Here is a 72089-nt window from a genome sequence, read left to right as displayed (position 1 = left end):
TTTTTCTTATAAAGTTGTATTTATTAATGCTAGGGCTGTTTAAAGAAATGTTATGAATAATGTTGCATTATAAGAACCCCGGACATATGTATTTTTCATATGTGACCCTTTTTAAAACTGCAATATGGTCACCCTAATGAATGCGCGTGCATTAACGCGTGGCGCGGCTGCGTGCATTAACGCGTTTTTATATTGTTGATGTTATCAAACATTGTATGTCTACAACAGTTTTATTATACATTTATTTATCCAATACTTTCCTGGAGGAGGGATGTGTCATGGATACCAATAGTGAGGCTGGATCTACATCAAGTGACTGAAATGTGGGATACATAACTGATTTGAACCAATTTTGATTTAATTCTCACCTTTAAAAAAAAAAAAAAAGGACATAAAACCCAATATTGTTCTCTCATGATACAGATCGAGCATGCAATTTAAAAAAAAAAACCCACAAAAACAAACAAATTTGTATTATCAAATTGTCTGTTTTCTTGCTATCCTTTGTTGAAAAGTAGGACAGTTCAGGAGTGTGCACGTGTCTGTTGCAAAACTGCTGCCATATACTACAGCAATGTTATGCATTAGCAATTACACTAGATGGCAGCACTATTTCCTGTCAGTGCTCAATATATATGCACGCTACCTTTTTAGATATTTCTTCAACAAAGAACAAGAGAACAAAGCTAATTTGCTAAAAGTAAATTGGAAATGTTTAAAAATTGTATTCTCTATCTGCCCACACATTTAAGTAACTCACATAACCAAATAGTGCATGTGGGCTGGATTAACAGTTTAGTAAAGAGCACACACAAAAAAAATGATATTGGTGGCCCTACTGAAGTAGACAAGGCCTGACAGGTTTACTTAAGTAAAAAACACGCGCACACCACACTCATGGATTTGCAGCACCTTATCTGAACTCCTGCACTGAGAAAAACCAATTAGGGACATAGATATAGCAGGGTTTGGATCATGAAGCCTGCTGTGTGAACTTGCAATTTTCTGAACTGAAAAACAATTTTCACTTACTGGAAATGTGGGCAAATTAAATAATAAAACATTTTATATTCTGTATTATAAGCAGATCTTTTGTAATGAAGTGTTTAATTTGTAAAAACGTGAATAAAAAAAAAAAATGCTGTCTCAGCAATACAATGTCAATTTTGTCATCAATTACTCCCAACAGGGAAGATTTGAAGTAGTCTCTGCTTGGGCTGTTCAGTAACAGACTCAACAACTTACCTATGCTCAGGTAGTGAAATCCTTCAAATCTGCCCAGTCAGGGACACTGTTGCTGATAAACAGGTCTATTTAAACAACACAAAACAGATTTCAAGGCCTGGTCCTCTGGATGTGGCTGCAATATTAACTTAAATATAGCTGGAAAAATTCCAATAATGTCTTAAAGGGATATAAAGCCCAAAAGCTTTCCTACATGATTCAGACAGAGCATACAATTTCAAACAACTGTACAATTTATTCCTATTATCAAATTTGATTCATTCTCTTGGTATCCTTACATTAATGCTCTACAGGGAGCTATTTAAACACATCAGGTGAGCCAATAGCAAAAGACTTCTCTGTGCAGTCACCAATCAGCAGCTAGTTCCCAGTAGTACATTGCTACTCCTGGGCCTACCTGAGTATACATTTCAACAAAGAAGACCAAGAAAACAAAAAAAACTGTTAATAGAAAGAAATTGTAAAGTTGTTTAAAATTAAATAAAATGTTTGGGTTATGTCCCTTAAAGTATTCAGATGAGAAACATACTCAATGCTTCCTTGACAGCATCGCAAAAAGCAAAATGGAATCATTGCTACCAATGCATCTCTTGTTCGCATTCCCAAAGAACAGTGTTTTTTCCATGAAGGGCAGTTACTATTAACTAATCATTTACAAGTTATGACTTCAACACGAATAATTACAAAATCTGGCACAAATGCGCATAAGCAATTACCTAATGAGAAGCGTGTTTGTTTTTTTTGGGGGAGGGTATATATAAAACAAATTACCAGTGTCCTTTTTAAGTTTAGTGGTAATAAATGAGTAGGTAGAGTATATATTTATTAATTAAATATATTAGAGAGAAAAAAAAAACTCAGAAATTAATTGTAAGTAGCACAAAAGAGAAAGAGGAGAAAGAGAAGGAGGGGAAGGGAACAGAAAACTAAGATAAAATTGGGCAAGTAGTATCAAGGTAATTGAAACAAAAGGTAATAGCTGAAGTGTGTTACCCTAAGGGTACAGCTCCATACTAGTCATTCTTCCAGCACCACCACCTGTCCTGCTTGTTAATATCTGGGCTTTTTTTCTTTTCTTTTTTTTTTTTAAAAACACTATTTCCCCATGTTAACAAAACTATATAAGTTGATGCCAGTAGAAGGACAAAACACGATTTCTATCAAATTTAAAGATTACAAAAGATTACTATAATTTGCTTTAAAAATATATAAAGCAGATTTACAATGGTTAATTGCTGCTCCAGTTTCAAAAAACTGCATTTTTGTAAGAAAAACACTGGGGAGGAAAAGCAGGGTGTGTATCTTAATTCAAAAACTCACCAAAGTATTAACAGTGTATTAATCCATATCTATGTATCAAACGAGGGACCAAAATGAAACCCAAGAAACAGTTACTTGCCTTTGTAGCTCTGCAAACAATGGCGGAGAAGGAAATTGCTGCCCCCTATCAATCTAGTAGTATTTGACTCTTCTGGAGGAAGAGGGGTTAATTAGAATCAGGTGAGTCCATACACGCCTGTTAAAATTCTAATACCATGCAATGGTTTGATTTTTGTTTCATTCTGTGATTTAGCAACAGAGTTGATTCACAAAGAAATAATCAGTTTCTGATTACACAACCATGCGTTAAAGGTAAAATCTTAGTTTAGCATTCTCAATTATTTTCTCAGCCATATATCATTATTTTCAGATGAGGGCTACAAACAATGCTGCAGTGTTTGTGTCTCCAGGAACAAAAAGGGGAGCCATATTTTGGGGTGTAAAGTCCCTGTTTTCCCCATAGACTTTCCACAGCCAGCCAGCTCTGCTCACTTACATGGATACATTGTATCAAACCCTCAGCCTACAGGTTTTTATACATTTGTAACTGTTAACTGTACACAGACACTTAAAGCAACCCTCTTGGTAACAACTGTACAAACTGCTGAGGAAATAATGTTCACACAGCCTTAAAGGGCAGGATAGCACCTGGTCACACAGTCTTAAAGACAGATAAAAAACCACACAGCCTTGAAAGGGTCAACTAGCACCACACGCACACAGTCTTGAAGGGACAGATTGCAGTAATGTTCATGCAGCGCAACCTTAAAGGGCAGCTTCACACCTGCGCACAGAGCCTTAAAGGGACAGATCACCATAATGTATACGCAGAACAACCTTAAAGGGCAGCCCGACACCTGTGCAACCTTAAAGGGACAGATCAACGTAATGTGCACACAGTGCAACCTTAAAGAGCAGCTCGACACCTGCGCACAGAGCCTTAAAGGGACAGATCACCGTAATGTGCACGCAGCGCAACCTTAAAGGGCAGCTCGACACCTGCACCCAGAGCCTTAAAGGGACAGATCATCGTAATGTTCAAGCAGCGCAACCATAACAGGCAGCTCGGCACCTGCGCACACAGTCTTTAAGGGACAGGCACACACAACCTTTAGTGGAAAGGGAGTGATAGTATGCATCCACACGCAAAGCACACCGCCTTAAAGGGACAATCTGTCTTAAAGGGACATCTGTCTTAAAGGGACAGGGGCACGTGCACACAAACCGCACTCACAGCCTTTAAAAGAACAACTTGCACTATGCACACAGCGTTAAAGGAACAGCTCACACCATGCAAAGTCTTTATGGGACAGGCACACCTAGCACAACCTTAAAGGGCAGCTCGGGACCTGCTCACAGTCTTAAAGAGGCAGGCACACACAAGCTTTTAGTGAGTTTACACGCACAGTTTTAAAGGGAGCGATATTTTGCATCCCCATGTGATGCACGCAGCCTTAAAGGGACGCTCTCTCTTAACGGGACAGTGGCACGTGCACGCACACAAACACACAGAGCACTCTCAGCCTTTAAAAGGACAACTTTCACCACACGCATACAGCCTAAAGGAGACAGATTACCGTAATGTTCACGCAGCGCAACCTTAAAGGGCAGCTTGGCACCTGCGTACACAGTCTTTAAGGTACAGGCACACACAACCTTTTGTGGTTAAACGCACACAGTTTTAAAGGGATGCTCTGTCTTAAAGGGGCAGGGGCACATGCACAGCCTTTAAAAGTACAACTTGCACCATAACCACACAGTGTTAAAGGAACAGCTCACACCATGCACACCTAGCGCAGCCTTAAAGGGCAGCTCACCGCCTGCTCACACAGTCTTAAAGGGGCAGGCACACACAACCTTTAGTGGGTAAAGTCACACCACATGCACACAGTCTTAAAGGGAGCGATAACAGTATACATCTGCACGCAATGCAGACTGCCTTAAAGGAACATCTCACACCATGCACAGTCTTTAAGGGGCAGGCACACAGGCTTTTAAGCACACCCAAATGCACAGAGCCTTAAAGGGGCACCCAGTATTAAAGTGACAGACACAAACACAGACTTTAAAGGGGGAGCTCACACCAAACACACACAGTTTTAATGACACAGGTGCACAAACACAACACACACAGCCTTAACAGCACAGATCACATTACGCTTGCACAGTCTTAAAGGCACACCCCCATGTAGTCTTACAGGAACAGATCACATCATGCACAAACACATACTTGACACTTAGCACACACAGCCGTGATGTTAAGGGACATCTCACACTATACTGCACACTGTCTTAATGGTACTTTTCAAGTTGGTGGCCAGAGGGCAGGGTATTTGAATTTCAGCGCTACCTTAAAAAGTAAGTTATAAACTCCTTCTAAAATATCTATAACATTCCAGATTTGTTTAGACAAAGGGAAAAGGTGTGGGGGTGTCCGTGCCTTTAAGACTGTACAAGCGTAATGTGATCTGTGCTGTTAAGGCTGTGTGTGCTATGTTTTTGCACCTGTACCATTAAAACTGTGTCTGTGTGGTGTGAGCTCCCCCTTTAAAGTCTGCTTTTGTGTCTGTCACTTTAATACTGGGTGCCCCTTTAAGGCTGTGTGCATTTAGGTGTGCTTAAAAGCCTATGTGCCCTTAAAGACTGTGCATGGTGTGAGATGTTCCTTTAAGGCTGTGTGCATTGTGTGTGGATGTATGCTGTTATCGCTCCCTTTAAAACTGTGTGCGTGTGACTTTACTCACTATAAAGGTTGTGTGTGCCTTCCCCTTTAAGACTGTGTGAGCAGGCGGTAAGCTGCCCTTTAAGGCTGCGCTAGGTGTGCATGGTGTGAGTTCTGCCGTTAACACTGTGTGGTTATGGTGCAAGTTGTCCTTTAAAAGGCTGTGCACATGCCCCTGTCCCTTTAAGATAGAGTGTCCCTTTAAGGTGCTGTGCTTTGCATGTGGATGCATATTATCGCTCTCTTTAAAACTGTGCCTGTACCTTAAAGACTGTGTGCGCAGGTGCAGAGCTGCCCTTTAAGGTTGCGCTGTGTGAACATTACGGTGATCGGTCCCTTTTAGGCTGTATGCGTGTGGTGCAAGTTGTCCTTTTAAAGGCTGAGAGTGCTCTGTGTGCTTGTGTGTGTGCAAGTGCCACTGTCCCGTTAAGACAGAGAGTCCCTTTAAGGATGCGTACATCACATGGGGATGCATACTATCGCTCCCTTTAAAACTGTGCGTGTAAACTCACAAAAAGGTTGTGTGTGTCTGCCCCTTTAAGACTGTGAGCAGGTGCTGAGCTGCCCTTTAAGGTTGCGCTGTGTGCACATTATGGTGATCTGTCCCTTTAAGGCTCTATGCACAGATGTCGAGCTGCTCTTTAAGGTTGCACTGTGTGCATATTTGTGATCTGTCCCTTTAAGGCTCTGTGCGCAGGTGTCGAGCTGCCCTTTAAGGTTGCGCTGCATCCACATTACGGTGATCTGTCCCTTTAAGGTTCTGTGCGCAGGTGTTGAGCTGCCCTTTAAGGTTGCGCTGCGTGCACCTTATGGTGATCTGTCCCTGTAAGGCTCTGTGCGCAGGTGTCGAGCTGCCCTTTAAGGTTGCACTGTGTTCACATTACGTTGATCTGTCCCTTTAAGGTTGCCCAGGTGTCGAGCTGCCCTTTAAGGTTGCGCTGCATGAACATTACTGCAATCTGTCCCTTTAAGACTGTGTGCGTGTGGTGCTAGTTGACCCTTTCAAGGCTGTGTGATTTTTTGTCTGTCCCTTTAAGACTGTGTGACCAGGTGCTATTCTACCTTTTAAGGCTGTGTGAACATTATTTCCTCAGCAGTTTGTACAGTTGTTACAGAGAGGGTTGCTTTAAGTGTCTGTGTACAGTAAACAGTGATCTGTCCCTTTAAGGCTCTGTGCACAGGTGTTGAGCTGCCCTTTAAGGTTGCGCTGCGTGCACATTATGGTGATCTATCCCTTTAAGGCTCTGTGAACATTATTTCCTCAGCAGTTTGTACAGTTGTTACCAAGAGGGCTGCTTTAAGTGTCTGTGTACAGTCAACAGTGATCTGTCCCTTTAAGGCTCTGTGCACAGGTGTTGAGCTGCCCTTTAAGGTTGCGCTGCGTGCACATTATGGTGATCTATCCCTTTAAGGCTGTGTGAACATTATTTCCTCAGCAGTTTGTACAGTTGTTACTGAGAGGGTTGCTTTAAGTGTCTGTGTACAGTTAACAGTTACAAATGTATAAAAACCTGTAGGCTGAGGGTTTGATACAATGTATCCATGTAGGTGAGCAGAGCTGGCTGGCTGTGGAAAGTCTATGGGGAAAACAGGGACTTTATACCCCAAAATATGGCTCCCCTTTTTGTTCCTGGAGACACAAACACTGCAGCATTGTTTGTAGCCCTCATCTGAACCCCCACGCCAATGTTTGTAGGAAAATAATGAGATATGGCTGAGAAAATAATTTAGAACACTAAACTAAGATTTTAGCATGAAATATATAATTTCTTGATAACTATTTGACCATTTGTTCCTTTGACAGGTGTGGCGATTACTATGTGTTTGTATCTGAATGAAGGGGGATTATGTTGTTTATGAACAACCTACAACGTGTGCAATTCGTTACAGAACCAAATTCAATACGTCATAATCATATATATACACTAGATGGCGCTATATACGAACATATTTGCTGTATTTTTTCATAAACCCAACTAAATCCAACTATGCTGTATTTGTTCAGTATCCTGAAAATTCTTATATTTTTTTGGAATGTATTCACTAATTTGTGAAAAGATCAAACAAACGTCAACAATTACACTTATGACTCTCAAGAATATGCAATTATCTATATGGATTAAAGACGGTACCTAATTTTATAAGGAGTTTTAGACCTTGATGATCAATGTAAAAAGACTTCAATACAAATAATACTCTTAAAAGACTATTCCCCAGTTAGCGTTGATTTCATGCAGTTATTGTTTTACTGAGAATAAGTAGAAATCACAGAGACTTTATAGAATGACAAAACTTTCAAGACATACATTTGGTATGACACACTATTTGGAGTTTATGCTATATATCATATGACTAACCATTTTCACATTTTGAAAAGGAGGTCAGATATCACAATGTGTATGTTTATGTCTGTATAATCATCAGGACTGGATTATCACAGAGACAAATACTTTTTTGCCTTAGGTGGAACATTGTTGGTTATAGATTAGCAAATGTGTATTTTTTTTTTCAAGCTTCTGGGAAAGGAAGACAGGGAGCCCTTTTGCTGTGTTAACCTTTTTTAGTGTTTTTTTTTGGGGGGGGGGGCACCTAACTTTGGGACTTGGCTGCCCTCCCTCTCCTACCGATCAATACTACCCTCCTAATACACACGGTTCAGTGACATCTTATGAATGGACAAATCAGTTTCCTCCAGTGCTCATGCACTTGAAACTATGTTAGTATTTATAGCAAGTGCTAAAAACCAACACTCCGCAAAAGGATGAACCATCACAGACACTGCATACACCACCCAGATACAGGAACCTCAGTGGGTAAACACTTCTCACTATCTAGCCCTTTCGTGTCAGGGCTAAAGTGCCTACATCGGAACAACTGTTCCGATGTAGACAAATGGAAACTATTTCCATTTGTCGCGAGATTTCAATTATTGGATCGTGTATGGGGGGCGTTCCTACAACCCTAGGAACACCCTCCAGACTGCGATCAAATCCTGAAAGCACAGAAGGCTTCAGGACAGCCGTTAGCTATGACATTCTATTCCGTCATAACGGCTTTAAAGCCCAGTGTAATTATGACGGAATAGAACGGCATAACGGCTTTAAAGCCCAGTGTAATTATGACCGAATAGAATGGCATAACGGCTTTAAAGCCCAGTGTAATTATGACGGAATAGAATGGCATAACGGCTTTAAAGCCCAGTGTAATTATGACGGAATAGAATGGCATAACGGCTTTAAAGCCCAGTGTAATTATGACGGAATAGAATGGCATAACGGCTTTAAAGCCCAGTGTAATTATGACGGAATAGAATGGCATAACGGCTTTAAAGCCCAGTGTAATTATGACGGAATAGAACGGCATAACGGCTTTAAAAGGTTAGACACTCTGTAAAGGATTTAAAAGTATTGCATTTTAAAAAAAATACCTTGACCAAAACACAAGGAATTAATTTATATCAAACTCCAGACTTTCTGTCTTGAATAAAGACTCTCGCTTTACATCACACTATGAGGAGGTGTGAAACTATAAAATATCCTGCCGTCCAGTCTGCGGTTTTCACACTTTCATTTCTGCCCACTACACTAGAAGGTAACATTCTTGGGAAACTATTGATAAGGTTTGATTTTGTGCTAATCCAAATACCTGGAAACTGCCTTTTAATTTATGTACAAGATGTATAAGCCTCTCCTTTTCAGACAGCTATTGTCTACATCTGAAGAAGAGACATGGGAGGTCTTGAAAGCTTATGGGATAAACAAAACTTGCTTTAAAATGTATCACAATCTACTAAAGGAACATTCTCTGTGGGACCAATATGGCAACAACACCCTTTTTCTAGCAAGTGCTGAGTAATATACACACTAGAAATGCATAGGATACTGTAAGGGGCAAATAGATGTGCCATCATGCTTTGGTAGTTCCATTAAAGGGATATGAACAGAACATTTTATTGCATGATTCTGATAGATTTTCCAATTTACTTTTATTATCCAATTTGCTTTGATTTTTTTGTATCCTTTGTTGAAAAGCATACCTAGGTAGGCTCAGGAGAAGCAATGTACTCCTGGGAGCTAGATGCTGATTGGTCACTGCACACATATTAGCTCACAAGAGTTTTTTGCTTGCACCCAGTAGTGCATTGCTACTCCTTCATCAAAGTAAATTGGAAAGTTGTTTAAAATGGCATGATCTATCTGAATCATGAAACAACGATTTTAAATTTTATGACCCTTTAAAGGCACATGAATGTCATGATATAGTGGACCAATTTAAAATAAAACTACTTATACTGTCAAATATACGTAAAGTGATGGTAGCCTTTCCACTTTGCGTACCCAGATCCGGAAGTGATATTGTAAATGAAGTTTAATTAATTAGTTGTAATTAAGATGCGCTATAACTTACTTTTTAAAGTAGCGCTGAAATTCAAATAATCCGTGTTCTGGCAGCCTACTTTAAAAGTAATTTTTTTGTGAGCTAACGGTATGAACTGTTCCCCAGTCGGCGCTCTAATTATACGGCACTCACAAAAATGTATTTTATTTTTATTTCTTAGTAGCTAGAGCGGCAATTGGAGAACAGTTCATACCGTTAGCTCACAAAAACTGATTTTGTAGTGGGAGGCGCTACCTTAAAAAGTAAGTTTAAGAGAATTTTCATTACAACTAATGAATTAAACTGCATCTAAAATATCAGTAACATTCCAGATCTGTTTATACAAAGGGGAAAGTTTACCTTTACTTCATCTCTCTTAGTTAGGGTTGCCACCTCAGCCATGTTTTCCTGGACAATTATGAGTTACACATTCTGCAGGGTGTGCAGGGAGGATCATGTATTGTATTTCTGGACAGCACTATTTATATTCCTCCCTCCAGCATGTGTAACTCATAAGTTTTCTGTATTTTAAGGGACAGGTGGCAACCCTACTCTTAGTATGCTTTTATGACAGCATACTGAAGTAGGCTCAGGAACATACACAAGTCTTGGGCAATATATATTAACTCAGTATCATTGTAATAAGTTAATTTTCATCAAAGAATACCACCAGAGAGCTAAGCAAATCTGATGATAGAAGAAAATTGGAAAGTATTTTTTTTTAATTATACAAACTACGCATCTACTACATCTGTAGATAAGGCTGTGAATAATCAAGTTGAGCAGTGCCTGTGTCTTTGCGTGAGATAAAGCGATGACACCAGTCACTGAGGGGAGGCAAAAAAGCTGCACAGTTAATCCCTGGAAGGTCGGGCTGTAGATCCTAAAGTCACAGTGACGGATAAAATATAAAGAATGTATTTGGTAATGAATAGAGTTAGTCTAGGTTACTTGCTCGTCTGACAATATACTTGTTCTGGTGCATAAAAAGATGTTGCTATTTGTTATTCCCTCACTATCAAATCAGGCCAATCACACTGAGAACATTCTTATTTGCATCAGTGTATTGAGATCTGATGAAATTATTACAGTTCCAGTCATTTAACCACATAGGGAGGGCATATCACAGCCACTGGTAATGTTGTAACCCCTTCCTGGTTGCTAAAACCTTGTAATTTATTAACGTTACACTATTATTTCAATCTCTCAGGAGGTCACTTACTCATTTTTCTTATATAGGATACCAGAAAATGTTCATTGAGTAAAACAAGCAACAGCAATGCACGTGTGTCTTCGGAGAGAGGAAGAATCTTACTAGGAAATACACAGCTAGATTACAAGTTTTGCGTTATGACTTAAATATTAACGTTATGGGCCATAACGCTTCATTTTCCCTAACGCTGCTATTACAAGTTTCCGTAGCGCCACAAATATCACCATCTACGCTCAAATACATAACGCTCACACAGACCCAGTAGTTAATGATATACCAATAACAAAAACATCCACGACTCACTCCAAAAACATTACACAAAGTACACTTACACTCATACAAACACTCTATAATATTTATTTTTTAAATTAAAATTTTTCATGTCAAAATGTAACGGGTCAAAGTTACGAGATCTCTGAAAAAAATGCACACAAACCCATTTTACATTCACTTACATAGACATACAGGAACATACACTCATCTAGCTACATCTAAGTACAAATATTATCACATACATACAGAATTAGATACATAGAAACAATATACAGCACATTACGTACACAGTTTTTTTTATTATGAAATTAACACGATTTAGCTACTTTTTCACAGAAGAACATGACGTCACTCACTTTACGCTCAACACAAGTGTTGGGTTTTATTTCTCTTGAAATTTCTCTCCTCCATTGACTTCTATGGGGTATATGTGCTAGTGCACGTGACCAGCAGATTTACCTAACGCACGCAAAATGCGTAGACTTTAAAACTCGCAATACCAGCGTTAGAATTGTGGCGTTAATTCATTCATTCTTGCGCTAGTCCCGCTATGACAAATAGATCAAGAAATTACTATTTCCCTATGGAGTTATGGCTTTTACTTGTGTGAACATCAATACAACATCAAATTCTTTTATGAAATTACAATACATCAGCTAGAAATCACCATCAATTCGATCATCACCAATACGAAATCGGTTTCCAAAATTAAATCATATTTAAACGGACAGAAAATTATTTTTTAACATTTCATTATTCACAAACAGTAGCCAATTGTAAACACCTCTCATTTACGTTTATTATAGCATTTCATTTATTCAACTCATATGCTTGGATGAACAGCATATCTACATAGGCTCACCTATTGATGATTGATGGATGCACATACATGCCTTTTGGCATGGACTCATACATGTGCATTGATATTCTGGCAAAAAACAGATATAAACAATGAACACATTTACATCATACAACTACATTGGAAGGTTGGTTAACATTGGATTTTCTCTCGGAATCACAAGACAGAAATTATGGCTTTAGTGTCCCTTTAACATCACAATTCACTCATAATATACCATTAGGAATTACGTACAATAAGAACAGATCATTAGAAAATATTAGAGTTGTCGCTTTTTTGGTAGGAACAGCAATGTTATACTGCTTTATATAAGTCAGCATATGTGGGAGAGAATCACCATACATACATAGATGTACATAACACACATCACACAACAACAAAGCACACATTTATCTTTTTAATCAGCACACAATAAAATACATCAACAGAACACATCAACAGAACTAAGATTTACAAACTAGACAGGCATGTAGCTATTAGCTAATATGATGACATCATTCTAAGCTTCAACCATACAGATTACAGCATTAGAACTGTACCGCCCCTTTCAGCAGTTTCTCACTCAATACTACAATATTACATATACATAGACGGGAGGTTGGAAGATCTTCATTATTATTGCGATATCAATGGGACACGGAAAATATTGACATCTCGACAATTACTTATATATAGAATATTACAGATGTCAGCAGGAAGATCTTCATTATTATTGCGATATCAATGGGACACGTAAAATATTGACATCTTGCCAATCACTTATATATAGAATATTACAGATGTCAGCTGGCAGATCTTCATTATTATTGCGATTTCAATGGGACACGTAAAATATTGACATCTCCCCAATCACTTATATTTATAATATTATAGATGTCACCCGTACTTTATCGTTTGGAAACAATATTGCAGCAACATTGATCGATCAGATTCTATGCCATGTCTATGCACATATTATATACAAGTATGCACTTCCATTCATGTTAGCATGGATGTCTGCTTTTTACTATAAGATCGCGTTTACTAAGTATTTGTTACGCATATGAACAAACATCACGAAGGTGCAATGTATATGTTATATTTTACACTTTCACATTATGATTCATTGGGGGGAAATAAATTTCATCAAACACAAGAAAATTTGCCCACTTTCACCGAGATTACGAGTTTTACGGTAACAGGGGTGCGTTGCTAACAAGCCTTTTTTTTAACGCTCCCTTAAGACAACGCTGGTTTTTTTAAATCTGGCGTTAGCCGCAAAAAGGTGAGCGTAGAGCAAAATTTAGCTCCACATCTCACCTCAATACCAGCATTGCTTACGGTAGCGGTAAGCTGGCTAAACGTGCTCGTGCATGATTTCCCCATAGGAAGCAATGGGGCAGATTCAGCTGAAAAAAAACTAACACCTGCAAAAAAGCAGCGTTCAGCTTCTAACGCAGCCCCATTGATTCCTAGGATGAAATACTTTTTATGTTTACACCTAGCACCCTAACATGAACCCCGAGTCTAAACACCCCTGATCTTACACTTATTAACCCCTAATCTGCCGTCCCCGACATCGCCGCCACCTGCATTATATTATTAACCCCTAATCTGCCGCTCCGGACACCGCCGCCACCTACATTATCCCTATGAACCCCTAATCTGCTGCCCCCAACATCGTCGCCACCTACATTATATTTATTAACCCCTAATCTGCCCCCCCATGTCGCTGCAACCTAACCACACTTATTAACCCCTAATCTGCCACCCCCAACGTCGCCGCTACTATATTAAATTTATTTAAATATAAATTAAATAAATCTAAATAAAATAACTAAAATTAAATAAATTATTCCTATTTAAAACTAAATACTTACCTATAAAATAAACCCTAAGCTAGCTACAATATAACTAATAGTTACATTGTAGCTAGCTTAGGGTTTATATTTATTTTACAGGCAACTTTGTATTTATTTTAACTAGGTATAATAGTTATTAAATAGTTATTAACTATTTAATAACTTCCTAGTTAAAATAAATACAAATGTACCTGTAAAATCAATCCTAACCTAAGTTACAATTACACCTAACACTACACTATCATTAAATTAATTACCTAAACTACCTACAATTAATTACAATTAAATTAAATAAACTAAAGTACAAAAAACAACAAACACTAAATTACAGAAAATAAAAAAATAATTACATTTTTTTTAAGCTAATTACACCTTCTCTAATCCCCCTAATAAAATAAAAAAGCCCCCCAAAATAATAAAAATCCCAACCCTATACTAAATTACAAATAGCCCTTAAAAGAGCCTTTTGCTGGGCATTGCCCCAAAGTAATCAACTCTTTTACCTGTAATAAAAAATACAATACCCTCTGTCTTTATTTTAACTAGGAAGTTATTAAATAGTTAATAACTATTTAATAACTATTGTACCTAGTTAAAATAAATACAAAGTTGCCTGTAAAATAAATATAAGCCCTAAGCTAGCTACAATGTAACTATTAGTTATATTGTAGCTATCTTATGGTTTATTTTATAGGTAAGTATTTAGTTTTAAATAGGATTAATTTATTTAATTGTAGTAATTTTATTTTGTTTTATTTAAATTATATTTAAGTTAGGGGGTGTTAGGGTTAGGGTTAATCTTAGGTTTAGGGGTTAATAAATTTAATATAGTAGCGGTGACGTTGGGGGCGGTAGATTAGGGGTTAATAAATGTAGGTAGGTGACGGCGATGTTAGGGGCGGCAGATTAGGGGTTAATAAAATTAACTAGTGTTTGCAAGGCGGGAGTGCGGCGGTTTAGGGGTTAATATATTTATTACAGTGGCGTTGATTTCCGGTCGGCAGATTAGGGGTTAAAAACTTTATTTAAGTGTTTGCGATGTGGGGGGGGGCTCGGTTTAGGGGTTAATAGGTAGTTTATGGGTGTTAGTGTACTTTGTAGCACTTTAGTTAAGAGTTTTATGTTATGGCGTTAGCCCATAAAACTCTTAACTACTTTTAAATGCGGTAGGAGTCTTGACAGGAGAGGGTGTACCACTCACTTTTTCCAAGACTTGTAATACCGGCGTTAGGGAAATCCCATTAAAAAGATAGGATACACAATTTACGTAAGGGGATTTGCGGTAAGCTCGAGTCGCGGAAGAAAAGTGACCGGTAGACCCTCTCCTGCCAGACTCGTAATACCAGCGGGCATTAAAAAGCAGCGTTGGGACCTCTCAACGCTGCTTTTTAAGGATAACGCAAGACTCATAATCTAGCCGTTTGAAAGCATTCGCGCCACTCAGATACAATCAAGTGTATACAATCATCAATCATTACGAACACGCTACCATTGGACATATTGCACTATAAATCCCCCAAACAACATGGCCAAAGCATCCCTTGTGATCGACATTGTATCAAATCGCTTTTGTGTTTTTGCATACCTTGTTACTCCTTGTGTGTTTGCTCTGCTGTTTGGCTTTGTGCTGTTTGGCTTGTCAAATATGGATGATCCGCAGTTAGTTGGTGCTAGTGCTGTTGCATGAATTGTGTACAACAGAATCAGGTGTGCTCAGCATCTCCAAGACAGACGTAGGGCTTGTCTGATTAGAGGTCCTCCTGTTCACAGGGTGAGGCCCACCTTGGATAACATGAGCAAATTTTAGGTTTATGACAAGTATAGGCTCAATCGCAAGCAGCTCATTAGCCTTTACAAAGTACTTCAACCTCATTTGGAGCCATGTAAACGTATGCAGACTGCAATCCCTGGCATGACCAAGATGCTAAGTTGCATACACATCCTGGCCTCCGGAAGTTTTCATTCCGGATAGGGGTACATGCATGGGCTATCTCAGGGTATCTTCTCTGTGGTTTTTGACAACTTTCTGGACGCCATGGTACGAGTTTGTAGGCTTTACATAAGATTCCCTCAAAATGATGGCAATTGGATTAGCCTGAAGAGGGAATTCTATGCAATAGCTCGAATGCCCAAAGTCTTGGGAGCAATAGATTGCACCCACATTGCGCTGTGTGCTTCAGCAAATGACCAGCCCTTCCGAAATCGCAAACACTTTCATAGTGTCAACGTGCAGTTCGTTTGTGACTCAGGGATGCAGATTATGAATGTGTGTGCCAATTTTGGCAGGGCTTTTCATGATCCCCGTATCCTCAGGCAGCCGTCACTGTGACGGCAGTTTGAGGGCAGACAGTTTCCCCATGGGTGGCTCGTTGGTGAGTACTTGTGCATAGCACGGTTTAGAATTTAGACAATTGCCACTGTAATGTTCAAAAACAGTTGTGTTTGTGTAATGTGCAAAATGTGCAGCTATAGGATGTGCTTTAACCATTTAATTGTCTTTCAGCAAATGTTTATTTTTAGCTCCCAAAAGGATATGTAGCATGTCCTAGCTTAAATGTGCAGATATAGGATGCAATTTTAACCATTTATTTCTCTTTTAGCAAATGTCTAGTTTATGCAAAAAAACGCATATGCAGCATGTCCTACCTTAAATGTGCAGATATAGGATGCGATTTAACCATTTAGTTGTCTTTCTGCAAATGTCTATTTTTAGCTCCAAACAGATATGTAGCATGTCCTAGCTTAAATGTGCAGCTATAGGATGTCATTTTAACCATTTATTTCTCTTTTAGCAAATGTCTAGTTTATGCGAAAAATGCATATGTAGAATGTCCTACCTTAAATGTGCAGATATAGGATGAGATTTAACCATTTAGTTGTCTTTCTGCAAATGTCTATTTTTAGCTCCAAACAGATATGTAGCATGTCCTAGCTTAAATGTGCAGCTATAGGATGCAATTTAACCATTTATTTCTCTTTTAGCAAATGTCTAGTTTATTCTTTTTTTGTGTACACAAATGCATTGTATCTTATTGAAATGTATTTTAATATTATATTTTTTACAATATTTTTAATATTTGACATTTTGATATGCTCATTATTTATAGGTGATTCGGGTTACATGAGCCGTCCTTGGCTTATTACGCTGTTGCATAACCCCACAGATGAGGCCCAGGAGCGCTACAATCGGGTGCAAAAGTGAACTAGGGCTGTAGTGGAGAGGATGTTTGGGCTCCTCAAAATGCGCTTAAGATGCAAATATTGTTATAGCCTGCAGCGTCCTGCATAACATAGCTCAGCGGGCTGGGAAGCTGCAGGCCGTCCAGGTGCCCCGAGACCTCCTCCAAGATGAGGAGGATGACCCAGTTCTAGAGGGGCCATTCCGGGACAAGGGGCTCAATGTCAGAGACAACATCATCAACCGCAACTTCAGACGGTAAATACTAGAAGTTGTATAGGAGCATTGCGAATATGTGTGAATTTTATGGAAATGAGAAGTAGAGAATTGTGCAAACATGTTAGGATTGTTCAACAAATGATTATATCCAAATCTAATTTTATATTTTTCTTTTCATAGGTAATTTATACATCAGATGGTTTTTGCATTGGCTCCTGTAATGACTTCGCCACCTGATTTTCAAAGACAACATCAGATGGTAAGTTTACACAATGTATGGACTGGGGGGGGGGGGGGATTTAGCACAATGATCCATCATATGGCATACAATTTTAAATGTAGTATTTAGTCTACACATTGCTAGATTTTTAGATAGTCAGAAAGGGATAATCTAGCAATACTATGTGCTTCAAAGTCATACATCAGAGTTTAGGTCTGCACAATGTATGACTCAGCTTCACACTTGATTGATAGAACATAACACAAAATATTCTACATATGCTTAGTAAGCTATTGATCTAAATAGTTTCAGAAATGGTAAGGGGGGAATGCAGAACCAAGTCACACATTTTTATTAATGATTTTATTTACAAATATTTTTTTCCATTAGGGAGATGACTTCATCTACAGGCTGAAAGTGAAGAATCCCAGACTGAAAGTGAAGAATCCCAGACTGAAAGTGAAGAATCCCAATGTGATCATGTCTGTGGCATTGTCTTTCAACTGTGCTGACTTTGAAAAGCATACAAAGATATGTTCACATGGTAAGTGGCCACAATTCTCTGGAACAAGACTGGGGATGCAGGATGCATCCTATGGGAGACACTTATGGTTCATAATGTTATTTTTTAATTTTCACAATCCTTTATTTTGAAAATGATGAGTAGGACACCTAATGAAGATAAACTGATATTTTGAATAGAATTGCATTTCAAAGATCATACATCCAGGTTAGTTTGCACAATGCATGCTATTTACAAATCATAATAGGAATAATGTTCAAAGAATTCAGAATATATACATGTCCTATTTTAGAATATGTTTATTTTATATACATTACCCCTACTTTTTTGCTAGAGAGGACTCTGGTGATTCTGACCAATCAGACAGATAAAGGGATACATTTAATAGTGGACATTTAGGTATATTATTTGAAGGGACATGAACTATTACATTCAATTATGTCACTCATACAATAGAATAATATTTTTTTCTTCAAAATTTGATATTATGCATTATTTTGTCTAATTTTAAATGCTAATATGTGTAATTCAAATATTGATTAGACAATTTAATGTGATTAATTTCAAATTATGGATAGATATAGATCTCCAGTCTGAACCTGTTTTTAATATCAAGACAAACAATACATGTTAGAGCATAGACAGAAGATGAATTTACAATTATTAGATTTAATGAATATTTTTAGTCATGTGTTCATTAAATAACCTAATTGACTAATGTTTTTAATATTTCTTTTCTTTCTTTTTCAGATTTTCATTTTTGATGAATTCCCAAACTAATTATTTTTATTTTTTTAAATACATTTTATTTACATACTAGATTTTCCATTTTATTTATTGAAATACATATTTGATACATATCTCTATCCCAGTAAGATAAGAAGAAATACATCCATCTAATATTCTGACATGTAAACTATATATTAGTACCATGACTGTTAAAGTATCTATTTTACAAACACATGCCTGATATCAAATATACTAATTTTTATTAATTTATTGCATTAAAAAATATAAGCACAGCTTAAGCAGATAATGTTAAAGTCAAGTATCTTACAAAATTTAAGGTGGAGTTAGATATATTTTTGATTGTGTGATTTATAGATGTCAAAATCATAAAATGTTTATGACGAGGATATGCAGTATAAATTATACATAACAACTTTGCTCATTTCACTTTTAAGAAATTAAAGTGTTTAACTTGTTACATTAAAGTGACAGTGTAGTTTAATGTTAGATTTACATTCTAATCTCTATAATCTTTCTTGGTATCCAAAAACCTTCTTAAACTAAATATAGGTTATTATGCTTTAATTATTTGCAAGGTAATATAGTTAAAATTATCTTTAAATAAAAAGTTAATTTCACATTTATACCAAGCTAGTTATTGTTTGCCATATTGATGACTTTTCACTCTAGTGGAGTCATTTCAAGGGTCAGTCAACTATAGATATATTAAAATATATTCTCTCACAATTGTACTCTTTACCTGTTGGAGTGTATCACATTTCTATAGGTATTTCTGTTACCCTTTATTTTAATTTAGTTTACTTCTCCAATGTTAACTCCACCTATTCCTAATGGTTTTGTCCTTAAAGGGACATTAAACCCAAAATTTTATTTCATAATTCAGATGGAGAATACAATTTTAAACAACATTCAAAGTTACTTCAATTATCTAATTGTCTTCATTCTTTAGATATCCTTTGTTAAAGAAATAGCAATGCACATGGGTTAGCCAGTTACACAAGGCATCTATGTGCAACCACAATTCAGCAGCACCTGAGCTTATCTAGATATGCTTTTCAGGAAAGAATATCAAGAGATAAAAGCAAATAAGATAATAGAAGTAAATTAGAAAGTTGTTTAACATTGTATTATCCATCTAAATCTGGAAAGAAAATATTCTTGTTTAATGTCCCTTTAAGGCAAAGCTGTATAAATACAGCCATTGTAAGATATTTCACTCACAGTGGGGCATACAATACATAAGGTAATACAAATTATAAATGTTTTATGTTGATTGTTTGGCAGATATAAGAAGTATGTATATGTCTACAAATGGGATTAAGTTAGTAGATCAGACTATCTATCCAAGCTAATACACATATTTATGGTTTTCCGCTTCACAATAATAATTCATAGACCAACATGAACCATTTAATTTCATGCATTATATACTCTGCTGATAATAAAATAATAAGGATTTGTAAACACATTAATTTCTCAAAATATTATACTTTACTGTCCCTTTAAGAGTCTGCACTGAATCATTTAAAAGCTCCATAGGTCAAACTTATATTCATATAACGGGATCGAATAGCCAATAGAATTGACCTCGCATTCTATTGGCTGATCTAATTGGTTGATCTAAATCAACCAATCAGATTTTTCCTACCTTAATTCCGATTGGCTGATAGAATCCTATCAGCCAATTGGAATTCAAGGGACGCCATCTTGGATGACATCATTTAAAGGAACCGTCATTTGTCGAGTAGTCGTCGTGCTGGAAGGATGCTCCGCGTTGGATGTCTTCAAGATGGAGCCGCTCCTCGTTGGATGGAAGAAGATAAAAGATGCCGCTTGGATGAAGCCTTCTTCCGGTCCAGATGTCCTTCTGCCCCATCGGATGAAGACTTCTGCCCGGATCAGATGAACACTTGTGCCCGGCTGGGTGAAGACGGCTCAAGGTAGGGTGATCTTCAAGGTGGTAGTGTTAGGTTTTTTAAGGGGGGATTGGGTGGGTTTTAGAGTAGGGGGTGTGTGGGTGGTGAGTTGTAAAGTTGGGGGGTATTGTAATTTTTTTTAAAAGGTAAAAGAGCTGATTACTTTGGGGCAATGCCCCATGAAAGGCCCTTTTAAGGGCTATTTGTAATTTAGTATAGAGTAGGACATTTTATTATTTTGGGGGGATTTTTTATTTTATTAGGGGGCTTAGATTAGGTGTAATTAGTTTAAACTTCTTGTAAAAAAAAAATCTGTAATTTAGTGGGGGGGGGGGGGGTTCCGTAATTTAGTTTATTGAATTTAATTGTAATTAATTGTAGGTAGTTTAGGTAATTAGTTTAATGATAGTGTAGTGTTAGGTGTAATTGTAACTTAGGTTAGGATTTATTTTACAGGTAATTTTGTACTTATTTTAGCTAGGTAGTTATTAAATAGTTAATAACTATTTAATAACTATTGTACCTTGTTAAAATAAATACAAAGTTGCCTGTAAAATAGATATAAACCCTAAGATAGATACAAATATAACTATTAGTTATATTGTAGCTAGTTTAGGGTTTATTTTATCTGTAAGTATTTAGTTTTAAATAGGATTAATTTATTTAATTATGTTAAATTTATTTAGTTTAATTTATATTATATTTAAGTTAGGGGGGTTAGAGTTCGGTTTAGACTTAGGTTTAGGGGTTAATACCTTTAATATAGTAGCAGCGACGTTGGGGGTGGCAGATTAGGGGTAAATAAATGTAAGTAGGTGTCGGCGATGTTAGGGCAAGCAGATTAGGGGTTAATAAAATTTAACTAGTGTTTGCGAGGCGGGAGTGCGGCGGTTTAGGGGTTAATACATTTAATAAAGTGGCGACGAGGTCCGGTCAGCAGATTAGGGGTTAAATAATTTTATTATAGTGTTTGCGATGTGTGGGGGGCCTCGGTTTAGGGGTTAATAGGTAGTTTATGGGTGTTAGTGTACTTTTTAGCACTTTAGTTAAGAGTTTTTATGTTAGCCCATAAAACTCTTAACTACTAACTTTTAAATGCGGTAGAAGTCTTGCCAGGAGAGGGTCTACCGCTAACTACTTCCAAGACACGTAATACCAGCGTTAGGCAAATCCCATTAAAAAGATAGGATATGCAATTGACGTAAGGGGATTTGCGGTAGCCTTGAGTCGCGGAAGAAAAGTGAGCGGTAGACCCTTTCCTGCCTGACTCGTAATACCAGCGGGTGTTAAAAAGCAGCGTTGGGACCTCTCAACACTGCTTTTTAAGGCTAACGCTGAACTCGTAATCTAGGCGAATATCTTTTGAGTTTACTGTCCCTTTTATATGTATATAAAATCATATATTTAAATATATTTTTAGGATTCACACATGACTGCATGTTTTTAAAAAAGAACATAGTTTTATTTTAGAGCTTGTGATGGATATTTCATTTTTATTGAAAGGGAAATAACAAAATAATCTAATCGTCCATGATTCAGAAAGAGCAGATTTGAATCTAAAATAAAAAATGGACTTTAATAATCACATATGGTTTATTCTTATGTTATCCTAAGTTTGCACAAACGAGATGCATAGGCTTATGATCAGCAAAGCATTACTGGGAAATATCTACTTTTTTGTGGGTGGCCAACAATGCATATTTACAATGGTTAGACAGATGTCTTTAGATACATTTAAATATTGCATATCAGCTCATTAAAGGGCCATTAATCAAAAAACATTTCTTTCCTGATTCATATAGAAAATATAATTTTAAACATTTAAATGTACTTCTATTATCTAATTGCTTTCAATCTTTTGATATACTTTCCTTTTAAACCATATCTAGATATGCTCAGTAGCTGAAGTTTGGTGGCTGCACAGAGATGCCTTGTGTGATTGGCTCAACCATGTGCATTGCTATTTCTTCTGTAAAGGATATCTAAAGAATAAGCTAAATAGATAGAGTTAATGTTTAAAACTGTATTCTCTATCTGGATCATGAAAGAAAATATTTGGGTGTAATGTCCCTTTAAAAATAAAGATGCCGTTGCCAAAAAAAATATATGTGAGCAGTTCAGACCAATACAAGCTCAATTTTTATTTACTAATAATGAACAAACGTTGATTTTAAAATTTAAAAACATTTGGATCAAAATTACGTCCATTATAAATACAAATTACGCATTTCAGAAATATAGCATGTTAAACGTATCTTGCAACACGAGATTCACATCTTTAAAAATTTGATTCTAATGTCATGCATTCGCACACAATCGATGTGCATTGTTGGGATTGTAAATACATTTAATAGAGCAATGTCAATACTTTACAATGAGTCACAATATTTCTTTAATAAACAATGAATACATACAATGTTTACTTTTTTGAATAAAATATATTTATATTAAATAACCTGATCAATATTAAACATCGAAATGTGTAAAACATTTACTAATGTGACTGGATTATATTTGCTATCATGAGTAAAAATCAAATCGAGATCAAATGTAAACTTAATATAATAATATTTAACGGATCACGTATATTAAATCTGAGTCACACATATACGCATAACAGTCCCATAAATTACAAATAAGTCTACATGCCAAATTTAGTAACAGCACCCCCTGGAGGTATGTGTATGGAAGTTACAAAGATATGAATCCATGAAACATTAAGGATCTGCCAATCAGAGTTCATCACACAAACATAACTTGAGTCAGTATGGCCTCACAAACATGATAACAAAATTTCAATATTTTATCCAATCAGATGTAGAGATACCATGTTTAATGGTGCATATCATGTTTACTTCAGCATATAAAAGTCCATTACACATTGCCATTTTTGTCAGTTTTCTAATGCCTGCTGGTGTACTTATTATATAAATATTATATATTAAAATCGATCTCGGCAGGCATGATGTCTCCCAGGTTCACACGGGCAGAAAGTGCTGCATTGGTCAACGCGATCGAGGAGTTTTATCCGCAGCTATTTGGGAACAAGAAGAAGTCGACAAATCTGAAAATTAGGAGGGCCCTCTGGTTGTCTAACACCTAAGATGTTAATGCGGTGTGTGACATCCAGATGACCCTGGATCAAATCATGCAGAGTTTCGGGGATATGAAGTTGCGTCTTCACAATAAAGCCTGCCTCATGAAGGAGTGGGTAAAAGCACGTCGGAGGGATGGAAAGCAGGATCCACCCCCACGGAAACTATACCTGCAAACTTATATGGAGACTTTATGCAACCTCCTCAATCTCCGTTTCCCCATCAGATTTGCATCCGCACGCTCGACTTCTTCTCAATCCCCAGTTGCTGGCTCTGACACACATTTAGATACATGAAATAGGAATGATGTTTCTTGCGCTCTCCAGAATATGTGTCACAGAGCTAAAATGAAATTGCACATCCGTGAAATCACTACCATCAGTCATTTTATTCATTGAATATTGAATCATACAAAAGTTAGAAAGATTAATTGGTATCATTCAATCTTTACAAATATCCAATTGGAATATTGTAATACACCCAATTGGAAAGATATTTGAAGTCTTTAGAAATTATACTCATCACATTACTATATCCAAATCAATTCTGAATCATGGATGTGCAATTACGCTTTGAATAATTGCGCAATGATCACAAAAGATATAATTGCGCTGAGACATGAACATGTGTTTGCTGTAACAGTGTCATTACTTAAGACATGATGGTCAAATGTATACGTTAATTAGTATATATATGAAGAATACAGTATCCTTATTTACAATCTTCTACATTAGAAAAGCTATACTAGCAAGATTAAAATAAAAATTGAACAATGTCTAACAATTGATGACAATGCAAGAAGACAAAAAATGACTTAAAGCAACAGTCAACAACATAAAATATTGTAAATAAGAATACATGATCTCTTTATTTATAAATTAATTTGTAAAACAATGAACTCACGTGAAGACAAATATAATTTTACTTTGTCAATTATAAAAACAATATCTGATTGTTTGTGTCCATAGCCTCATTTGTATTAATGATATCCAATTCTGATTGAATCTTATACAGATATGGATGTTGGTGCTGGAAACTCGAGCCCGTGTTCGTCAGAGTGTAGTATGTCTCATTCTACTTTACCTTTTCCTTACAAACATGGACATAACATTACCTAATCCATTCACATTGATCTATATTAATATGGATACTCTAATTAAATTTTCTTGTTATTTTAAGATAAGAATCACAAATCAGAGTTGGGATTCCATTGTAATACAAATCTCAATTTATGAGTATTTGAAGATATTCCTTCTATTTTTGATATGTTCATTTTAATGTAATCTTAGGGTCATGGCCATTTTTATTCTGCCCCTGGGTAGTTCTTGATACTTTTTGGCTACATTTAGACAACACTAACACATCTTTACATATGTGCAGATTATATAAATATACATATGCTTTAATATTTTCTTCTTATCATTAAAGGGACATGAAACACAACATTTTTTCTGTTATGATTTAGACACAACATGTGATTTTAAACAACTTTCCAATTTGCTTCTATTATCTAAATTTCTTCAGTCTATTGGTATCCTTATTTAAAAAGCATATCTAGGTAGGCTCAGGAGCAGCAATGCATTACTGGGACTAACCTGCTTATTGGTTGATGCACAAAATTGCCTATTTTCATTGTTTCAACAAATGTCTTCAGATAACTCCCAGTAGTGCATAGTTGCTCCTTTAAAAAAAGATTCTAAGACAATGGGGCCCATTTATCAAGCTCCGAACGGAGCTTGTAGGCCCCTGTTTCTGGCGAGTCTTCAGACTCGCCAGAAACAGCAGTTATGAAGCAGCGGTCTAAATACTGCTGCTCCATAATCCTGTCCGCCTGTTCTGAGCAGGCCGACAGGAATCGCCGGAAATCAACCCGATTGAGTACGATCGGGTTGATTGACACCCCCCTCTTGTGAGCTGCTGGTGCAATGTTAAATGCGGAGAGCGTATTGCTCTCCGCATTTAGCAAGGTGTTGTGGACCTGATCCGCACTGTCGGATCAGGTCTGCAACACCTTTGATAAATAGGGGCCATAGAAGCAAATTAGATAAAATAAGTATATTTGAAAGCTGTTTAAAATAACATGCTGGATTTGAATCATGAAAATTAATACAATTACACATTTGTAGTTTCATGTCCCTTTAAGAGAGAAGGATAATTAAAGATTCTTGATGATAGCATGAAATTCTATATTTGATTGTAATTGCATGCTCTATCCCATTCATTACATCAACATATGGACTAGACAATTCATTAACAGTGACATTGTCAAATAAAGATATTTTTTTTTAATATAAATACAAAATATCTTAATTAATCCTTACACTGTTTTGATGAAACAATATTGATATATAAATCACATCTTTCACTCTTAGACTACCTTTATATATATAAAAACAGAATTTATGCTTACCTGATAAATTACTTTCTCCAACGGTGTGTCCGGTCCACGGCGTCATCCTTACTTGTGGGATATTCTCTTCCCCAACAGGAAATGGCAAAGAGTCCCAGCAAAGCTGGTCACATGATCCCTCCTAGGCTCCGCCCACCCCAGTCATTCGACCGACGGACAGGAGGAAATATATATAGGAGAAACCATATGATACCGTGGTGACTGTAGTTAGAGAAAATAATTCATCAGACCTGATTAAAAAACCAGGACGGGCCGTGGACCGGACACACCGTTGGAGAAAGTAATTTATCAGGTAAGCATAAATTCTGTTTTCTCCAACATTGGTGTGTCCGGTCCACGGCGTCATCCTTACTTGTGGGAACCAATACCAAAGCTTTAGGACACGGATGAAGGGAGGGAGCAAATCAGGTTACCTAAATGGAAGGCACCACGGCTTGCAAAACCTTTCTCCCAAAAATAGCCTCAGAAGAAGCAAAAGTATCAAATTTGTAAAATTTGGCAAAAGTGTGCAGTGAAGACCAAGTCGCTGTCTTACATATCTGGTCAACAGAAGCCTCGTTCTTGAAGGCCCATGTGGAAGCCACAGCCCTAGTGGAGTGAGCTGTGATTCTTTCAGGAGGCTACCGTCCGGCAGTCTCATAAGCCAATCGGATAATGCTTTTAAGCCAAAAGGAAAGAGAGGTAGAAGTCGCTTTTTGACCTCTCCTTTTACCAGAATAAACAACAAACAAGGAAGATGTTTGTCTGAAATCTTTAGTAGCCTCTAAATAGAATTTTAGAGCATGGACTACGTCCAAATTGTGTAACAAACGTTCCTTCTTTGAAACTGGATTCGGACACAAAGAAGGTACAACTATCTCCTGGTTAATATTTTTGTTGGAAACAACTTTCGGAAGAAAACCAGGCTTAGTACGCAAAACCACCTTATCTGCATGGAACACCAGATAGGGCAGAGAACACTGCAGAGCAGATAACTCTGAAACTCTTCTAGCAGAAGAAATTGCAACCAAAAACAAAACTTTCCAAGATAATAACTTAATATCTACGGAATGTAAGGGTTCAAACGGAACCCCTTGAAGAACTGAAAGAACTAGATTTAGACTCCAGGGAGGAGTCAAAGGTCTGTAAACAGGCTTGATCCTAACCAGAGCCTGAACAAATGCTTGAACATCTGGCACAGCTGCCAGTCTTTTGTGAAGTAAAACAGATAAAGCAGAGATCTGTCCCTTCAGAGAACTTGCAGATAATCCTTTCTCCAAACCTTCTTGAAGAAAGGATAGAATCTTAGGAATTTTTATCTTGTTCCATGGGAATCCTTTAGATTCACACCAACAGATATATTTTTTCCATATTTTATGGTAAATTTTTCTAGTTACAGGCTTACTAGCCTGAATAAGAGTATCTATAACAGAATCTGAAAACCCACGCTTTGATAAAATCAAGCGTTCAATCTCCAAGCCATCAGTTGGAGGGAAACCAGATTCGGCTGTTCGAATGGACCCTGAACAAGAAGGTCCTGTCTCAAAGGTAGCTTCCATGGTGGAGCCGATGACATATTCACCAGGTCTGCATACCAAGTCCTGCGTGGCCACGCAGGAGCTATCAAGATCACCGAGGCCCTCTCCTGATTGATCCTGGCTACCAGCCTGGGGATGAGAGGAAACGGTGGGAATACATAAGCTAGGTTGAAGGTCCAAGGTGCTACTAGTGCATCTACTAGGGTCGCCTTGGGATCCCTGGATCTGGACCCGTAGCAAGGAACCTTGAAGTTCTGACGAGACGCCATCAGATCCATGTCTGGAATGCCCCATAATTGAGTTATTTGGGCAAAGATTTCCGGATGGAGTTCCCACTCCCCCGGATGGAATGTCTGACGACTCAGAAAATCCGCTTCCCAATTTTCCACTCCTGGGATGTGGATCGCAGACAAGTGGCAGGAGTGATCCTCCGCCCATTGAATTATCTTGGTCACTTCTTTCATCGCCAGGGAAGTCCTTGTTCCCCCCTGATGATTGATATATGCAACGGTCGTCATGTTTTCTGACTGAAACCTTATGAATTTGGCCTTTGCTAGTTGAGGCCAAGCTCTGAGAGCATTGAATATCGCTCTCAGTTCCAGAATGTTTATCGGGAGAAGAGACTCTTCCCGAGACCATAGACCCTGAGCTTTCAGGGATTCCCAGACCGCGCCCCAGCCCACTAGGCTGGCGTCGGTCGAGACAATGACCCACTCTGGTCTGCGGAAGCTCATTCCCTGTGACAGATTGTGCAGGGTCAGCCACCAACGGAGTGAATCTCTGGTCTTTTGATCTACTTGAATCGTCAGAGACAAGTCTGTATAATCCCCATTCCACTGTCTGAGCATGCACAGTTGTAATGGTCTTAGATGAATTCGTGCAAAAGGAACTATGTCCATTGTTGCAACCATCAATCCTATTACTTCCATGCACTGCGCTATGGAAGGACGAGGAACAGAATGAAGTACTTGACAAGAGCTTAGAAGTTTTGATTTTCTGACCTCTGTCAGAAAAATCCTCATTTCTAAGGAATCTATTATTGTTCCCAAGAAGGGAACTCTTGTTGACGGGGACAGAGAACTTTTTTCTTTGTTCACCTTCCATCCGTGAGATCTGAGAAAGGTTAGGACGATGTCCGTATGAGCCTTTGCTTTTGACAGGGACGACGCTTGAATCAGGATGTCGTCCAAGTAAGGTACTACTGCAATGCCCCTTGGTCTTAGAACCGCTAGAAGGGACCCTAGTACCTTTGTGAAAATCCTTGGAGCAGTGGCTAATCCAAATGGAAGTGCCACAAACTGGTAATGCTTGTCCAGAAAAGCAAACCTTAGGAACTGATGATGTTCCTTGTGGATAGGAATATGTAGGTACGCATCCTTTAAATCCACGGTAGTCATAAATTGATTTTCCTGGATAGTAGGTAGGATCATTCGAATAGTTTCCATTTTGAACGATGGTACCCTGAGAAATTTGTTTAGGATCTTTAGATCCAAAATTGGTCTGAATGTTCCCTCTTTTTTGGGAACTATGAACAGATTGGAATAAAATCCCATTCCTTGTTCTCTTATTGGAACTGGATGTATCACTCCCATCTTTAACAGGTCTTCTACACAATGTAAGAATGCCTGTCTCTTTATTTGGTTTGAAGATAATTGAGACCTGTGGAACCTTCCCCTTGGGGGTAGTTCCTTGAATTCCAGGAGATAACCTTGAGAAACTATTTCTAGCGCCCAAGGATCCTGAACATCTCTTGCCCAAGCCTGAGCAAAGAGAGAAAGTCTGCCCCCCACTAGATCCGGTCCCGGATCGGGGGCTATCCCTTCATGCTGTTTTGGTAGCAGTGGTAGGCTTCTTGGCCTGCTTACCCTTGTTCCAGCCTTGCATTGGTTTCCAGGCTGGTTTGGGTTGTGAAGTATTACCCTCTTGCTTAGAGGATACAGAATTAGAGACTGGTCCGTTTCTGCGAAAGGGACGAAAATTAGGCTTATTATTAGCCTTAAAAGACCTATCCTGTGGGAGGGCATGGCCCTTTCCCCCAGTGATGTCTGAAATAATCTCTTTCAAATCAGGTCCAAATAATGTTTTACCTTTGAAAGGAATGTTAAGCAATTTTGTCTTGGAAGACACATCCGCTGACCAAGACTTTAGCCAAAGCACTCTGCGCGCCACGACAGCAAACCCTGAATTTTTCGCCGCTAATCTAGCTAATTGCAAAGCGGCATCTAAAACAAAAGAGTTAGCCAATTTAAGTGCTTGAACTCTGTCCATAACCTCCTCATACGAAGATTCTTTACTGAGCGATTTTTCTAGTTCCTCGAACCAGAAACACGCTGCCGTAGTGACAGGAACAATGCATGAAATTGGTTGTAGAAGGTAACCTTGCTGTACAAAAATCTTTTTAAGCAAACCCTCTAATTTCTTATCCATAGGATCTTTGAAAGCACAACTATCTTCGATAGGAATAGTAGTGCGTTTGTTTAGAGTAGAAACCGCCTCCTCGACCTTGGGGACTGTCTGCCATAAGTCCTTTCTGGGGTCGACTATAGGAAATAATTTCTTAAATATAGGGGGGGGGGACAAAAGGTATGCCGGGCCTTTCCCACTCTTTATTTACTATGTCCGCCACCCGCTTGGGTATAGGAAAAGCGTCGGGGGGCACCGGAACCTCTAGGAACTTGTCCATCTTACATAATTTCTCTGGAATGACCAAATTGTCACAATCATCCAGAGTAGATAACACCTCCTTAAGCAGTGCGCGGAGATGTTCTAATTTAAATTTAAATGTCACAACATCAGGTTCAGCTTGATGAGAAATTTTTCCTGAATCTGAAATTTCTCCATCAGACAAAACCTCCCTCATGGCCCCTTGAGATTGGTGTGAGGGTATGTCAGAACAGTTATCATCAGCGTCCTCTTGCTCTTCAGTGTTTAAAACAGAGCAATCGCGCTTTCTCTGATAAGTAGGCATTTTGGATAAAAGATTTTCTATGGAGTTATCCATTACAGCCGTTAATTGTTGCATGGTAATAAGTATTGGCGCACTAGATGTACTAGGGGCCTCCTGTGTGGGCATAACTGGTGTAGACACAGTAGGGGATGATGTAGTATCATGTTTACTCCCCTCATTTGAGGAATCATCTTGGGCAATATCATTATCTGTTGCATTACTGTCCTTACTTTGTTTGGACACTATGGCACAATTATCACATAAATTTAAATGGGGAGACACATTGGCTTTCATACATATAGAACATAGCTTATCTGATGGTACAGACATGTTAAACAGGCTTAAACTTGTCAACAAAGCACAAAAAACGTTTTAAAATAAAACCGTTACTGTCACTTTAAATTTCAAACTGAAAACACTTTATTACTGAATATGTGAAAAAGTATGAAGGAATTGTTCAAAATTCACCAAAATTTCACCACAGTGTCTTAAAGCATTAAAAGTATTGCACACCAAATTTCAGAGCTTTAACCCTTAAATTAACGGAACCTGAGCCGTTTTTACATTTAACCCCTATACAGTCCCAGAATGAGGCTCTGTCTATAACTAGAAAGGCCCCCATCTGAAAAAGGTGTCCAACACAGTGCCTGCCGTTTTTCTAAACGTTCCCCAAGATTATAATACCAATAATTAGTTAGAATCTGCATAATATGCCTAGTAAAGCAATTGTTTTAGCCCAGAAAAATGTCTACCAGTTTTTAAGCCCTTTTTGAAGCCCTTTATTCTTTTATGTTTAACTAAGAAAATGGCTTACCGGTCCCCATGAGGGGAAATGACAGCCTTCCAGCATTACATGGTCTTGTTAGAAATATGGCTAGTCATACCTTAAGCAGAAAAGACTGCTAACTGTTTCCCCCAACTGAAGTTACTTCATCTCAACAGTCCTGTGTGGAAACAGCAATCGATTTTAGTTACTGTCTGCTAAAATCATCTTCCTCTTACAAACAGAAATCTTCATCCTTTTCTGTTTCAGAGTAAATAGTACATACCAGCACTATTTTAAAATAACAAACACTTGATAGAAGAATAAAACTACATTTAAACACTAAAAAACTCTTAACCATCTCCGTGGAGATGTTGCCTGTGCAACGGCAAAGAGAATGACTGGGGTAGGCGGAGCCTAGGAGGGATCATGTGACCAGCTTTGCTGGGACTCTTTGCCATTTCCTGTTGGGGAAGAGACTATCCCACAAGTAAGGATGACGCCGTGGACCGGACACACCAATGTTGGAGAAAAAATATTATAACAGCACCATGGTGACATAGTTTTAAAAATATCTTATGTCTTCCATTGTGATCAATATGTGTTGTGTCCTAAAACAGATTACTGTACATTGCACAAATGGATCTATGTGCCACATGGATTAGGTTCTAGTTGTCACCAGTTGTTATTCAAAGTGTTGTGTGTGTGTCTGTATTTTTTTAAAAACAGGGATCAATGCCAGTGATTCATATGATAAGTATTGGCTGTCTAATATAGTAAGAAATCCAACATATGTGAAAGACATCATTTTCTTTACAATCACCTTGATGAACTCATAAATGTATTGTTCATATTAGTGCTCTAGTCTTCACATTTCTAAGTATATTATTTAGAATATTTTATCCTAATGTGATTTAGTGATGTCCAAACTGTGTTCACTAATATATTTTAATATCATTAATAGAACTAGTTATTTTGACAAGCACAGAGGGATCCAGCACTGATGGTGACCTGCCTTTGCAGGCTTCTGGTAAGTCCATTGACTCATTCATATGTCATTGAAGGTGTATTTTTCATAAATATTCTGATAATGATTCTGATGAAGCATTCCATTTGAATAAAACATATAATGTACTCCTCTGATGATATATATATATATATATATATATATTTATTTATTTTTACATTAGTTTAAGATTAAGATCTCAAAACTTCTTAGTCTACACCTTTGTACTTCTGAACATGGCAAGCACATGTTTATATTTCTTATAAATTTAGACAACAATCATCAAGTGATACACACATGAGAACTCTTAAATGTTTCATGTACTGAGATTTTGTGAATATTTTCAAAATACAGACACTAAAATGTAATTATTACTCATCGATAATTACAAATATTATTTCATTTGCATGCTCCATTAAAATGATGTAATTGCTAACTTTGGTTCAGTATCTCTTTAATGCAACATTGATGTGTGTCCTTGAGCACCAGTAACACAGTAAAATATTTGGTTTTAACATGTACACAACATATTATGTTTTACTTAGATTGATGTAACATTTGCGATGAGGAGTAAGTGGCTCCCTTGGAGTCTGATGGTATGTAAAATATTTATAACATGTATATAATGTAGGTTGACTATATTTCCTCTTTAAAAAGGGACACATATGAAAATTACATAGCTCAAGGCTGTTTTCAAGACTGTTTCAAGAAATGTTTTGTATATGAACCCTGACCTATGTATTTTTCATATATGTCCAATTTTAAAGTGGTATTATGGTCACCCTAATATAACGTGTATTGTTTATAAATCATACTATTGATGAAAAACAAAGTCTACAGCTTTGTACCTTTCAAATATATTATTCAATTATTTGCAAATACACTACTGCCCCACTTTCCATATCATGCAGCATGAACATATTTTAAAAAAAATCATAAATTTATGTATGATTTTTCATTAATGACATCATGCTGTCACATGCATATTCCATGCAAAACCCCAATAATCTTCTTCTGATTGTACAGACAGTCATTGATATTCATCTGAGTGCCTAGATGCAGACCATATCATTATGTCATCATTGTTTAGAACTTCTAAACCACTTCTAAGTATACATAAAACAGAATCTTGTTGAAATTCCTTGATTTAATTTCATGATGTATGATATGTAAATGGTTTTAAAAAGATTTATGTGTAGACTGTCCATTTCAATCAAACAAACATTTATATTCATCAAAAATAAAGCATGCCTTTTGGAATGTGTCTATTAATATTGGGATGGCATACATTTAATCCTAATGTAAAAGAGAGATTCACAAAAAATACTCAGAAAATGTAATATCAGATAGATAAAATTATATATATATATATTTTTTTTTTAATTAAATTTATTGAAATAAGCAAAGATTAAAAAAATATATAAAACATGCACATGTCTATATAGCAATTCTATATAACAATTCATAGAAGGTATCAGTTGAACATCTATATAAGTAAATACATCTAAGTACCAGGGAATTCTTCCAATTTTCTAGATTATATAGTTGTATACAAAATAAGGAGAGAGACAATGAGAGAGAGAAAAAATTATAAAAAATAAGCAGATAACAACGACATCCTCACCCTTTCCCACTTTAACATCTGTTAAAATATTTAAATCATAACTTTATTATCTTTACTGTTGGTATGATCTCTATATTAAACCTTTATATACCACGTTTTGAGTTTCCTCGTTCAATGTCTTTATATATTGTTCCCATTTATTCATAAAACCGAGTTTTCTCCCTCTAATGTCACCTAATGTATCATATTTCTCTATTATTAATTGTTGCCATATTGCTTTCTTAAGTATTGTAATAGATGGATACTTTCTTTCAATCCACAATTTTGTAATTGTTTTTCTTGCCAAAACTATGGTTATGCAAAACTGGGGAATGGGTAATAAAGGGATTATCTATCTTTTAAAACAATAACAATTCTATGGTAGACTGTCCCTTTAATTCCATAATTTCCCCAATTACAAAATGGGTAATTATTACCCATTTCAAATTTAGGGTTGCCTGTAATAGGAATATATCATGAATACTTGTAATTTATCCCTAAGAATCTATTTATAAGTTTCCATATTGCCAGAGTATCTCGGAATACTATATGGTTTTTAATATTTTTAGGAATTTTGGTGACCTCAGCCTGGGGTAAATTTGCTATTGATATAGATTTAATCAATTCTTTCTCTAATTTCATATTGACATATTTCTCTTTTCCTGTTATCCATTCCATATTGTATCTTGCTAATGCTGCCCAATTTTAATATTTTATGATTGGCAGACTCCATCCTAATTTCTTTGCGGGCATTTGTAATTTAGAGGCACTAATTCTTGATTTATTTCCATTCCATAAAAACTCCCTTATTGCAGTATTGAGTAATTTAAGATCTTTAGTGGGGATTCTTAGTTGAAGCATGTGCATAGGGTATAATAACCTAGGTAAGATAGGCATTTTAATTACATGAACTCTACCCTTCAGATTTAGATTTAAGTTCTGCCATGTTTTAAGATCTTTAAGAATATTTTTAATTAAAGGTGGGAAATTAAGATTGTAGTTTCTATTAGGATTGCTAGATATTTTTATTCCCAAATACGTTATGGTCTCTACTACTTGCTCAAAAGCATATTTTTTTCCTTCATTTTTTTATATAGCCATAATATCTGGGATTTCTTCATGTTTATCTTATATCCTGAATTATATCCAAATAGAGAAATACTTTCTATAATCTGCTCTATACATGTTTCTGGATCTGATACAAAAAGTAACAAATCATCTGCAAATAAGGCCATCTGTATGTATGTTTTCTCAATCAAGATACCTGGGGAGTTTTTTTTTAGGAGATGTATGAGTGGCTCCAGAGCTAAATTAAATAAAAGCAGAGAGAGGGGGCAACCCTGATGAGTGCCTCTATATAATTGAATAGGTGTAGATGTAGATCCATTTATACATATATATGCATCTGTTGGCGTATATATTGTTTTAATAAACTCAAGAAATTTACCCTTTATATTTCCCTTCTCCATAGTATAAAATAAATTACTCCATTCAATTCTGTCGAAGGCCTTCTCAGCATCAAGTGATAGTAAGAAGGCCTCCGGTATACCAATTTGTTCATCTCTCCGCCAGTATTTCTGGATGGTATGCAGAATATTTCTTATATGTTTTACAGATGTTCTCCCTGTCATAAAGCCAACCTGTTCCTCCGATATAATAAAGGGTAAAATTGTATTTAATCTATTTGCTAAGATTTTCATTAGAATTTTATAATCAACATTTGTTAATGATATTGGTCTATATGATTGGGGTTCTAACAGGTTTTTCCCGGGTTTTGGGATAACTACCATATTAACTATTTTAAAGGTGGATGATAATCCCTCTTTCCCCTCATATATTTCTTGAAAAAGCTGATGCAATGGGTCTATAACTTTTGATATAAACACCTTATAGTATTCTGCCGGTAGTCCATCTGGACCAGATGCTTTAGCTAGAGATAATTTTTGTATAACATTCTGTATTTCTTTTTTTTTCTATTGTTTTATTGAGTATCCTATTTTGGTCCTCAGGGATTTGTGGTAAACTAATCTGATTCCATAGTTCTTGTTTAGAATTATTATTTCCTTCTGATTTATATAAACTTTGATAATATTTCTTGAAACATTCAATATTTTTTGGTATATATAATCCAAATCTTTTATTGCATATATATAGTTTTGGGATTTTGACTCTTTAAATATATATTTGCAAGTGACTTGTCTGATATATTGCCCCATCTATAGTATCTTGCTGATCTCTTTTTTAATTCTTCCTGTGTTTTCTTAAGACAATTTATGTCTCTTTCTTTTTTAGCATTGAAATATATATTTCTATTATGAGTTGTTGAATTTAGTATATTTTGTATGTATGAATTTTCTACCTGATTATTAATCCTTACCTCTTTCTTCTGGTTTTTCCTTTAAATACATTTTAAGTGTGAAATAATTTCTGCTTTCATGGCTGCTTTTGATGTTTCCCAGAATAGTTGCGCTTTTGTGATATGTTGTTTATTATTTAACTCAAAGTCATTCCATTTTTCCTCTAAGAATTTTATCCAGTTCTCTGATTTGTACAAATATTTAGGATATATAAAATTATTAACATTGCCATAATGTTTTCGGCAGTGGTGTCACTAGGGGGTGAGGGCCGCACCCGGGTGACACCCTCCAGGTTATTTTATTTTATTGAAAGTCAAAGAAATACAATGTAGAGATGCATATATTTTTTATTAGAGGGGGCAGCATTTGTGAACATTAGTGGGACTGGGGAAGTTTAGATACTTCATTTTTTTTGCCCCTTGAGCCAGCGCTGCAGTTTCCACAAATAGTTTTCCCGGCTGCTTTTGCTTGTTTGTACTTTGCTCCTCCCCTGCCCAATTTCACTATGAATGTTGTGGGCGTTCCGTGGGGCTTGCGAAGTTGCGCTGGTAGCCTAAACCTGCCTGCCTATCTGTGCTCACTGCTCAGTGACGTGTGGAGGAGTGGAGTCACTCACTGCTGTGCTGTCTCTCTAAACGGAATTGGGAAATCATGAGGGGGATGCCTTGCACCTGACCGCATGACTGTCTGACACTGTCTCTAACACACTGAAGAGGTAGGAGGGGAGGGTGGGGTCTGGTGGTGGGCAGAGAGCAGAGGTGCTTGGCCATAAGAAGCTGTAGGCACGCTGCCCGGGGCTGTGCACTGACAGACTTGGAACAGAGTCAGAGAGCAGAATTTTCAGAGTTTGCGTGCCTAAACCTTTTCTTTAGTGATTTATTTTTAGAGTGCTCTGTTTATCTTTCATTTGATGCTCTGCTAAGCGAGGGAGCAGCTCTAGGCATGAGCTTTATAATTAATGCAGTGCAGTTTACATATTTTGTATGTGTGTGTCTGAGTGTTTTTATGTGTGTATCTGAGTGTTTGTGTGTGTGTGTGTCTGAGTGCTTTTGTGTGTGTGTCTGAGTGTTTATGTGTGTGTGCCTGAGTGTTTTTGTGTCTTTGTGTGTGTCTTTCTAAGTGTTTGTGTGTGTGCCTGAGTATTTTTGTGTGTGTGTGTGTGTGTCAGAGTGTTTTTGTGTGTGTGTCTGAGTGTGTTTCTCAGTGTTTGTGTGTGCATCTGAGTGTGTTTTTGAGTGTGTCTGAGTGTTTGTATGTGTGTGTGCCTGTGTTTTTGTGTTTGTGTGTGTCTGCTTTCTGGGGAGAGGGGGGGTGACACCATAACTTACCGCACCGGGTGACACCAACCCTAGTGACGCCACTGGTTTTCGGTCTTTTAAGGAAATCAACACTGGAGTATGGTCTGAAACATTAAACTGTAATATTTTAGTTTCTTCTATGTAGATGTTTAACTTAAGGGAAATAAGGCAGTAATCAATTCTTGACATTGCGCTCCTGGAGCGTGATACATGGGTATAATCAGAAGAATCAGGATTTTTTATGCCATATATCGTCTATCCCTAGATTTTCACATAGTGTTTGTATTGTCTTTATTTCGTAATTATATATGGATTTATCTTTTCTAATTGTTTTCGCTGCTCTTCTGTCAATTACTGGATTAGGGGTCACATTAAAGTCACCCATCATTATAATCTCATATCTGCCTTTATTCTGTAGAATTTTCTGTAGTTTAGTCCAGAATTTATTTTCTTGCTGGTTTGGTCCATATATATTACATAGTGTATATTTTTGTTCATTAATTGTTATATTTACAACTATAAATCTACCCAGTTTGTCTCTATATGTGTTCTCTATTTCATATTGTAACCTTTTATGAAATAGTATAGTTACACCACGCGATGAACTGTTATATGATGAATATATAATTTCCTGCAACCAATCAGTTTTTAATTTCATATGTTCTTTATCTGTTAAATGGGTTTCTTGTATGTACACAATGTCAATATTTAGTTTTCTTAGATGGTTCAATATAGCTTTTCGTTTTATAGGGGAATTAATTCCCCCTACATTCCAAGTGATAATTTTTACCATCTAGTCACTAACTGGGAAAAAAAAAAAATTAATGTAAGAACTTACCTGATAAATTCATTTCTTTCATGTAATTGGCAAGAGTCCATGAGCTAGTGACGTATGGGATATAAAATCCTACCAGGAGGGGCAAAGTTTCCCAAACCTCAAAATGCCTATAAATATACCCCTCACCACACCCACAATTCAGTTTAATGAATAGCCAAGTAGTGGGGTGATAAAGAAAGGAGTAAAAAGCATCGACAAAGGAATTAGGAAATAATTGTGCTTTATACAAAAAAATCATAACCACCATAAAAAGGGTGGGCCTCATGGACTCTTGCCAATATGAAAGAAATGAATTTATCAGGTAAGTTCTTACATAAATTATGTTTTCTTTCATGTAATTGGCAAGAGTCCATGAGCTAGTGACGTATGGGATATCAATACCCAAGATGTGAAACTCCACGCAAGAGTCACTAGAGAGAGTGGGATAAAAATAAACAACAGCCAAATGCTGAAAAAATAATCCACAACCCAAAATATAAGTTATTCTCATGAAGAAAAGAAAAACTTAAAACATCAGCAGAAGAATCAAACTGAAACAGCTGCCTGAAGAACTTTTCTACCAAAAACTGCTTCAGAAGAAGCAAATACATCAAAACGGTAGAATTTATTAAATGTATGCAAAGAGGACCAAGTTGCTGCTTTGCAAATCTGATCAACTGAAGCTTCATTCTTAAAATCCCATGAAGTGGAGACTGATCTAGTAGAATGAGCTGTAATTCTCTGAGGCGGGGCTTGACCCGACTCCAAATAAGCTTGATGAATCAAAAGCTTTAACCAAGAGGCCAAAGAAATAGCAGAGGACTTCTGACATTTCCTAGGACCAGAAAAGATAACAAATAGACTAGAAGTCTTCCTGAAATCTTTAGTAGCTTCAACATAATATTTCAGAGCTCTCACCACATCCAAAGAATGTAAAGATCTCTCCAAAGAATTCTTAGGATTAGGACACAAAGAAGGGACAACAATTTCTCTATTAATGTTGTTAGAATTCACAACCTTAGGTAAAAATTCAAATGAAGTCCGCAAAACCGTCTTATCCTGATGAAAAATCAGAAAAGGAGATTCACAAGAAAGAGCAGATAGCTCAGAAACTCTTCTAGTGGAAGAGATAGCCAAAAGGAACAACACTTTCAAAGAAAGTAGTTTTAAATTCAAAGAATGCATAGGCTCAAAAGGAGGAGCCTGTAATGCCTTCAAAACCAAATTAAGACTCCAAGGAGGAGAAATTGATTTAATGACAGGCTTAATACGAACTAAAGCCTGTACAAAACAGTGAATATCAGGAAGATTAGCAATGTGAAATAAAACAGAAAGAGCAGAGATTTGTCCCTTCAAAGAACAGACAAACCTCTATCCAAACCATCCTGGAGAAACTGTAAAATTCTAGGAATTCTAAAAGAATGCCAAGAGAATTTATGAGAAGAGCACCATGAAATGTAAGTCTTCCAGACTTGATAATAAATCTTCCTAGAGACAGATTTACGAGATTGTAACATAGTATTAATTACTGAGTCAGAGAAACCTCTATGACCTAGTACTAAGTGTTCAATTTCCATACCTTCAAATTTAATTATTTGAGATCCTGATGGAAAAACAGACCTTGAGACAGTACGTCCGGCCTTAACGGATGTGGCCAAGGTTGGCAATTGGACATCCGAACAAGATCCGCATACCAAAACCTGTGGGGCCATGCTGGAACCACAAGCAACACAAATGATTGTTCCATGATGATCTTGGAGATCACTCTTGGAAGAAGAACTAGAGGTGGGAAGATATAAGCAGGTTGATAACGCCAAGGAAGTGTAAGTGCATCTACTGCTTCCGCCTGAGAATCCTTGGACCTAGACAGGTATCTGGGAAGTTTCTTGTTTAGATGGGAAGCCATCAGATCTATTTCTGGAAGACCCCACATCTGATCAAACTAAGAAAATACATCCGGATGCAGAGACCACTCCCCTGGATGTAAATTCTGATGGCTGAGATAATCCGCCTCCCAATTGTCTACACCTGGGATATGAACCGCAGAAATTAGACAGGAGCTGGATTCCGCCCAAACAAGTATCCAAGATACTTCTTTCATAGCTTGGGGACTGTGAGTCCCACCCTGATGATTGACATATGCCACTGTTGTGATATTGTCTGTCTGAAAACAAATAAATGGTTCTCTCTTCAACAGAGGCCAAAACTGAAGAGCTCTGAGAATTGCACGGAGTTCTAAAATATTGATTGGTAATCTCGCCTCTTGAGATTTCCACACCCCTTGTGCTGTTAGAGATCCCCAGACAGCTCCCCAACCTGAAAGACTCGCATCAGTTGTGATCACAGTCCAGGTCGGCTGAACAAAAGAGGCCCCTTGATCTAAACACTGGTGATTTAACCACCACGTCAGAGAGTGTCGAACATTGGGATTTAAGGATATTAATTGTGATATCTTTTTATAATCCCAGCACCATTGATTCAGCATGCAAAGCTGGAGAGGTCTCATGTGAAAACGAGCAAAAGGAATCGCGCCCGATGCTGCAGTCATGAGGCCTAAAACTTCCACTGAAGGGAATGACTGAGACTGAAGGTGCCGACATGCTGCAACCAATTTCAAATGTCTCTTGTCTGTTAGAGAAAGAGTCATGGACAATGAATCTATCTGGAAACCTAAAAAGGTGACCCTTGTCTAAAGAATTAAAAAACTTTTTGGTAAATTGATCCTCCAACCATGTTTTCAAAGAAACAACATTAGTTGATTTGTGTGAGATTCTGCAGAACGTAAAGACTGAGCTAGTACCAAGATATCGTCCAAATAAGGAAACACCGCAATACCCTGATCTCTGATTACAGAGAGTAGGGCACCTAGAACCTTTGAAAAGATTCTTGGAGCTGTTGCTAGGCCAAACGGAAGAGCAACAAATTGGTAATGCTTGTCTAGAAAAGAGAATCTCAGGAACTGATAGTGATAATGTTCTGGATGAATCGGAATATGAAGGTATGCATCCTGCAAGTCTATTGTAAACTTATAATGTCCTTGCTGAACAAAAGGCAGAATAGTCCTTATAGTCACTATCTTGAAAGTTGGTACTCTTACATAACGATTCAAAAATTTCAGATCCAGAACTGGTCTGAATGAATTTTCTTTCTTTGGGACAATGAATAGATTTGAATAAAACCCCAGACCTTGTTCCTGAAAAGGAACCGGCATGATTACCCCTGAAACCTACAGGTCTGAAACTTCAGGAAAGCCTGGGATTCACTGGGATGCATGAGAGAAAAAATCTTCTCACAGGAGGTCTTACTCTGAATCCTATTCAGTACCCCTGAGAGACAATGCTCTGAATCCATTGATTTTGGACAGAATTTGCCCAAACATCCTTGAAAAACCTTAATCTGCCCCCTACCAGCTGAGCTGGAATGAGGGCCGCACCTTCATGCGGACTTAGGGGCTGACTTTGGTTTCTTAAAAGGCTTGGATTTATTCCAATTTGAGGAAGGTGTCAGGGTGCCAGGAATCAGACTGAGACGAGAAGTGCAAAAATAATCACACCTTTATTAATAGAAAAAAATAATAAAAAGTCCACAAGTCCAATAACAAGCCAGGAGTCAAAACCAGAGCTGGTAGTCAGACGAGCCAAGTCAGGAGCCAAAGCGAATAGTAAGACGAGCCAGAACCAGGAACAAGGAAAACAGCAGTGTCAGGAACAAGCCAGGGATCAGGAACCAGGAAGGACGTCAGGCAGCCAGGTAATACACAGGAACTCTCACAAACAGGTCTGAGACAATGCAAAGCCAAAGCATACTGAACAGAGGCCCTTTAAATAATAAGTGATGATATCACAATTCTGAGACTGCATCCTATCTCACATGGATGATGCACACCAGTCTGGCCATAAAAGGAAGTGCAGGAAATGAGCAGCATCCCACACAATGCACCATAGTCAGGAAGAGATGTGAGTAAAATGGCTGCCAGCAGCACATGGCAAACACAACAGGGAAAAAACCCTGACAGTACCCTCCCCTCAACGACCCCTCCCCCGCGGGAGGACAAAAGGCTTATTGGGGAAACGGCATGGAAGGCACGGAGGAGGCCGGTGTAGGGTAATTTTGTTTGTTTCTTAGCTCTGGCTGATAAGGGTGCAGCATATGCTCTCTTCAGGGCCCTGGGAAATTAGCAAGAATGACACAGGCACAAAGTCTCTCTCACTAATTTTGTTTATTCACAAATTGAACAAAGAATATATAGTAAATGATACGTCATGCAAGAGGTCACAGGAAATATATAAAAAACGTAGTTAGCTTCACATCTGCATAAGGGGCCCACAGGAAATAAGGTATAGGAACAGAATATGCCCATATAAGCATTTGTAGAGAGGATCTTATATTAGAACCATATGTTACAACTTATACTGAAAGAAACTTGTGGAATGCTGCTATAGAATACTGTATGCTGCATTATAAACATTTGATACAAGATTTAAGGTTACCCTCAATATGCTTAATATGTGAGATTCAAATTACCCATATAACATAATATATAATATATATACCCATCATTCCCCTCTTTGATCACATCGTGATCACATAACCTGTAATGTTCCTACAACATAAACTATCTGGGTCTATGTCAGGATTCCACTCCAGGATTTCTCTCTCACCTAAACATACCTGCTCAGCTACACCACTCCCCTATTTAAGGCTTCTGTGCACCTTAAACAGGTGCTTAGTTATTGTTGTTTCAAGCTAGATACTATGCCTAAGGCCTGTGATTTACATATCCCAGGACCAAATAACCTATACCTCTGGTATAAATTTGAAGACTAATCTAATCCTGCTTTAAATTCTGATACCTCAAGAGTTTCTGTGTGACAAGCTATTGCTGCTTTGAGCAAAACTGCAAGCTGCTGTTTCTAGTTCACCATAGAACCGCTGCAAGGTATAACAACTTTCCCTCAATTTTCTGAGTGCACTTCTCTCTGCAACAGTTTGTAATCATCGCTCTGGATCAATAACACCTCTCTTGAGAAGCAGACCCCTGACTTTCAACTAAAGAAAACGTTCCGGTTGTGCACGGAACATAGCCACACCTACAACTTGAGGATACACCCAGAGCTCTGAGGTAAATTACTATAATCAACATCTACAAATAAAGCTGCTAGTTCCTCATTACTGTTTACTACTTACTCTGAGCGGCTCCGGTAACGGACATTGACCATGCCCCTTCTGGGTTGGTCTAGAGTGAGACAGGGTGTCACTCACAACACACAGACCAAGGAGACAGGCTTGTAAGCTGCAGCATATGAACTCTCTGCTACTAACTTGTACACACTTTGCCTGAACACTTGATGCATAACACATCATTGACTGTATTGCTATCATTCACACAGTGAACTTGCTATTGCTATTAACCTGTATATTCTTGAAAAGTCAGAACTTTACTTTTACGTTTGCTCATTACCCTTTTTGACATTATAAGTTACAGTAACTTCTGGGATAAGAACTGGACATTAACACCTTATACTCTAAATGAGTTTTTAAGTCTCAGTTTATAAACTGCAACAATTACTCCCAGACACTCAACTTATTGCAACTATTAAATTGAAAACAAATCAAACTCACTACAGTCATTCTGGGCATATTCTCTATATTAGCACAGAGACTCAAGTGAAACAATCCATCATTTAAGTCACCTTGATCTACAGTTGCGATCCCCTTCATACTAAGTGTCATACTTCTGACATATCTCACAGTCTACCTCTAATTAAATTTTGCAGTTGAACTTTTTCTGCATCTTGTATCATACCTGATATTTTCTTTCGTAAAGTACAGGACATGTAACAGTTAAACAATGTTAATAATAGTAAACAAATAGGTGTAAAGTGTTCAGCATCTTCAGGCGAGTAATAACATGCCGTTATTAATACTATTGGGATATAAACAAAGATCAATATCCCCATTAGGAAAAGGAAGATCTTGCAGGAATGTCTTGGATCCATGATTGAGATCGTCATCCTGGTCTTTGTGAGGAGTGATTGATACCTTATCACCAACTTCTCCTTTGTGACGGGTGACCGATAGCTTGTCACCCACTTCTCCTCTCTTTGGACAGAGTTTCACTCGTGAAGTGTGTATCCAGATGTCCTTGTCGTCAGTCAGTACGGCAGTCCTGGTTACAGCGATCACAGTGACTGGCTTGCTGAACGGGAAACCTCCTTTCTTTGCTTTATTCAGCTGGCGGATGCAGACAAGATCTCCAGGCTTGAAAGGATGGGTTGGTTCCTGTGAGGGAAGAGGTAAACGGGAAGACACGTCACCATAGATGCCATTCAATTTATCAATCAATTGTTTTACATATTGTTCCTTATCTAAATCACCCATGTAAAGTGAGTTCGGGAATGGTCTACCCATTAGTAGGACCTCAAATGGAGACAAACTGGTTGTCCGATTTGGGGTTATTCTGATTTCTGCTAAAATTGTAGGTAAATAGTTTTGCCATTTAACCCATGTACCTGCTGTTGCCTTTAAAAGTTTTTCCTTGATATTGCGATTCATTCTTTCTACAATCCCTGAGCTTTGAGGATGGTAGGGAATGTGAAAGTTCCAATTAATCTGTAACCATTCTACTAACTCATGTGTGATTTTACTAATGAATGCTGGACCGTTATCAGAATTAATCTGAAGCGGACAACCAAATCTGGGAATTTTTTCAGTGGCTAAAATTTTAGCGTGTATCCAGATGTTGTTGTCGTCAGTCAGTACGGCAGTTTTGGTTACAACGATCACAGTGACTGGCTTGCTGAACGGGAAACCTCCTTTCTTTGCTTTATTCAGCTGGCGGATGCAGACAAGATCTCCAGGCTTGAAAGGATGGGTTGGTTCTTGTGAGGGAAGAGGTAAACGGGAAGACACATCACCATAGATGCCATTCAATTTATCAATCAATTGTTTTACATATTGTTCCTTAATACAATCTAAATCACCATTTTTAATGATAAGCGGGCCTTTTACCCATGGAGTCGGGAATGGTCTACCCATTAGGACCTCAAATGGAGACAACCTGGTTGTCCGATTTGGGGTCATTCTGATTTCTGCTAAAATCGCAGGTAAGTAGTTTTGCCATTTAACCCATGTACCTGCTGTTGCCTTTAAAAGTTTTTCCTTGATATTGCGATTCATTCTTTCTACAATCCCTGAGCTTTGAGGATAGTAGGGAATGTGAAAGTTCCAATTAATCTGTAACCATTCTACTAACTCATGTGTGATTTTACTAATGAATGCTGGACCGTTATCAGAATTAATCTGAAGCGGACAACCAAATCTGGGAATTATTTCAGTGGCTAAAATTTTAGCGACTGTTTTCGCATCTTCCCTCTGGGTAACAAAGGCTTCTGGCCACTTAGAAAATTGGTCAACTATTACAAGCAGATATAATTGTTTAGTGCCAGTTTTTGGAATATGTGTAAAATCAATTTGTAGATGTGTGAATGGGGCTGTAGGTGGGGGTAAGTGGTCATGCTGGGCTTTATTGGGGATGGTTGCATTGGTCTGTAAGCAATATACACATCTATTAATATATGCCTTGCAATGATCACCTATACCTCTAATGTAGAAAGATTGCTTCAACAAGTTAGTTGTTGGTTTTATACCTAAGTGTCCAACACCATGGGCTTGTGCTATAAAGAGTGGTGCACTGCTTACCGGTATGCCCACCTTCCCCTCTTTAGAAAACAAACCATTCTCATCTAAAGTTAACCCATTAGTAGTCCAGAAAGATATGTCACTAGGAGTGGCATGTCCCTGGAGTTCAAGAAGCATATGGTCTGTAGGACATGAAGGTGGGGCTAAAACAGCATACATACGGATGGTGGATCCGGGTGTATGAGAAACATAAGCAGCCTCTTTAGCAATTTTATCTGCAAGCGCATTACCCAAAGAAATAGGGTCAGACTTGTGTGTATGTGCACGGCAATGTATGATCGCTATGTCCTTTGGGAGTTGTATGGCCTCTGAAAGGTCATTAATCAGGTCTGTATGAGAGATGGTCTTGCCATCTGCTGAAACAAAACCATGTTGTTTCCATATCATACCAAAATCGTGCACAACCCCAAAAGCATAGCGAGAGTCAGTGTAAATGTTAACAGATTTATTTTCAAACAATTTACATGCTTTTGTGAGTGCTATTAATTCTGCAGCTTGTGCAGAAGGATAAGGAATGGGGCCTGCATCTAGAACAATGTCTGGTAGTTGCACAATGGCATAGCCTGTCTTATAAATACCATCACTAGGTCGGGAACAAGAACCATCAACAAACACATTATCAGCATGGTCAAAAGGTTTATCCATCAAGTCAGGTCTTGGTGTGGTAATGTGGTGTATTACCTCTTTACAATCATCGTCTGTTGGAAAGTCTGGTGAGCCTGTAAGTAAGGCACTAAGTATTTGAGCTGGCCCTGAGGATACACTACTATATTTAATAGTCAGATTTGTATTATTCAGTAATATACATTCATAACCAGAAAGTCTTTGAGAAGTCATGTGTTGGGTAGTGACATTTTTTACAAGATGTAAAACTTGGTGACTAGTGTGTAGTACTATTGGATGGCCTAATGTGATTGTTTCAACCATCTCTACAGCCATGGCGCAAGCTGCCAATGCTCGGAGACACGCCAGCATCCCTTGTACCGGTATTGGAACTACTTTGGAAAAGAAAGTTACGGGACTCATATTGCCTCCACCATGCTCTTGGGCACAGACAGCAGCCATGGTTTTACAATTGTCCCTCGCATACAAGTGAAATGGTTTACAATAATCAGGTATTCCTAAAGCAGGGGCACTAATAATGCTAGCCTTCAGAGCTATGTAGGATTTAGTCATGTCTGTGGTCCATTGTATATGTTCAGGGCTATCCCTTTTTGTGGCTTGCCTTAGAATGGAATCATGATGGGAGCACTCAGGAATCCATTGTCTGCAATAATTAATCATACCTAGAAAAGTGAGCATGTCCTTTCTAGTAACTGGCTTTGGGATCTGTTGAATCGCTTGGATTAGTTTGGGACTAATGGACCTGTGGCCTTGGGAAAGCACAAAACCAAGGTAATCCACTTTTGTCACTCCTACTTGTAGCTTATGTTTTGCTATTTTATGACCTTCAGCAGCAAGGTGTTTTAACAGACTTATTGTATCTACTGTATTTACCTCCTGGTTAGGACTACACAACAGTAGGTCATCGACGTACTGAAGGAGGACAGAACCTTGGCTGGGTGTCCATGACCTAAAGGTATGTTGGAGCACCAGCGAGTAGACCGCAGGTGAGGCCACATAGCCTTGAGGGAGGCATGTCCAGGTAAGCTGACACCCATCATAATAAAAAGCCATAAGTAGCTGTGTCTCAGGGTCCAATCGGACTGAAAAGAATGCGTTAGCTAAATCAATGACTGTAAATATACAGGTGTCATGTGGAATGGCTGTGAGCAAGGTTGTAACATCTGGGACTATTGGGGCAATTGGGATTACTATTTCATTAATTGCCCTTAGGTCTTGTACTAACCTATATTCATTGTCTTTCTTTGGGATCGGATTTATTGGGGTATTATAGGGAGAAACTACTGGACGGAGGATTCCCTGTTTAAGGAATTCCTCTATCATGGGTCTTATCCCTTCTTTCTTTTCTCTAGACAATAGATATTGTTTAATAAACACTGGAGTAGTATTAGGTTTTAATCTGGCTTTATATGGGGTACACTGAACTAAACCAACGTCAAGTTTTGGACATCTGTCAATATGTCATTATAAAAACACAGGTTAGTGGACCCTAGTCTCACGTCTAACCCACCCTGTCTAGTGACAGTTACTTTCACTCCAAGGGGACCCATAAGATCACGACCCAAAAGGTTTAGGGGACACCCAGTTATAATATGAAATGGGTATAAAAGGTGTTGGCCAGTACAGGGTACCCTAACTTCAAGTGGCGGTGTGATGCGAGTCTGAGTCAGCACTCCATTAATCCCTAAAGAAGGTTCAGATTTTCCAGTAAGGCCATCATACATATCTGAGCATAAGGCAGAGCATGTAGCTCCTGTGTCTACTAGAAATGGTAGGGGTTCTCCCTCCACTTCTAGGACTAAGTATGGTTGCTCATGATAACTTGTTGACACCAATGGAAAAATTGGAGTGCTACCTTCTTGGCACCCCTATGGCCACTGTATGTTGTGTTTGGGTGCCTCCATGGGTGCAGGGGCTATGTAAGGCTCTCTGTTATACTGTCGGGGATTGTAAAGGGGGCCAGAATTATTAGGGGGTTTTGGGCATTCATTTTTCCAATGTCCCTGTTCCCCACAATTAAAACAATGTGTTCTGTTGAAGTGTAATTCCCTCTAGCTCTTCCTCTAGCTCTCCCTCTACCTCTCACATACATTCTATTACTCCCTGTATTATCTCTTTCCCTGGCCTGGAATGGATCACAATGTTGTAAACTTTGCTTTTGATAAAAAGCAACATTTTTTCCCTCTAATTTCCTGATGTCAACCTGCCCCTTCTTTTTGATGAATTCTTTTCAAGAATTCTGCTGGAGTCAACTCCGGCCAATCAGAAACAAGTTGTTTCACCAACCAAGAAAGCTGAGGTTGCATATTACTAATGCAAGTCTGGACCTTCAGAGAACCCATTGCATCTCCTGATTCCATTCCAGCCTCTTCCTTCCAGCATTTATAAAAACGCTTAACAAATTCTACTACTGTTTCCTTTGTATTCTGTTTGCACGCTAGTGCAATTGACATACTTTGTTTATCCTTCCATATTCTATGCATTTCTATACTTAATTCTGTCCACATTTCATTGAGTCCCTCACGTGTGTTTAGGGCATAGTTAATTGTTGGATCACGACTCAATATACTCTTTACATTACCCCACTCCCAACCTGATTCAGGGTCATAATCTAGAAGTGCATCAATGATAATTCTTAAGTCTGTCTGTGTCATGTTTTATCCTTGTAACATTCTTTTTAAATACATAATACAAGCTGATAGATGTTGACGGGGGTTTGGGGCTCCCTTGATAATGTCCCTTAATTCACCCGGGGACAAAGGTTTAATAATTAATTGGTCTCCCACAGTAAGAAATGGCATACTAGCTTCTGGTTCAGCTGCCACCTCCCCTTCTACTTTTTCATTCTCTCTTCTATATTGTGGGGTTATTGTAGGGGGGTAGGAAGGTGTTACTGGTTCAACCTTAATCGGGGGTTTGGGCATAATTGGGGGTTTAGTGACCTGGTATCGGGGAGTTGCAGAAGGTCCTGGCAAGGTCCATTCCTGGGGTACCTGAGCAGAGGCAATAGCAATGGTCTCTAGATCTATGTCACTAGGGGATGGGAGGCTAGGATATAGTCTGTTATATGATGGCAAAGGTAGGTGAGGGGCATTATATGGGGCAGGGGGGTGAATATGCTGTCTGTCTTTGCTTCCCACTTTTACCCTTCTTTTTATTCCCATCTATATCAATATATTGCCAGTATGCCAATTTTCCCCACCCTTTTTCATATAATTTATATCCCACCCTGGGTCACCTTTATACCATGGAAATGCCTCTTCATCACCTAGACACAACCCTTTTACCATATTCATATGCAATTTATCATGATCCCCCACTCTGGGGAATGAATCAGAGCTTCTCATAGCTTCTGTCCATTCTGCTATATTTTCCCACATAATCTTTACATGTTTCTCCTGGCCTAGGTGATGGAAATTGTTTAGACTGGGATTTGCCCATTCTCAACTCCTAACTTATCATTTAAAACTTTACAACCAAATATAATACAATACAAAAAATAAATAAATAGTAAAAAATAATAAAAATTAAAAAATGCAATACCTTTACCTTTGAGCAATTTAATTATTGAATCTTTTTGCAAAAAAACACATTAACTAGAATGGCTATACTCCGTTACCAGTTATTGTGCTTAAATGCTTAAGTTTACAAGAAGGGAAAGAAAAAAATCACTATGCTGATTCTTTCAGTAGTCTCTAGTTTTAATTATCTCTAGGTCTAAGGTCACCCTTCACCAGAAAAAATGTAGCATTTTACTAACATTCAGAAACAGCAATACATATTAGCAACAGTTTACTTTCTTAATACTTTATACAATAAGCAGTATTTTACTTCCTTAACACTTTATACAATAAACAGTATTTTGCCATACAGCATATTTAAAAAGCAAACAGCATAAGAATTCATATAAAGAATGCCGTATTTATCTTATAACTTTAAAGCAATGTTAGCCATACAGCATATTTCAAAAGCAAGCAGCAAGAGACTGTGTGGTTTAACCCTTCAGCCAGACTTTATGTAACTTGATTTCTACCAAAGAAATCTATTATTCCATTTTTGTTTTTTATCTACCAAAGATTTAATTAGAATCTACCAAAGATTCATATATATATTTAACCGGATTTCTACCAAAGAAATCTACTATTCTTCTTTTTAGTCTACCAAAGACAATAATTAGAATCTACCAAAGATTCACATATATATTTCCCAACTATTCCCATGTGGGTGGAACTTTTAAGGATTCCGTGGTAAGGAGAAAAAGGTCAGAATAAAAAAGACTTTGTTCAACTTACCTTACGAGATCCTTTGTTCCATAACACTTCCTGACACCAGCTTGTAGGGCAATTTTGTTTGTTTCTTAGCTCTGGCTGATAAGGGTGCAGCATACGCTCTCTTCAGGGCCCTGGGAAATTAGCAAGAATGACACAGGCACAAAGTATCTCTCACTAATTTTGTTTATTCACAAATTGAACAAAGAATATATAGTAAATGATACGTCATGCAAGAGGTCACAGGAAATATATAAAAAACGTAGTTAGCTTCACATCTGCATAAGGGGCCCACAGGAAATAAGGTATAGGAACAGAATATGCCCATATAAGCATTTGTAGAGATGATCTTATATTAGAACCATATGTTACAACTTATACTGAAAGAAACTTGTGGAATGCTGCTATAGAATACTGTATGCTACATTATAAACATTTGATACAAGATATAAGGTTACCCTCAATATGCTTAATATGTGAGCTTCAAATTACCCATATAACATAATATATAATATATATACCCATCAGGCGGGAGCATGAACATCAGAGGAGGGAACCCAAGAACGCTCCTCCGAACCATAGCCCCTCCAGTGAACCAAATACTGTACACGGCCCCTGGACATACAAGAGTCAATAATGCTGCTGACCTCATACTCCTCATGGTTGTCAACAAAGATAGGGCGGGGATGAGGCAACACAGTGGTAAACCGATTACAAACCAATGGTTTCAAGAGGGAGACATGAAAAACATTGGAGATGCGCATAGCAGGAGGGAGGTCAAGAGCATAGGCCACAGGATTAACCCGTCGGAGTATTAGAAAAGGACCAACATAACGGGGAGCCAATTTATTGGAAGGCACATGAAGGTTCAAGTTGTGGGAGGACAGCCAAACTCTCTCACCAACCTGGTAGGAAGGTGCAGGCAGACGCCTACGATCAGCCTGGAACATTTGGCGCTGCATAGAACGATGAAGGCAATCCTGAATCTGCACCCACATGGAACGGAGTTGCCAGAGATGCTCCTCCGAAGTCGGAATACCCTGAGACATGAATGAATCGGGCCACAAGGATGGTTGAAACCCATAATTCCCATGAACGGTATATCTTGGAGGAAGCATTAATAGCACTATTATGAGCAAATTCTGCCCAAGGTAACAGTTCAGACCAATTATTGTGGTGATCTGAGACATAGCAATGGAGGAACTGTTCCAGAGCTTGATTAGACCATTCCGCAGCCCCATTGGATTGAGGGTGATATGCCGAGGAGAAGGAAAGCTGGATCCCCATTTGAGCACAAAAGGAACGCCAAAATCTGGAGACAAACTGGCTACCCCGGTGAGACACTATCTCCTTAGGTAACCCATGTAAACGGAAGACCTCCCGGGCAAAAATTGAAGCAAGCTCCTGAGCGGTAGGCAGCTTCATCAAGGGAATGCAATGTGACATTTTAGAAAAATGGTCAACCACCATAAGGATAACAGTATTGCCATTGGAAACAGGGAGCTCGACAATGAAGTCCATGGAAAGATGTGTCCAAGGACGCTTACCATTAGCAATAGGTTGAAGAAGACCCACAGGAAGATGTTGAGGAGTCTTATTCTGTGCACAAACTGAGCAGGAGGCAACATACGCAGCAACATCAGAACGAAGACCTGGCCACCAGAATTGTCGAGTGACAGACCAAATCATTTGGTTCTTGCCTGGGTGACCTGCGGCTTTAGGATAGTGGTAAGTGTTCAAAAGTTTAGTTTGAAGAGTCTCAGGAACAAAACACTTACCACTAGGTTTCTCAGGAGGTGTATTGGTTTGTGCAGCCAGGATCTCCTCCCCCAAGGGAGAAGTCAAATTAGTACGTATGGTAGCCAAAATATGGTCAGGAGGTATAACAGGAGTAGGTACAGACTCCTCCTTGGACAGAGGCGAAAATTGTCGAGAGAGGGCATCAACCCTAACATTCTTACTACCAGGCAGGTAGGAGACCACATAATTAAACTGAGACAAAAATAGCGCCCATCTGGCTTGTCGGGGCGACAAACATTTTGCTTCAGATAGATAAGTTAAATTCTTGTGGTCAGTAAGAATGAGCACTGTCATGCTAGTACCCTCGAGAAGATGCCTCCATTCCTTAAGTGCCAAAATTATGGCCAGTAATTCCCTGTCACCAATTTCATAATTGCACTCCGCTGGAGACAATTTCTTAGAGAAGAAACCACACGGATGCAAGGAACCGTCAGGCGTAGGACGTTGAGACAAGAGGGCACCTACTCCAGTCTCAGACGCATTGACCTCAAGAACGAAAGGCAGGACAGGGTTAGGATGAGCCAGAACTGGAGCGGCAGCAAAGGCAGTCTTAAGACTATCAAAGGCCTTATTGGCAGTAGGTGACCAATGGAGTGGATCATTCTCTTTATGGGTCATGTCTGTGATAGGTTTAACCAAGGAAGAAAAGTTTTTAATAAACTTTCTATAGTAATTGGCGAACCCCAAAAAACATTGAATAGACCGAAGACCAACTGGGCGAGGCCACTGCAGAACTGCAGATAACTTGTCAGGATCCATGGAGAACCCTGCAACGGAGATAACATAACCTAGGAAGGTTACTTGAGTCTGATGGAACTCACATTTCTCGAGTTTACAAAACAGGCTGTTCTCACATAGTCTCTGAAGAACCCGTGTAACATCAGAACGATAGGCCTCAAGTGTGGGTGAGTGTATGAGGATGTTGTCTAAGTACACCACAACACACTGTTGAAACATATCTTGTAAAACATCATTAATAAATTCCTGAAAAAAAGCAGGAGCATTACATAGGCCAAAGGGCATTACAAGATACTCATAATGTCCGCTCCTGGTGTTAAATGCTGTTTTCCATTCGTGGCCCTCCTTAATCCTAATGAGATTGTATGCTCCTCTCAAATCAAGTTTAGTAAAGACCGTAGCTCCCTTGAGGTAGTCAAAGAGTTCCATAATAAGCGGAATAGGGTAAGCATTCTTAATGGTAAGACGATTAAGACCCCTATAATCGATACATGGTCTTAACTCGCCACCCTTTTTCTTCACAAAGAAGAAGCCAGCCCCTACAGGAGAGCAGGATTTGCGAATGATCCCCCGCGACAGAGCATTGGCAACATACTCCTCCATAGCACAATTCTCTGCAACAGACAGAGGGTACACCCAGCCCCGAGGAGGAATGGCTCTGGGTTGCAGGTCTGTGGCACAAGCGTAAGACCGGTGAGGAGGCAACGTACCGGCACGCACCTTGTCAAACACATCTAGGAACTCTCGGAACTCCTCTGGCAATTGAGAAACCGAAGAAGTGCACAAGACTTTAACTGGTTTCCGAAGACAAGTGGAAATACATTGCGGGGACCACGATAAAATTTCGGACCTGCGCCAGTCGAGACTGGGATTGTGCTTTTGGAGCCAGGGATAACCCAGAACAACCGGAAAATGCGGAGAGTTTATCACCTGGAACTGGAGGGTTTCGAAATGGAGAGCCCCAACAGCCATGGACAACGGAGCAGTTTCGTGAGTAACGAGTGCGGGCTGAAGGGGCCTGCCATCAATGGCCTCAATAGCAAGCGGAATGGACCGAGGAAAAACAGGAATGGAGCGCTTTGATACAAAAGCACTGTCAATGAAATAGCCCGAAGCACCGGAGTCAACAAGAACCTGAGTGACTATGGAGGAGTCCACCCAGGAAAGGACAACCATGACCAAAGGTTTCTCCTTAAGCTGTTCCGGGGATGAGGATAAACCACCCAAGGTCTGCCCCCGACAGGACCTTAGGTGTGAGTGTTTCCCGGCCGTGTAGGACAAGACTTTAAATGGTGGCCCTGTAACCCACAATAGAGGCAGAGCCCCTCCCTCCTCCTAAAGGCCCTCTCCACCGCAGAGAGACGCGTGAGGGCCTCTCTCTGAGTCTGATGTCAATTACGATCAAAAAAGACACCAATGCCTCGAGATCCTCTGGTAAATCTCTGGCAGCAACTTCGTCTTTAATCGCATCAGAGAGACCATGAAAGAAGGCGGCAACAAGGGCTTCATTGTTCCAACCTACCTCTGCGGCAAGCGTACGGAACTCAATAGCATAGTGAGCAACAGATCTTGTACCTTGCTGAATGGACATGAGTCGTTTAGCAGCAGAGGAGGAGCGAGCCTGAACATCAAATACCCTTCAAAAGGAGGCCACAAATTCCGGGTAATTTGAAATCACAGGTTTATTAGTCTCTCACAAGGGATTAGCCCAGGCAAGAGCTGTGTCAGAGAGTAAAGAGATGAGAAATCCCACCTTAGCTCTGTCAGAGGGAAACACCTGAGGTAACATCTCAAAGTAAATGCCCACCTGGTTCAAAAACCCTCTGCACTGATTAGGATTGCCTCCATATTGCTGAGGTAGAGGTGCAGAACCGGACATACTCCTGGTAGGCATAGGTGCAACAGCGGAAACAGGAGCAGCCATAACTTGCGGGGCACTTTGGTCCAAATGTGCAGTGCGAGTCAGCAGGGTTTGCAGGGCTAGTGCAAATTGATCCTGTACATCCATCCTGGAAATGATGGCAGGTAAAGGTGGATTATTAGCACCATCAGGATTCATGGTCTTTGCGTAATCTCAGGGTGCCAGGAATCAGACTGAGATGAGAAGTGCAAAAATAATCACACCTTTATCAGTAGCAAAAAATAATAAAAACTGGAATCTGTGATGGTATAAAACAAACACACAGAAGGGCGCCTCCTATTGTAATAAAGTACAGATGGTGTACAAATATGTGATAACAGATGTTCAGGTACTCACACGTGTGGCAGCACTCACTCGTGCTTAGTAGTGCATACTGGAATCTCACAGTGTCCCAGCTCACTATTCTTTTCCCACAGATCTCAGTCTAGGCTGTAGTCTCCAACCGCAAACAAACATGGACAGGCTCTCAGTCAAGTGATAAGTTTTAAAATCACTTTTATTAAAACAATGGTAGTAGTACTATTAGGGATATCTCGTCAAACTTAATTTGACAGGTACCATGCCCCTTTATATGCAAAACCCCGCCCCTTTATATGCAAAACCCTGCCCCTTTATAGGAAAATTCCTGCCCCTTTATATGCAGATCCCCGCCCACTCTCCTCCCAATATCTTCACCCTATCCGCCCACTCTTTTCCATATTTTACGCCCCTTTTATGGCTTCTTTTAAGAGCATTTTAACATTTATTTTAATGTTAAAATAATTCCCTTTTATGGCTTCTTTTAAGAGCATTTTAACATTTATTTTAATGTTAAAATAATAAACAATATAATTTTATTTTAAAATAGCATTGTGTTAATGTTTTATGTATCATTTAACTGATAATTTGTAAGATTTCAATGCGATTAAATTTAAACAAACAAAAAACAAAAAAAAACAACAACAAAAACAGAACACATTTTAATTCAATGTATTCCTAATAAGGGTATTTTTTAAAAAAAAAAAAATAGTTTTATTGAGGTAATAAATTGGCATACAAACACATAATTGCAGCAGTAAATACTAGAAATCTAAATTTGCATGTGATAAGATCCAATATATAGGTTACAGATTAATAGACATTACATGTGATCTCAGTTGTACGAAGCAAAGCGCAAAAAAACATAATCACCTGCTGCAAGAATGAAAGAAGTACAACACCAGTGCAAGAAAATGCCAAAAAAAGTTTAAACCTTCTCATTTAACTAAGCGGCCACTCTTGGACCTTATACCAGAAAATATTAAACAACTATAGCGGAAGGTTACCCTAAAGATAAGAGACCTCTTATGGACCACATAATAGAAACCACAGAATTTAATTTTATTGCACTATATATTTGCTAAATAGGGGAAAAATGAATTTTCTTTTAAGTAAAGTGGGTTTATCATAGGAGACTAGAATATAGGGACATGACTAAGCTACATAGAGTGCTGCAGAATCTGTTGGCGCTCTACAAATACCTGATAATAATAATAATAAAAGAGTGATAAGTTAAAACATATTTCTTGAAGCGCACAGGGTTGTGGTTATAAAGTGCTAATTATATGAACATAAAGGACAGGCACCTATAAATTGTAAACTATAAATCTTTAGGGCAAAAGTTTTGGCCAATAAAATAAGTCACAGTTTATTGGTAGAAACATCTGGCGGGGACATGGGGAAAGGATATTTCTCACTATATGTTTACCCTATTATGAGACTAAGTTGATGCTTCATGGAAGGTATTATTGCAAAGACAACTGTTAAATAGATATAAATCCAGGTATGAGACTGATGCCAACTTCTAGGCAAATATAGGGTCTCGCCATCTCGGCCGCAGACAGCGAGACCCAGGATATGCTAATAGGGAAAAAAGAAATAGGTGGCTTTAGATAAGAAAAGGCTTTGGCAGAATTATTACTTCAGAGAAAGAGAAAATAAATATATTTGACCAGCAAATTTACATAAAAGAAAAAAAAGAAAAAGGGTTAAGTTTCTGCATGTAGTTATATTTACATCAAATATCCTTGATTTGTTACTCTATCCTTCTTTTCAGAACTCAGTCCATTAGATGCTATATAAGTACATATATAAAGACTATCCCAACATAATTACATTGCTATAATTAAACTGCAGAGATTATATTAAGTACATAATCGGCTTCTATTACTATAACCAGCAGGTCTTTGTAAAATGGTCATCATCAGAATGTTGCTCTAATTACTTTATAGGGACTCACACTGATAGGTACAAAATCGTTATTGGATTTGAAAACATCCAAATATAAAGAATGTGAATATGGGCTATGCATCAGAATCGTTATAAGCATATTAGTTTGTCCTGTAATATATGTTAGTCAAGCATCATATAAGACATTAACCGCCAGATATCTACGTATGAAAAAAAAATGACTGCAGCAAATTAACCTAATGGCCTTAATAGGCCTCTAACTAGTAGGTAGACTGACAATATCAAAAAACGGAGAGAGTAAGCGCTAAATCAGCTAAATAAGCTAGGCTAAAAAATTAGTACAGTTTAATGCATAACATTTATACAACAGCAATAGTAAAATCAGTAAAATTAGAAACATGGATCCATGTATAGCTAAAAGAAGTCTACAGTAGTGGCCTAGTGTTAGAAGGCATGTACAGAGTACAAGAGCATCGTGGGAATTACAATATAAACCTCTAAATGCATAAAGATGTAAATATAAAATATGTAATATGTGCAAAAGCTTAAAACAAATGAGTGTCCAAATAATATGAGTGTCCAAATAATAGGTTCCAGATAAAAAACAAAACCCAGTTAGTGCTGAAAAGGTTCACGTGTATCCATCGGTATATCCTCAAAATGGTGTGCAATGGTGTGAGGTGAAGTACAAAACAATTCAGAAAAAATCCAAAAAGTATGTTACAATGCAAAAATAATGCAAGAATAATAGCAGTGATGTATCATCCAGACTTCCTTGTGAATAACCACATATACAAAAAGCAACACAAAGTCAAACGTGGATATATATAAAATATGTGTGAATGGTCAAAAAATAAAAAGCAAAAAGCAAAAAACATCTAAAGCAGCACGGGCAAAGTCTAAAAGTTCTAACATCAAAAATCCATAACAAATAGTAACATCAATAAAAAACCTAAAAGGGAATAAAAGAGAAAACAATAGTGCAATACTGTATATAATAGACAATAATGATATTGAAATCAAGCTCACCAGTATGCCAACGCGTTTCGGCCTAGACTAGGCCTTTCTCAAGACTATACTGTGAATTACAATCTGGGAGCTTAAATATGGTAAGAATGAAAACAATTGGTGCTATTTTGGCGCCAATTTTGAAAGGGGCTGCCTTTTCCTGTTTACCCCATTGCATCTCTGGGATGCTTCCTGTAGTCTCTTTAGTATTTTTGATTTTCCATCTAAATACCGATTTGTTTATATATATGACTGACATATCATTGCTTCTTTTATTTTAGCACTAACAGCAGTCTGATGTGATATTCTCATTATTGATGATCGAATGAGATATTCTCGATATTATCGTTAATGCTGCAGATGTTGTCTACATTTATTTCGTGAATGCCCAATATTAAAATATTCTATTTGGGATCTTAAAGACTTCTTCCTGTTTGTTAGCCTATTCTCCACTTGTACAGGGAGTGCAGAATTATTAGGCAAATGAGTATTTTGACCACATCATCCTCTTTATGCCTACTACCAATTAAGCATATTAGGTGATGTGCATCTCTGTAATGAGAAGGGGTGTGGTCTAATGACATCAACACCCTACATCAGGTGTGCATAATTATTAGGCAACTTCCTTTCCTTTGGCAAAATGGGTCAAAAGAAGGACTTGACAGGCTCAGAAAAGTCAAAAATAGTGAGATATCTTGCAGAGGGATGCAGCACTCTTAAAATTGCAAAGCTTCTGAAGCGTGATCATCGAACAATCAAGCGTTTCATTCAAAATAGTCAACAGGGTCGCAAGAAGCGTGTGGAAAAACCAAGGCGCAAAATAACTGCCCATGAACTGAGAAAAGTCAAGCGTGCAGCTGCCAAGATGCCACTTGCCACCAGTTTGGCCATATTTCAGAGCTGCAACATCACTGGAGTGCCCAAAAGAACAAGGTGTGCAATACTCAGAGACATGGCCAAGGTAAGAAAGGCTGAAAGACGACCACCACTGAACAAGACACACAAGCTGAAACGTCAAGACTGGGCCAAGAAATATCTCAAGACTGATTTTTCTAAGGTTTAATGGACTGATGAAATGAGAGTGAGTCTTGATGGGCCAGATGGATGGGCCCGTGGCTGGATTGGTAAAGGGCAGAGAGCTCCAGTCCGACTCAGACGCCAGCAAGGTGGAGGTGGAGTACTGGTTTGGGCTGGTATCATCAAAGATGAGCTTGTGGGGCCTTTTCGGGTTGAGGATGGAGTCAAGCTCAACTCCCAGTCCTACTGCCAGTTTCTGGAAGACACCTTCTTCAAGCAGTGGTACAGGAAGAAGTCTGCATCCTTCAAGAAAAACATGATTTTCATGCAGGACAATGCTCCATCACACGCGTCCAAGTACTCCACAGCGTGGCTGCCAAGAAAGGGTATAAAAGAAGAAAATCTAATGACATGGCCTCCTTGTTCACCTGATCTGAACCCCATTGAGAACCTGTGGTCCATCATCAAATGTGAGATTTACAAGGAGGGAAAACAGTACACCTCTCTGAACAGTGTCTGGGAGGCTGTGGTTGCTGCTGCACGCAATGTTGATGGTGAACAGATCAAAACACTGACAGAATCCATGGATGGCAGGCTTTTGAGTGTCCTTGCAAAGAAAGGTGGCTATATTGGTCACTGATTTGTTTTTGTTTTGTTTTTGAATGTCAGAAATGTATATTTGTGAATTTTGAGATGTTATATTGGTTTCACTGGTAAAAATAAATAATTGAAATGGGTATATATTTGTTTTTTGTTAAGTTGCCTAATAATTATGCACAGTAATAGTCACCTGCACACACAGATATCCCCCTAAAATAGCTATAACTAAAAACAAACTAAAAACTACTTCCAAAACTATTCAGCTTTGATATTAATGAGTTTTTTGGGTTCATTGAGAACATGGTTGTTGTTCAATAATAAAATTAATCCTCAAAAATACAACTTGCCTAATAATTCTGCACTCCCTGTATATGACCTTTAATTGAGTCAAAAAAATGTATGCTTTACCTGAAATGAGATCATTTATTTAGGTAATAAATATCGCTAAAACCGGATGTTATCCGAGATTGCAATGTCAACTTCCGCCTAGTCTTTAAAGAGATTGAGTCCGATCGTTCGCTCATCACTAAGCTGTAGGCGGATGTGGCAGTGATTGTCACCCGCTATGGCTTATGGGATATGTAGTCCGCTATCCTGTTGTCATAGATACGGGTTATTGTTATAAACCGGGGAGGTGGCCACAATCCGATGTTGACTCTTATTGTATATTTTTAGAATGGGTACTCAGTTTCAAAGTTAATAAGCCGATCTTAATATGTTTGATATAATAGGTGTTAAATGGAAAATTTGTCTTAGTTATGTTATGATTCCTTGGAATTTAGTTCGATTTAACTTATTTTTACTCATCTAGAAATTCTGTCACTTATTATAATAGATCTTACTCGGGGCTTTCCGGATTTCTCATTGGGATAGTCTTAAATATATTAAATATTCGAAAAACATCTTACATATATTATAATGATTATAATAAAAAAAGGAGTAATGTTAATAATAATGAATCTTACTGTTGGTTAACCAGAATACTTTTGTAGCCCTAGATTAACCAAACTAGTTGCATTGTTGATGATTCATATTCCGATTTAACCATACTATCTTAGGGGAGTCTTCTCGATGTTAGACTTGTTTTTACTATATTTTATAGCTACCAACCCCCGAAGTTTTTAAGGTGGGTGGGTATTGGACTAACATTAGGGCATTAGACCTCCTAGTTGAGTGTTATGGGAATAGCCAGATACATTGATCACAAGTTAAGCATATACATAAAATATATATAGACATTTTTGGAGTCGCTCCAGACATCAGGATATACATTGTAAAGGATTCATTCTGTACAAATCTCGATATCTACCTACATAGCTAGGAATTATACTGTGAGAATTCTTAGGATGTTTCTGATCTTCCTACAAACTAAAAATCGGGGTGAGTACTGTGGGTCTCCTAAGGAATAATACTATTTTAAGCGGATATGAGTTTAAACTCTACATCATTTTATATACTTGGCTCCATATTTTTAGATGATATACTTTAAATCAATATTTACATAAAGGGTGTTTCCTGTGATGGTTAAGAGTGCTGATTATCTAAAGAGTGTATATTTCTTCAGTGTTCCATTCTGAGTCGCACTGTAAGTTCTCTTTATTATATTTTTCTTTTCTATAAAGATAAGCAATTTTAACTCGACCTATATCGAGAAGACTCCCCTAAGATAGTATGATTAAATCGGAATATGAATCATCAACAATGCAACTAGTTTGGTTAATCTAGGGCTACAAAAGTATTCTGGTTAACACACAGTAAGATTCATTATTATTAACATTACTCCTTTTTTTATTATAATCATTATAATATATGTAAGATGTTTTTCGAATATTTAATATATTTAAGACTATCCCAATGAGAAATTTCGGAAAGCCCCGAGTAAGATCTATTATAATAAGTGACAGAATTTCTAGATGAGTAAAAATAAGTTAAATAGAATTAAATTCCAATGAATCATAACATAACTAAGACAAATTTTCCATTTAACACCTATTATATCAAACATATTAAGATCGGCTTATTAACTTTGAAACTGAGTACCCATCCTAAAAATATACAATAAGAGTCAACATCGGATTGTGGCCACCTCCCCGGTTTATAACAATAACCCGTATCTATGACAACAGGATAGCGGACTACATATCCCATAAGCCATAGCGGGTGACAATCACCGCCACATCCGCCTACAGCTTAGTGATGAGCGAACTATCGGACTCGATCTCTTTAAAGACTAGGCGGAAGTTGACATCGCAATCTCGGATAACATCCGGTTTTAGCAATATTTATTACCTAAATAAATTATCTCATTTCAGGTAAAGCATACATTTTTTTGACTCAATTAAAGGTCATATACAAGTGGAGAATAGGCTAACAAACAGGAAGAAGTCTTTAAGATCCCAAATAGAATATTTTAATATTGGGCATTCACGAAATAAGTTTAGACAACATCTGCAGCATTAACGATAATAACGAGAATATCTCATTCGATCATCAATCATGAGAATATCACATCAGACTGCTGTTAGTGCTAAAATAAAAGAAGCAATCATATGTCAGTCATATATATAAACAAATCGGTATTTAGATGGAAAATCAAAAATACTAAAGAGACTACAGGAAGCATCCCAGAGATGCAATGGGGTAAACAGGAAAAGGCGGCCCCTTTCAAAATAGCACCAATTGTTTTCATTCTTACCATATTTAAGCTCCCAGATTGTAATTCACAGTATAGTCTTGAGAAAGGCCTAGTCTAGGCCGAAACGCGTTGGCATACTGGTGAGCTTGATTTCAATATCATTATTGCCTATTATATACAGTATTGCACTATTGTTTTCTCTTTTATTCCCTTTTAGGTTTTTTATTGATGTTACTATTTGTTATGGATTTTTGATGTCAGAACTTTTAGACTTTGCCCGTGCTGCTTTAGCTGTTTTTTGCTTTTTGCTTTTTATTTTTTGACCATTCACACATATTTTATATATATCCACGTTTGACTTTGTGTTGCTTTTTGTATATGTGGTTATTCACAAGGAAGTCTGGATGATACATCACTGCTATTATTCTTGCATTATTTTTGCATTGTAACATATTTTTTGGATTTTTTCTGAATTGTTTTGTACTTCACCTCACACCATTGCACACCATTTTGAGGATACACCGATGGATACACGTGAACTTTTTCAGCACTAACTGGGTTTTGTTTTTTATCTGGAACCTATTATTTGGACACTCATATTATTTGGACACTCATTTGTTCTAAGCTTTTGCACATATTACATATTTTATATTTATATCTTTATGCATTTAGAGGTTTATATTGTAATTCCCACGATGCTCTTGTACTCTGTACATGCCTTCTAACACTAGGCCACTACTGTAGACTTCTTTTAGCTATACATGGATCCATGTTTCTAATTTTACTGATTTTACTATTGCTGTTGTATAAATGTTATGCATTAAACTGTACTAATTTTTTAACCTAGCCTATTTAGCTGATTTAGCGCTTACTCTCTCCGTTTTTTAAGTATCTCTATCAGGTTAGCCTACTAGGAGGCTATTTTGATTGTAAGCTTTAGGCAATTACTGTAGCGCTCAGTCCAATCCCTATTCAGACTGACAATATCAAACTTGTCTACAGAAAAATACAACTAGGAACAAGTGAAATGAACATAAAACCTTACAATATAGAGTGCTTTTTAACTGAGCATTATTGCTCAATATTGTCCCCATGATGACCGTGAAAGTTCGCTTGTCCATTTGTAGAGATGCTTGCATAAAGTCATTGTTTATCATCTCTGATTTCTTATTCATTAACGTTTAGCCCACACCTGTTTTGCTAGACACAAGTCCAAGGTGCTGTCTATAATGTTGCCAGCTAGTGTAGACCAAAAGGCTAAATCCGGAGTGGGGTGAAAGCAGGGCCTGAATTGCAACCGCAACGGGTGTATACAGTACCCCTTCTTGAGTCAATTTATCAGCCTGCAGGGTCACAGCAGCTAATTGTGTAGGGGTGAGCCACTCCATGCGATCACTCAGACCATGGCACTTCAGAGCTAACGTCGGACATGGAAACGGAATCGCAGGTATTTGGGGAGGCATAGTAGAGGTTATCCCCACGAACTCCACTAGATGCTTGTGCCGAGTTGGTACAGCTGTATATTTTATGTGCCACTTGTCCCCCGATGGAACATCAGCTCGCTGCATCAGGAATGTATCCTTACATTTGACTAGTGATTCCGGTACTGTGCGCACTCCACTGTCGATGTTAGTGCTAGGCTGCGAATTTAAGCTGTTGTCAAATCCCCAAGCCTCAGCTATAGCACTCCACAGGCATAACAAATGTGAGTCTAGAGTCTCCTTAATTTGTTTGTATGAAAGGGTGTCATCTGACTCCAACTGATAAATAAAGATTTGAGATCCCCTCAGGGTATACTGAGCAGTACACTACAGGTACGTTGCAATCAGCACGCAGTGCTGCTTAACGTCAAGGCCCAGATGTGCCTCGCCGGGGGGTAAGATAAAGGCCTCAACCTTAAAATATGCTCCGGGCGCTCAAAATCTCATTAAATCAATCTTTAACATTGTGAGATCATCTGATGCAGGATCGCTAAAAAAGTATGAAAATGACCGTGGGGTTGACAGATGAGCTCTCAAAATTATTTTGTCAAGCGAAAATTTCTGAGAAGTTGGAGCAGAGTAGAAATGTGTGACCTGTCATGGCCGCCTCCCGGAAGTTCCCCCTAATAAGGGTATTTAAAAAAAAAAAGAAAAATACAAAATATCTTCTCTGCATAATGCCCGAAGGCATTACGCAGAGAAGATATAAAATAGATATCTTCTCTGCGTAATGGGGCTCGATCATAAGACAGAGAAGATATTTTGTATCTTTCTTAATTAACCAAAAGTTGTTAAGCTATACAGTCTTTTGAATCTAAAAAAGTGTTCAACATTCAGCTGTCTGATACATGCTGCACAAAAAGTGTTCAACATTCATCTGTCTGTAGATAAATAATGTGTGCTAATTCACATAGCTCTTACACAGAAGCATTCTCCCCTGCACAACCCCTCCCAACTTTAAAAAAACCTTCCACATAGACACACCTCTTTTTAGTATAATTTCTTGTATCAAATTTATACTGATTCTACATGTACTTAATATTAAAAGCAAATCAATTTTATTTCTTCTTTTCACATTCCTTGCGAAATGTTATGACCAACACATGTCTAAAATTAGATAGGGGTTGTTAAACACTGTCAAATGTTTATTTCAACATTCTTCCATGTTTCAAAATGACCACAGGTCAGTGCAGATAATGACAAAAAGATGATGTTCACGTCTGTTTTTACACTATTATATATTGTATGTGTAAGGTTAGATATTTCCTGTTTCCTTGTGAAAGGCTATTGACAAAAAGATAATGTTTACATCTTTTTTTTAAAGAATGTCATCTGCTTACTCGTGAAAGGCTATGACCAACACATCTATAACATTAGATATGGTTTGTTAAACACTGTCAAATGTTTATTTCAACATTCATCCTTGTGTCAAAATGACCACAGGTCACAGGTCAGTGCTGATAATGTTTACATCTTTTTTTGCAAAACTTCATGAAAAAAAAATGTCTGATTTTGGGACACTACAGGATAAAAAACATGAAGTTGTATTAAGAGATATTTATTATAATCCATTAAAAACAGGTTCTTTTGGAGGGATACATAATCTGTATTGTGTGTCTAATCAATATGATATTAGCAAAGAAATGACTGAATCGTTTTTAAAATCTCAAGATACTTATTCACTCCATAAACCTGTTAGACGTGTTTTTGAAAGAAACAAAATATATACAGCGTCTATAGATATTCAATGGCAGGCTGACTTGGTATCAATGATTGAATTTGCTAAATATAATGATGGTATCAAGTATATTCTCACCGTTATAGACTGTTTTTCTAAATATGCTTGGGTTGTCTGTTTGTCTAATAAAACAGGCTCCTCCGTTGCAAAGGGATTTCAAGAAATTTTTCAAGTTGGTCGTGTATCTTTAAAGATTCAGACGGACAAAGGTAAAGAGTTCTTAAATGTAACTGTCCAAAAATTATTTAAAAAATATAAAATTCAACATTTTGTAGCAAACAATGTTGTTAAAGCAGCCATTTGTGAATGCTTTAATCGTACATTAAAAACTAAAATGTGGAGGTATTTTACATACCACAATACCTACAGATATATAGATGTGTTAAATGCTCTTATTTTTAGCTACAACAACACATACCACAGGACTATACATTGTTCACCTGTAAATGTGACACAGGAAAATTCACTGCTCATTTGGAAAAATATTTATGGTGTTTCTTCAAAATCTAAGAACATTAATCCTGCTTTTAAAGTTGGGGACCATGTCAGGATTTCAAGTTCTAAACCTCTTTACAAACTGAAAGATTTAGCAGGGGAAATTATTGAAGGCAGTTTCTACACTGAAGAAATTCAAAAAATATCACATGATGACAATCGTGTGTACAGAATTGAAAAGGTTCTAAAACAGAAACATATTAGAAGAAAACTATACTGCTATGTGAAGTGGAGGGATTACCCAAATAAATTCAACAGTTGGGTGCCCAAAAGTCAGTTAACTACATTATAGTATAATGGAGCAGTCCTCTTTTTATTTAACTCTACTAAGTAACGCCTCCTATCATATGTTCCCTAACAATTAAATTTCTAGTTTTACAACAAAGCTAGCTAAACCTGTTACATTAAAAGGCGAATGGGAGGTTGGCGTAAGAGAGGTTATGTACCCCCACACTTTTGATCTTCTTGATGCGTCTGATTCCAAAATAACTATAACAATGCAGAACAAACCAATCACTTATTTGCATTTGAAACCTGGTTATTATAAAGATATGTATGAGATAGTTAGAGCTATTAATGATAAATGATCCACGCTTCAAAATTTAAGTATTGACGTGAAGCTAAAGTACAATGAATTAGCACGGACAGTTCGAGTAGTAGGTAGTAGTGGCAGTATCATTACGGTGTCAGAAAAGTTAACTCATATCTTAGGACTTAATAATTACTGATTAAGAAATGACTTTAACACACAGGCTGCCAAGAATGAGAATGGAAAGATATATTGTGATATAAAAGCAGGATTCTACACACTTTTTATCTACACCGACACCATAGAACATCAGCGTGTAAGTGACAGCTTTTTACCATTGCTGCTCGCTGTCGAAATTAAAGGCAGAAATAACAAAATTATTACGCATCGATATATCGATCCAGACTATATACCTGTCAGTAAACATCATTTTGACCGTGTTACAATTGAGATAAAGAATGACCAGGATAAAAACATGGCATTTAAGTACAGAAAGGCGATCATTAAGCTACACTTTAGGCTGCGTAAAAAAGAGTTGTTCTAAAAAAGATAAAATGGTTGCAATGAAAGTTTATGGTGACCCTGGCATATACAGCAATTATTAAAGAACACAAGCCGGGAATGGCCTATCTGGTTTTCACGGTAGTTCATACATGTATGGCCGTGGTATAGGTGGTGTGTTTAGGAACTTATTTAGTATTTCAGTACCTTTGTTTAGGCGTGGGTTTGAAATTGTAAAACCACATATGAAAACAGCAGCACAGGGCATAGCAAAGGATGTGGTGAGCCGTGTGTCCTCAGCTGTTATGAATAAAATGAATAACAGTCCACAAGAGGGAACTGGCATTGTGTATATTGCTAACGAGAAAACCAAAAAGAAAGCATAATATTGCTTTTCCACCAATGTTAACACAACACATAATTAAAACCCGTGCACGAAAATCAGAAAGAGACAGAGGGCACCAAGGCGTTCACCAGGTGACATCTTCTAAGAATCACACAGTTGTCATTTTTTTTTTTTAAAAAAAAAGCTATGGCGTTTATTCATAATGGATCCTTAGAATGTGCCAAATCAGAATTGGATATTTTTCAAATACAACCTACACAGACTAGTATAGAAAAATCACTCTATGTGGAAATACAACCCCTGACAGCAATTATTGAAAAGGCACCTTTAGAGTTCTATATAGCTTGAAGTGGAGATCATTATTTTGATCTGAACAACACCCTTTTGTTCATAACATGCAAAATTGTTAAACAAGACAATACGCCACCTCCTGAGGGGGCCCGAGTCAGCCTCATCAACTATCCACTGTCTACACTGTTTAATCAGGTGGATGTCACATTAGGAGACAGATTTGTATCACAATCAAATAATCTTTACGCGTACCGTGGGTACATTGAAACAATTCTTAATTATAGTGCTGATACACTATCAACGCAATTCACAGCCAGACTGTTTTATAAAGATACAGCGGGGCACCATGACACACGTGCCATAGGTGGAGACAATCAAGGGTTCAACAAAAGAGCGCACATGTTAGAAAGGGGTAAAACTATTGAATTACTAGGACATCTTCACAGTGACCTGTTTTTCCAAGAAAAGTTAATGTTAAACGGAATTGATTTGAAAATAATGTATCCCTCCAAAAGAACCTGTTTTTAATGGATTATAATAAATATCTCTTAATACAACTTCATGATTTTTATCCTGTAATGTCCCAAAATCAGACATTTTTTTCATGTAGTTTTGCAATCTGTTATAGCTGTAGTAGACATGTGTTAGCGATAGCCTTTCACAAGGAAAGAAAGCATGTCTAATCTGAAACAGAGGCTATTTAGTCTTAAAAAAACGATGTAAACATTATCAGCACTGACCTGTGACCTGTGGTCATTTTGACACAAGGATGAATGTTGAAATAAACATTTGACAGTGTTTAACAAACCATATCTAATGTTATAGATGTGTTGGTCATAGCTTTTTATGAGTAAACAGATGATATTCTTAAAAAAAAAGATGTAAACATTATCTTTTTGTCAATAGCCTTTCACAAGGAAACAGGAAATATCTAACCTTACACATACAATATATAATAGTGTAAAAACAGATGTGAACATCATCTTTTTGTCATTATCTGCACTGACCTGTGACCTGTGGTCATTTTGAAACATGGAAGAATGTTGAAATAAACATTTGACAGTGTTTAACAACCCCTATCTAATTATAGACATGTGTTGGTCATAGCATTTCACAAGGAATGTGAAAAGAAGAAATAAAATTGATTTGCTTTTAATATTAAGTGCATGTAGAATCAGTATAAATTTGATACAAGAAATTATACTAAAAATAGGTGTGTCTATGTGGGAGGTTTTTTAAAGTTGGGAGGGGTTGTGCCGGAGAGAATTCTTCTGTGTAAGAGCTATGTGAATTAGCACACATTATTTATCTACAGCTATCAGACAGCTGAATGTTGAACACTTTTTTAGATTCAAAAGACTGTATAGCTTAACAACTTTTGGTTAATTAAGAAAGAGACAAAATATGATCGAGCCCCATTACGCAGAGAAGATATCTATTTTATATCTTCTCTGCGTAATGCCCTCGGGCATTACGCAGAGAAGATATTTTGTATTTTTCTTTTTTTTAAATACCCTTATTAGGAATACATTGAATTAAAATGTGTTCTGTTTTTTTTTTTGTTTGTTTTTTAAATTTAATCGCATTGAAATCTTACAAAATATCAGTTAAATGATTCATAAAACATTAACACAACACTATTTTAAAATAAAATTATATTGTTTATTATTTTAACATTAAAATAAATGTTAAAATGCTCTTAAAAGAAGCCATAAAAGGGAATTATTTTAACATTAAAATAAATGTTAAAATGCTCTTAAAAGAAGCCATAAAAGGGGCGTAAAATATGGAAAAGAGTGGGCGGATAGGGTGAAAATATTGGGAGGAGAGTGGGCGGGGATCTGCATATAAAGGGGTGGGAATTTGCCTATAAAGGGGCAGGGTTTTGCATATAAAGGGGAAGGGTTTTGCATATAAAGGGGCGTGGTACCTGTCAAATTAAGTTTGACGAGATATCCCTAATAGTACTACTAATGGTCTTTAAAACCACAGTGTATACATATATCACTGTGTATTAAAATGCAACTAGTTTCTCAGCTAGATTGCTGTTTCCTCAGGCAGAGATGCAAGCTAGCTGAGAAACTAGTTGCATTTTAATACACAGTGATATATGTATACACTGTGCTTTTAAAGACCATTGTTTTAATAAAAGTGATTTTAAAACTTAGCACTTGACTGAGAGCCTGTCCATGTTTATTTGTGGTTGGAGACTACAGCCTAGACTGAGATCTGTGGGAAAAGAACAGTGAGATGGGACACTGTGAGATTCCAGTATGCACTACTAAGCACGAGTGAGTGCTGCCACACTTATTACACTAGGAGGCGCCTTTCTGTGTGTTTGTTTTATACCATCACAGATTCCAGTTAACCTCTTCTATTTGGGAAGGAGCTGCTGTGAATTCAAGAATAAAAGACCATTGGAAGCAAGTCTAAATGGACAACACTTTTTTCAGTGATTGATTCACCTATGGACTGATAAGTTATATCATTTTGTATATTTTATCACACTATATATACACTATATTTTTGTTGTATTTTGTAATCTGTTGACATTATAGGAGTGATCTAGCACTATATATATTCTGTGTATATTAGCGCCCCCTTGAGTGGTGACAGAGTATTATCATCAGGTTGGTTACAAAAATAATAAAAAGTCCACAAGTCAAATAACAAGCCAGGAGTCAAAACCAGAGCTGGTAGTCAGACGAGCCGAGTCAGGAGCCAAAGCGAATAGTAAGACGAGCCGGAATCAGGAACAAAGAAAACAGCAGAGTCAGGAACAAGCCAGGGATCAGGAACCCGGAGGGACGTCAGGCAGCCAGGTAATACACAGGAACTCTCACAAACAGGTCTGAGACAATGCAAAGGCAAAGCATACTGAACAGAGGCCCTTTAAATAATAAGTGATGGCATCACAATTCTGAGACTGCATCCTGTCTCACATGGATCATGCACACCAGTCTGGCCATAAAAGGAAGTGCAGGAATTGAGCAGCATCCCCCATAATGCACCATAGTCAGGAAGAGAGGTGAGTAAAATGGCTGCCAGCAGCACATGGCAAACACAACAGGGAAAAAACCCTGACAGAAGCTTCCAATTGGAAACAGATTCCTTGGGGGAAGGATTAGGTTTTTGTTCCTTATTTTGATGAAAAGAAAGAAAACAATTAGAAGCCTTAGATTTACCCTTAGGTTTTTTATCCTGAGGCAAAAAAACTCCCTTCCCCCCAGTAACAGTTGAAATAATAGAATCCAACTGAGAACCAAATAAATGATTACCTTGGAAAGAAAGAGATAGTAATCTAGACTTAGATGTCATATCAGCATTCCAAGATTTAAGCCACAAAGCTCTTCTAGCTAAAATAGCTAAAGACATGGATCTAACATCAATTTTGATAATATCAAAAATAGCAACACAAATAAAATGATTATCATGTTGCAGTATACGAACAATGCTATATAAGTCAGAATCCAATTCTTGTTGCGCTAAATTCTCCAACCAGAAAGTTGAAGCAGCTGCAACATCAGCCAAAGAAATTCCAGGCCTAAGAAGATGACCTGAATATAAATAGGCTTTCCTTAGATAAGATTCAAGCTTCCTATCTAAAGGATCTTTAAAGGAAGTACTATCTTCCATAGGAATAGTGGTTTGTTTAGCAAGAGTAGAAATAGCCCCATCAACTTTGGGGATCTTTTCCCAAAACTCTATCGAAATTGCTG

This window comes from Bombina bombina, chromosome 6 (assembly GCF_027579735.1).
Source record: "Bombina bombina isolate aBomBom1 chromosome 6, aBomBom1.pri, whole genome shotgun sequence".
Taxonomy (NCBI): Eukaryota; Metazoa; Chordata; class Amphibia; order Anura; family Bombinatoridae; genus Bombina; species Bombina bombina.
This window is presented reverse-complemented; position numbering follows the sequence as displayed.